General features: G+C 43.8%; 1 protein-coding gene across 1 annotated transcript; it reads left to right on the top strand.

Annotated features, from left to right (window-relative positions):
* Window positions 1-21,863: 21,863 nt before the first annotated feature.
* KDELR1 (KDEL endoplasmic reticulum protein retention receptor 1) lies at window positions 21,864-45,978 on the top strand. Its single transcript, XM_040434816.1, has 5 exons — window positions 21,864-22,271; window positions 31,764-31,864; window positions 39,792-39,950; window positions 42,980-43,232; window positions 45,273-45,978. The coding sequence occupies exons 1-5, from the start codon at window positions 22,181-22,183 to the stop codon at window positions 45,305-45,307; spliced, it is 639 nt and encodes a 212-aa protein (XP_040290750.1). The 5' UTR covers window positions 21,864-22,180; the 3' UTR covers window positions 45,308-45,978.
* The last annotated feature ends 26,111 nt before the right edge of the window (window positions 45,979-72,089 follow it).

Below are 72,089 nucleotides of genomic sequence, written 5' to 3'. Positions count from 1 at the left end.
CAATTCCCCTTGCCAACCTCCCTCTAAGTTGATCAATTCTCTTGAAATTAGAGTGGTCCAGTGGTTCAAAATTAAGGGGGTTGTGCCACTACTACAAATGTATCCTGCCCAACAGATATCTCTGTTCTATCACTTTCCCTAAATACTACAATTTATCAAAACTGCCTTATTCCAGATTTATTAGACTACCATTGCACCCTGTGGCAAATCAGTTTCCATTTTAGTTGCTGTTGGTAACGTCCAGTATTGGAGCCTGTAATAGAGGACGCACATGCTCACAGCGATTCTTCCCTTCAATAACCACTCCTCGATGTACAGGGTCAGTTACATATCAGTTACAGAGTGAGCTATGGATGGATAGACAGACATTTCACTTTAACAAATGATGGGCATTAGCACAGGTTGCCTCTGTTGTAACTCCAGTTACACAGAGCATTTTGAATATATGGAGGACCTGGTTAGTGTCACTTGTCCTGCTGATGTCAGGACACATCTCACTGTTTGAAGGCAGTGACCGGCTATACCCTGGAGGGGCGTGACTAAGTAACTACCTGGTCTTCACTAGAGCCTCTGATGGTGAGGATAGACTTGGGCAGTTAGGATAGTTACCAGGTACCACTCCAGAGCAGTACCCAGGTCAGTGGCAGCTGACCAGGGGGTCAGAGATATCGGTGCAAGCACCGAGGGGAAAGATGTAATCAGGAAGTCTAGAGTCAGGGCAGGCAGTTATCAAGAAAAGTACGTAATCGAAATTTAAGGTCAGAGGTAGGCGGCAATCAAGCAAAATCTGTTAAATTGAGAAGCAGGGTCCGGTATACAGAATAGCAGTAACACCTTCACACAAGGGACTAGACTAGCTAGTGACCAAGATTGCTCAGGCGCCTTCCAGGAGCAGGAAGTGCCTTTAAATACTTCCTGCAACCCAGCCATAGGCTGGGGAGATAGAGGGCGTCTACAGGCTGCCTCACAAAAGGAGGACAGACACGCCCGCGCACGCCCTAACAACTGTACAGGACTCAAGCAGGAAGGAAGCTCAGATAGCACAGATATCACATGACGTTCTGAGTCACCCTGCATAGGGTATGTCACTGTGATAGAGGGTGTGTTTTATGAATGAAATACAGAGATTGATTTTTGGAAAGGAATTGAATTTTAGTGAGAAAGCTGGTATGTATTAATGTTAATATGATGCTCTGCTTTTGTTAAGATGAAGTTTGTAATTCTCTGTTTTATGGTTATTATGCAAGGGATTGTGATTGGCCTGGGGTGTTGGGAGGTGGGTGGGGGATGTATTTTAAATTGATTCAATCACATACACTGAGTAGAGTCGCCCCTGAAGAAGCGCGAGAGCGAAACCCGGGTCGGGCGTGGATGTGCATGCGGTTTTAAGACTTTGATGTGCTTTGTAAGTAGAATAAACCCTTTTTATATTTACGGAGTCTGGCAATACTTCACCATTGTGGCGAATCCTTGATCCCTATAGGAGAGTCTGGAAGAGGAGAGACGCTTTCCTGGGGAGCTGGATGGTGTTTTCAATGTCCGATGAGAAATAGCCTGTTGTGATTGACAAGGAGATTCATATTGGTGTACAGCAGCGCGGTCTGTTTGACTTTATTGCTTTTAAAGTGTGAGACTTACCCACGTCACAGTTTGGACTGCAGCGCTGAAATATATAACGACGTATCGTAGTTGTTTTTACGGAGCGCTGGGCTAACAATGAGACAGCAGTCACATGACAAACCAGGAAGTGGGATTTATGCATGGGGGATAAGAGAAAACTGCAAATTAGGTAAATTCCAAAATCCAAGGAGAAATGGGAGACACCAAAAAGAGTATCACTGTATCATGCACCACTCCCTTTGGCCCTACAGTAAATCTAACAAAATGTGTCAGTTTTGCACACAGCGGGGCAGAGATATTTAGCTTTATTTTGTATCAACATTTTGTGCCATTTTTTATTTTGCGTCAAATTTATCATTTGAATTGTTAACTGATTCTAAATCTGTGATGTCTTAGAAAGTGGTGAAGAGTAGATGCGACTAGTGTTGGGCGCGAATATTCGAATCGCGAATATTAATCACGAATATTGGCACTTTGAGACTTCGCAAATATTTAAAATATAGTGATATATATTCGTAATTTCAAATATTCTAGATTTTGTTTTTAGCAGAAACCTCCCTTCTTGTTGTGGGCCAATGAGAAGGCTGCAATGTCTTTGTCAGAGCTTAGCAACATCCCTAGCAACCAATAGGAAAGTTGTCTACCCCTTACTATATAAGAACCTCCCCAGCAGCCATTTTCCACAGTTTTTCAAAGTTCTGAGAGAGAGAGCAGTGACAGATGATAGATGATATACAGATAGTTAATAGGAGATAGTCAGTGTAGCTGTTGCAGTGCAGGGTGTTAGGTAGTGTGATAGGAATTACTGTTTCTCTGCTGTCCATACATACATACATGCTACAGACATAGTGCTGTGATATCACAACAATGCATGGTGCACCAATCACTAATAAGTAGTCTGACCTGCTAAAATGTGAAGTTTCACGTATTGTGCCAAAATATTTGCATCATTAGTGCCGATTAGCACAATCGCGAATATATTGGAGCACTCTATCTGCATATAAAGCCATTTTTAATGTTCTGCCGTGCCAACCATTTTCTCCAGTCTCAGGAAACTTCTAGCAGCATGGAAAATGTAGCTATAGTGACCCACACCTGTATTTCTCTCGCTTTACGTGAATATTACATTGCCGATTTCTTGCAATCTCGAATTCGCGAATATATGCCGAATATTCGCCCAAATATTTGTGAAATATCGCAAATTCGAATATAGCCCCTGCGCTCATCACTATATGCGACACAAAATGTCTTAGGGCTTTATATTATCCGAATTGTGCCATTTTGTAGCTGGCATCATTTTTATCCCAAAAATGCATCAAAAACTGTCTAAAGACTGTGGGAGATCCGAGTTAACTGTAGTATCGAACGTGGAGTTTGTCAATTTTTTTAAATAGTGCAAACTATGTATTAGATCTGTATGTTATCGCCTGTTCAATGTGATACATGATTTGGTATACCTGCTACATTGTCATGGACGGATCCGTTCAGATAATAGAACCGTCTGCATCCGTTCAGAACGGATCCGTTTTTATTATCTTTAACATAGCCAAGACGGATCTGTTTTCTTTTGTGCCAGATTGTGTCAGTGAAAACGGCTCAGTTTCATCAGACAAGCAGCAGCGTTTTGGTGTCCGTCTCCAAAGCGGAATGGAGGCGGAACTGATGCATTCTGAGCGGATCCTTTTCCATTCAGAATGTATTAGAATGCAAACTGATCCGTTTTGGACCGCTTGTGAGAGCCCTGAACAGATCTCACAAATGGAAAGCCAAAACGTGAGTGTGAAAGTAGACTTAGTTGACCGGGGAGAGTGTGCAGCCATTGATCATGATAGATTGGTCTGTTGGGAGGGCTTGAGCAAGCTGTGGCTCACAAATTTCATACATTTGGTGCAAGCATGCGTCTCAAGTTCTACAGCATATGAACACTTTCCAGGTGCAGTGACATTGATATATCTGCCCCAGTGTTCCCATATCATCAGATAAAAATAAGCTTTGATGTAATAAAATAACGGGCTTTTCTCTCGACAAGACATGTTTTATATACGATGGAAAATTTGAAATTGTAATGTTAACTGAAAATGGTTACATTAGGATCTAAAATGTTCAGTAGGTAAGATTCCTGCTACAGGACAATACTTTACCTTGGAGTGCCATCACTTATAGAGAATTTAACAAAATAATAGCAAAGACAGGTGCACTCTGCGGTCTTACTAAACCCTCAAACTGATTTTAAAATTGAGAGATTAGCCAACATATCCTACGGTGTAGAACATGTTTAAGCCCGAGCACCGCGCCAAGGTTTCTCAAGTAGCTCGGGACCTAACACTCACCTACCTGTGCCTATGTGGGCAATACCAGGAGCCAGTGGGCAAATTACAGGAGCATGAGGCCGACTCACAAACAACTCACCAGTTACCTCCAGCATGTAACCATGCTAGCAATGGGAGGAGGGAGGAGTCTGCGAGTCCCACTCAAGACTGGCTGATAAGGCCCAGGCCTCACAGGAGCACCTAAATGTAGCCTGTAGATGGAAAACAGGCACATTTAAATTGGAGTTTATACACCTCCAGGCATCTCTATATATATACAAACTGAAAAGAATGGCGTGGTATTAAACAAGCAGGAAGTGCTCAAACCCATATGCAGTTGTGCATATATATACAGGGGAGCAGTGCTCGGGCTTAGACATGTCCTACACCGTAGGACATGTTGGCTAATCTCTCAATTTTAAAATCAGTTTGAGGGTTTAGTAAGACCGCAGAGTGCACCTATCTTTGCTATTATTTTGTTATATTGTTATATTGATTATCACATCCACTTAATTGCTATCTTGTGTAGGATGTCTATTGTGGTACTTGTGGTTCGCTGGTTCGTCATCCTCCACTGTATGCATTTTTGCTGGGGATTGTCGTTAGCAACGGGCCACAAGTGCAGGATCTGCTCCCCTGTATATATATGCACAACTGCATGTGGATTTGAGCACTTCCTGCTTGTTTAATGCCATGCCATTCTTTTCAGTTTGTGCACACTTATAGAGGATCTGTCAGCTCTTCTGACCTGTCCCTTAAAGGGATTCTCCGGTGACATTTTATTATGTGCCAGCCGCTTGCTCTAAGCTAAGAATTCATACTTACCTGCTTCCTGCTGCTCTGGCCTCTGCTGTCTCCATCTCTGTCCCTGCAGTCTTTACTTCCGGTTCAGCATGTTCATACGCTGCACTTCAGCCAATGACTGGCTTCAGCAGTGCTGTGGCCAGCTGATGTGCACCTGCAACCTCCTGGATCAGAGAAAACTTTGCTCTAGGGATTTAACTTATATAAACAATAAAAGTAAACATAATTGTCATTACCACATTTGAAAATGTACAAAATATTGTGATATAATGTTATTTATCCTACAGATTTGAACAGCATAAAAAACTGCTGTTTATAGTTACCTCACGGCCCCAAAACATGGAATAAAAAATTATAAAAAGTTGTATTTATCCGGAAATAGTACTAAAAATAATACAGCTCATCCCACAAAAAAATCAAGCCCTCACACAGCTCCTGTAAGGACAGATTAATGAAAATGAAAAAATGACAACTGGCTGCGGCGACATGAAGCTAAAAAAAAAATTTACATTCCACAACAATTATGTTGCATCTTTCCTTAGAACCCTGCACTATGACATTCCTCTGGTATTCCTCTTGGAACACATTGACAACTGGGTGTTACCATGGTTCTTGTTAAGTTAATTGGATGTGCTCCTACACTGACACTGTCCAATCCGTGCTGACAGTATTGGACTGTGTAGGGACCCACCTTATGGACAAGAGGAACGGTTGCACCCAGTTGGCCATGACACATTGCTCTTTTATGAGGAATGCAAATAAGTTACTGAAACAGACGTTAGGAGAGGTGATGGGTCTTTTTCAGAGGGTGGGCCAAGAGTTTTACAAAGTAAACTAACTTCAGTAAATGTTATTAAACCAAATACTAAGACTACTTACTCACCTGATGTCCCCGGTGGTCCCAACTGCTCTTTGTATGTGACCACTGCAGCCAATTATTGGCCTCAGCAGTGAGGCTTGGATGCACGGCAGGAGACTTCTGAGGCCAGTGACTGATCTCTCAACTTGTTGACTACTGGGCAAAAGACAGGGGAGGGCTGGTTGTGACCACTGAGGGAAAGAGGGCACTACTGTCACTATTAAGAAAGGAAGAAGGTTTTATATGTATAACTGAAAAAGGCACACAAGCCATTACTACTCTATAGTGAGAAAATTAGAAGCTACCATGGGTACTAGGAGAAAGGCAGAGGCTACCATGTCTACTAGGAGAAAAGCAGAGGCTACCATGTCTACTAGGAGAAAGGCAGAGGCTACCATGGCTACTAGGAGGAAGGCAGAATCTACCATGGCTACTATGATAAAGGAAGAAGCTACCATGTCTACTAGGAGAAAGGTAGAAGCTACCATGGCTATTAGGAGAAAGGTAGAAACTACCATTGCTACTAGGAGAAAGGCAGAGGCTAACATGGCTACTAGAAAAAAGGAAGAGCTACCATGGCTACTAGGAGAAAGGCAGAGGCTACCATGGCTACTAGGAGAAAGGCAGAGGCTACCATGGCTACTAGGAGAAAGGCAGAAGCTACCATGGCTACTAGCCAGTCTTTTGTGAAAGATAGGGATAAATATATGAAGATTTACATGCACCATGTATGCTGAAACAATATCGGTCAGCTATGTCTTTTCTCCCTTTGGATCTATTTTTGTACTGTGTTGAGAAAATATATATAAAGATCCTCACTCGAACAGGAGAAATAGGTCATTGAGAGTACATGGATCCTGATTTTGAAAATACTACATGTGTGAGATCTGATTGTATTCTCAAAGCAATATGCGTAATAGCAATCATCAGTTAATATTTTTAAATATATTTGCTGACCGGATTGTTCTTTCAAGTATGGTGCATTGCAACCTCAGGACTGACTATTTAACATGGTATGTTTAATGGGGTTTTTTTCTTTAGTCCCTGTTCACACCATGCGATTTTCGAGTGTGATGGGGATATGCAACTACTGCAAAGTGATATACCGGATGGATGTCGGGATTAGCTCATGAATATATGCAACCACAAGAAAATCACGATGCAAATAAGAAACAAAAGAATACATTATTATTATGAAACTTGTTCCGTTATATTGTTTGTGTATTATTCCTCCTTTTTTCTGTACCATTCTAATTGCCACTGTACAATTTAATCTGTATGGAATAATAATAATGCAAGGATCATCTGTGGGAGATTAGATTACAAAGGATTTTATGTTAGCTATATATATATATATACTTAAAGAAATTCTTTTGTTTATGTATATTTTTTCTATGTATTTTATGAATTTTGTATGTAGCACTATTGGGATGTAAACTATGTAACTTGTAATGAGGCTTACACAGGTGTCTCGTATGGACCTTGCTGATTTTACTACCCGCCTAAGTCCACTATACCCCTCCCAGAGTGGGCGGGGATGATGGCCGGCGGATGGTATTTCAGCTGGAAACATATGAGACATTTAGGATCATGACTAAGAACACACCTGTTCGAAACGCGTAGATCCGGGTAACCGGGGGGGCACCAGTGTTATTCTTTGACTGCTGTATCCACCTGAATTTTTGGTGCTAATAAAGACCGGGATTTTTTACATCATTTATCGTGGTGCTGGAGCATTTCTTCTATTTTCTTCATTTGCAACTGGGACTGGCTTGAGTCCGCTCCGTGCACCGATGTGCAGGACGCTGAGGTGAGCTGGCTGTAACCCTTTTCATGCTGTATCACTCAAGTGCTCGTGCTCACGGAGTCCTGACCACTCCACCATTTTGATTGTATATGGACTATATATTTTCCCGAATATAGCGTCATCACTGGCCCTCGGTACCCTCAGCCAACCATGGCTTTTGCTGCATGTTCTGACCGCAAACTTAAAGCGGATCAGGTTTTCTCAGCCCATGATTTTACATCAACTGATGAGAGCGGCATTAACTCCCAGCTGCAGGAATTGGAGAGACTCCTAACACATGAGACAAAAATTTGGTGGGACCACACGACCCTGATTAAATATGTGGAAAAAGCGATGATACCACGGGGATTAAGATTAAAGAAGGTCCCGACCACTATTTTTTCTGACTCATTTGTCCTCAGCTGGAACAAAATATTGAGCACTTGCTCATTACAATTGATGTCTCTAATTATCGAGCATGAGGGTGAGAAACTTGTCAGTATACATACCGAGATTGATATGTGTAAAAATGCTCTGGAGAAATATAAATCATCTGAAGATTTTTCCAAAAGGGAGGAAGAAATTGTGAGATCCATTAAAATCATGGAGGATAGTATAATGGATATGAAACACCGTAAATTCCAACGGGACCTACATGATTATAAAAATAACCAAGTGTATGAGTGGGGAAGGAGAGATAACCCGTACAGTACACCCAAGTCCATCCTTAAAAAGAAATATAACAACAAAAAATATACAGGAAAGAAGAAAACAAATAAGCAGGACTTTCAACGTAGAGTGAGCTTCAGTAACTCTGAATTAGAGACCTCAGAATCATGTGAATCAGTAGGAGAGGAAGCCAATGAAGATCCATGTATTCAGAATTCACAGCAAGCGAAACCTTCTTATTACCAAAGAAATAGAAACAACAGAGATAAAACGGGACAGTCAAAAAACGACACAGAAGGGGGGGCCGTAAACACAAAAAGACCCCACCAGATGTCTACCCGTTTGCAGAACAAATGAATGCAGGACATGGTAATAATACGCAAATTTTAGATGTTGTGAATTTATCCAGTCAGAAATTAACCACTGAACAGATGGATGTACTCTCTCTTGGTTTAAACTTTGTACCTAGTACTAACTTTGACCCCTTCTCTACTATTTTACAGGTTAACAAATTTGTTAGGAATCTCACATTAAGGAGATGCTTCCATGATTCCCCCTTACCACAAGGAGATTTAATTGATAATAAACAGAAATTAACTTATGACAATCCTTTCAGGGATTTGTCATTCAAAGAACAACAGTCTCTCCTGTGCCTTGTGGATCTCCAGATGAGTAATGGGGAACCATGTGAACAAACTATACATCACAATTTTGTAACTTCGAATGGAAACTATTATCCTATCAAATATCGTACAAATAGCATGGATATGTTTCAAGAGGTTATTGAGGTTGAACTACTCAAAGTGCAGGGTGCGATTCTTCCAACTGGAGAGTGCAATTTAAATATTGCACAGAAAACTGCTTTGAAGGAGTTGGAGGACAAAAAAGACCTTATCTTCAAAATGGCGGACAAGGGAGGTTCCGTGGTGGTACTTGACAAAGCATGTTATCATTCCCAGATGCTTGGGGTTCTGTCTGATACCACCACGTACAGCACTCTTATGGGCAACCCTCTTGTAACTTATAAATCTGAATTGTCCCTCATTTTGAATAGGGGTCTGGATAGGGGTTATATAACACAAAAGCAGATAGACTTCCTAAAAGTAGAATTTCCTATAACCCCTATAATCCACGCTCTCCCAAAAATACATAAGGGGCTTAACCCCCCTCCTCTAAGACCGATAGTTTCGGGTATTGGATCCCTTAATGAGAGATTGGGAGAATGGCTGGATTCAGTGCTGCAACCGCTAGTCAAAAGACTACCGGGATATATTAAAGATACGACCGATGTCCTACGATATATGCACAATTGTATGTGGTCAGACCAATATACCTGGGTCACACTGGATGTTGTAGCGCTGTATCCGTCCATCCCCCACTCCTTCGCTCTCCTAGCACTAGAATATAATTTGCACAAGTACAGTAGTTTCTCAAATATGTTCATTGACTATGTGTTGGAGATTACTTCTTATCTCCTAACACACAATTATTTCATATTTGATGAAACGTTTTATGTCCAGATCTCAGGGGTCTCGATGGGGGCAAAATTTTCCCCATCTTTGGCTAATCTATCGATGGCCTTCTGGGAGGAGAAATACATATACTCAGTTGACAACCCCTTCTCTGGATATCTTGTCTGGTATGGCAGATACATCGACGACTTGCTCCTTATCTGGAGTGGAGATGTATCTGCCATACCAGAACTCACTGATTATTTGAATCAGAATCAGTATAATCTGAGATTTACCTGTTCCCACCATTCTGAGAGTATTAACTTCTTGGATTTAAAATTGACTGGGAAACCGGGTCAGGTTGTTCTGACGGAGACATACCGCAAGGAGATAGCAGGCAACACCATCTTAAAGGCAAATAGTCACCATTCATTACATACAATAAAAGGTATTCCGGTTGGTGAATTTATAAGAGCAAAAAGAAATTGTAGTACAGATGTAGCTTTCTATGGTGAATGTGCAAATATCTGGCGTCGCCTCAAAAAAAGAGGTTACCCACAATGGATGCTACATAGGGGCTTTAAAATAGCAAAAAATAAATCGAGATTAAATCTACTGGGGTTGAAAACCAATGTCAAAATAAGATCACTAACTAGGAATAATTATTCCCGAAATAGTAGTAAAGATACTGGTATCAATAATGGATACACCGTATTAGACAAGATCCAAATTAACAAGCAGATACCAACATTGGTTTTGACCTACAGTAGACAATTTCCGGAAATCAGGAAAATTATACAAAAATGCATCCCCATATTATACGAGGACGAGATCTTGAGGGAAGTGTTAAAAGATGGATGCCGTATAGTATCAAGGAGACCTAATACTTTGGGTCGGACACTCTCACCCTCTATGTATAGTTCAATCCATACTAAGGACCCACCCACATGGCTTAAATATACGGGTTTTTCGAAATGTGGGGGCCCCAGATGCAAAACATGCAAATTTACAAAAAACATCAAAGAATTTTCTAATTCATCCCATTCAGAGAGCTTCCCCATCAGAAGCTATATCAACTGCAACACAACCGGAGTGATCTACATTATTACATGCACACTATGTGATTTAATCTATGTTGGCTGCACAAGCAGAAAATTTAAAGATAGATTGCGAGAACATTTAAACTATATTTGTAATCCAATGGCAACGGGAATATCGAATGCAGCCAATCATTTCATAGATGTGCATGGACGTAATGTAGATTCCTTTAGTACTTTTGCCTTTGAGCGTGTCATGTTGCCAAAAAGGGGTGGGAATTTAAAGCAAAAAATTCTTCTTAGAGAAGCCTTTTGGATCTGGAGATTGAATACCAGACATCCCCTGGGGCTCAATCTCAAAAAGGAATTGATGTATCTATACTAAGACTGATCTACAGCATTACCATGGCTATGCAATGTGTTTTTAATGTTCACATATATGTTTACTTTTTAGTTGTTCTCTCCTTTCTTTCTTCTCTTTCCCACCGACATGCTATTATTAATTCAGGAGATATCAGCGCTTGATTTCTGAACACATGTGTGATATATAGTTCTCATATCCAATAATTATATAGTATGAGGGATGTGGATTTTGTCTACCCTCTTATACCAAGATACATGGATGATTATTGTGAAGCTTCTATATATATCAGAGGACGATCTTTTGGATATGCGAGCGATAGATAGTGCATTATAGACGCATATGTGTTTTAGAGCATTGATATCTGCGGGTCAAACCTTATATAATATGAAGAATTTTTGTCCATTTTCCTAATTTGGCAAATTAGAAGAGGAATATATGGGATATTTATTGTATCCTTTATATGGACCTTCAATATATATCAACAGTTTGGATGGACACACAATGTTCTATATGTTATAATAAATCTTATGCCAGTCTTTTGTGAAAGATAGGGATAAATATATGAAGATTTACATGCACCATGTATGCTGAAACAATATCGGTCAGCTATGTCTTTTCTCCCTTTGGATCTATTTTTGTACTGTGTTGAGAAAATATATATAAAGATCCTCACTCGAACAGGAGAAATAGGTCATTGAGAGTACATGGATCCTGATTTTGAAAATACTACATGTGTGAGATCTGATTGTATTCTCAAAGCAATATGCGTAATAGCAATCATCAGTTAATATTTTTAAATATATTTGCTGACCGGATTGTTCTTTCAAGTATGGTGCATTGCAACCTCAGGACTGACTATTTAACATGGTATGTTTAATGGGGTTTTTTTCTTTAGTCCCTGTTCACACCATGCGATTTTCGAGTGTGATGGGGATATGCAACTACTGCAAAGTGATATACCGGATGGATGTCGGGATTAGCTCATGAATATATGCAACCACAAGAAAATCACGATGCAAATAAGAAACAAAAGAATACATTATTATTATGAAACTTGTTCCGTTATATTGTTTGTGTATTATTCCTCCTTTTTTCTGTACCATTCTAATTGCCACTGTACAATTTAATCTGTATGGAATAATAATAATGCAAGGATCATCTGTGGGAGATTAGATTACAAAGGATTTTATGTTAGCTATATATATATATATACTTAAAGAAATTCTTTTGTTTATGTATATTTTTTCTATGTATTTTATGAATTTTGTATGTAGCACTATTGGGATGTAAACTATGTAACTTGTAATGAGGCTTACACAGGTGTCTCGTATGGACCTTGCTGATTTTACTACCCGCCTAAGTCCACTATACCCCTCCCAGAGTGGGCGGGGATGATGGCCGGCGGATGGTATTTCAGCTGGAAACATATGAGACATTTAGGATCATGACTAAGAACACACCTGTTCGAAACGCGTAGATCCGGGTAACCGGGGGGGCACCAGTGTTATTCTTTGACTGCTGTATCCACCTGAATTTTTGGTGCTAATAAAGACCGGGATTTTTTACATCACTTATCGTGGTGCTGGAGCATTTCTTCTATTTTCTTCATTTGCAACTGGGACTGGCTTGAGTCCGCTCCGTGCACCGATGTGCAGGACGCTGAGGTGAGCTGGCTGTAACCCTTTTCATGGCTACTAGAAAGTCAAAAACTACCAAGGCTACTAGGAGAAAGGCAGAGGTTACCATTGCTACTAGGAGAAAGGCAGAGGCTACCATGGCTACTAGAAGAAAGGCAGAAGCTACAATGGCTTCTAGGACAAAAGCAGAGGCTACCATGTCTACTAGGAGAAAGGCAGAAGCTACCATGGCTACTAGGAGAAAGGCAGAGGCAACCATGGCTAATAGGAGAAAGATGAAAGCTACCATGGCTACTGTGGAAGGAGGAGGCACTGTTGTGACTATTAGGTGTAGAGGCACTGCTGTGACTACTAGGTGTAGAGGCATTGCTGGGACTACTAGGTGTAGAGGCACTGCTGGGACTACTAGGTGTAGAGGCACTTCTGTGACTACTAGGTGTAGAGGCACTTCTGTGACTACTAGGTGTAGAGGCACTGCTGTGACTACTAGGTGTAGAGGCACTGCTGTGACCACTAGGTGTAGAGGCACTGCTGTGACTACTAGGTGTAGAGGCACTGCTGTGACTACTAGGTGTAGAGGCACCGCTGGGACTACTAGGTGTAGAGGCACTGCTGGGACTACTAGGTGTAGAGGTACTGCTGGGACTACTAGGTGTGTAGAGGCACTGTTGGGACTACTAGGTGTAGAGGCACTGCTGGGACTACTAGGTGTAGAGGCACTGCTCGGACTACTAGGTGTAGAGGCACTGCTAGGACTACTAGGTGTGTAGAGGCACTGCTAGGACTACTAGGTGTGTAGAGGCACTGCTGGGACTACTAGGTGTGTAGAGGCACTGCTGGGACTACTAGGTGTGTAGAGGCACTCCTGGGACTAATAGGAGCAGGAAACTACTGTGGGAAAGAGAGGAAACATTACAATGAATGCTGGAGGAAAAGCGTTACTTTGATGTTGTAAGTACTATGATATATATCACCAATAGAGAATGACTCACAAGAAATGTGAGTACACGTGTTGAGCCTGCACGTACGATGTAACACCAAAAGAGAGAAACAAGGCTAGCACAAATAATGATGGATGTAAACTTTATTATAGTCTCAACAAGAGACAAAATGTATTAAAATGCACATAAAAAACACAATACAATGGTAAGTGGGGAGCACTCAGAATAATGGAGCACCACTGGATAACAGAACGTGTCAAGGCTAGAGAAATGATAAAAATATATCCTAAAATATATACGGATGGCACAAAGCCAAATATCAAATATATGAAACCTAGCCAAGGCTAACAGGCCTAGATCAGGGTGAGGTACAATGCATGCCAAGATATAAAGTGCATAGTGCAGAGAATGACAAAGTGCATGAGTATATCACATAGAAATAGCCATAGAAAAGCCATGAAGTAAATACCTGAGTGGTGAACCAACAGAGCCCCAACGCACGTTTCGTGTAAGCTTCTTCAGGGGGGGGAGAGTGTGTCATTTCTCTAGCCTAGTTATTATTTCTCTAGCCTTGACACGTTCTGTTATCCAGTGGTGCTCCATTATTCTGAGTGCTCTTCACTTACCATTGTATTGTGTTTTTTATGTGCATTTTAATACATTTTGTCTCTTGTTGAGACTATAATAAAGTTTACATCCATCATTATTTGTGCAAGTACTATGATAGAATTTACCACTAAAGATTGGGGAAAAAATGGAACCTTTGAGTCTAGCCAAATTTGTGAATATCTTCATCATTTTTGGTACCAAAATCGGAAGAATAGGGGAGATTAACAAACAATGGTCAAAAGCATGACCCACAACATCAGGATAGCTCATCAATATCAGATGGATGGGGCTCCAACTCCCACCACCCCTGCCGATCAGCTGAGTGCTGCTGCCTCTTCACAGCTCACCAGTGTCATACATTGTATAGTGGTTGTACTTGGTATTGCAGCCCAGGCCCATTCACTTGCATGGAACTGAGCTGCACATAGGCCATGTCGCCAATGAACGTGGCATCACTGGCCAAGGATGACGATGCAGTGCTCAACACCAACTCTTCAAACAGCTGATCGGTGGGGTTGCCAGGAGTTGGACCACCACTGATCTAGTACTGATGACCTATCCTGAGGACAGGCCATCAATATTTTATTCCTGGACAACCCATTTAATATGTTTGTAATGAGATGTTTTTTCTTTTATTAAGGATAACCCCACATATTTTTAGATGACCCCCAATGGATTACACTTCATCTAATGATCCTCTCTCAATAAGCCGTAGCCTGCAGACAGTATATGCCTGGAGGGAAGAAATCATTAGTAGTGTAGGGAGAGCTAAATCCTACCCAGAACAAGTTCTCATAGCTTAGGGCAAACATGGTCCTCAGCGATGTCCCAGAACCTGTTTTTGTTCTTTTAAAATGTAGTATATATATACTGAACAAAAATATAAAATGCAACACTTTCGGTTTTGCTCCCATTTTGCATGAGTTGAACTCAAAGATCTAAAACATTTTCTACATACACAAAATACTCATTACTCTCAAATATTGTTCAGAAATCTGTCTAAATCTGTGTTAGTGAGCACTTCTCCTTTGCCAAGCATGAATATTGCACAGGTGTGCCTTAGACTTCCCAGATACTGACTGGTTTTCTGCGCCCCCCCAAGTAAGGCAAAACTGTGCACATTTCAGAGTGACCTTTTATTGTGGGAAGTCTAAGGCCTGTGCAATATTCATACTGTCTAATCAGCACCTTGATATGCCACACCTGTGAGGTGGGATGGATTATCTCGGCAAAGGAGAAGTGCTCACTAACACAGATTTAGACAGATTTGTGAAGAATTTTTTAGAGTAATGGGTCTTTTGTGTATGTAGAAAATGTTTCAGATCTTTAGGTTCAGCTCATCGAAAATGGGACCAACCTAAAGTGTTGCGTTTATATTTTTGTTCCGTGTAACTTCCAAAACTGAGAGTAAATCAGAGTGGATATACATGTAGAAAACCCCATCACTAGCAAGTGCTGTAGGGGCTCTCCAGAAGCTCACATATAAGGCTATGTTCACACAGTGGAATCTGTGGAAGAAATCTGAGGCTGACCCTTGGACTTCTGCTAAGGACTGCGGTTCACCACACCATGGATCAGCACATGTATTAGCCCCCCCCCCCCCATAAAGAACCCCCATTCTTTCAAGTTTTTGAACGCTTCTTCCTTGGAACAAATTCTTCTCTTAGGAACTGACCAGTTGGGCTCCTTTCCAAAAACTTGGATGAAATTAGTTTTTGTGTAGAACAGAGTTTACAGCTGGACTTTTCTGTAGAGATCGGCTGGTCATGAGTCCTGTCCTGTGTGGTAATCTGATATTTAGATCACTGGTGTTCAGTGATACCATGAACCAACTCCTCCTCTGTCCCCTGATAGATCCAGATGATCTTGTCCATACAGCAGCCCCAAAATTGGACCCTTTCAGTCAATGGTGTCCAGTTCAAAAAGGAAAATCTGTTAAGGCAGCGGTCTATGCCCACCACTGCACCACTCCTCCCCCTGTGGTGGGCAAAGCCTCCGTTCTGCTAAGCCACTCCACTGTTCGGTCAGTTCAGATCCACTGGTGTTCCTCTCCTTCTACCCAGAGGGCCTGGCTGCCACAGTAGTTTTGAAGGCAGGCCTCTCCTACATGAAGGCTGAGGCCTGCTTCTTTTGAGCCTGCACAGCATGTGATCACCCTAATTCTCCATCTAGGTACCTAAGTAAGGCTACTTTCACACTAGCGTTTGGTGCGGATCCGTCATGGATCTGCACACACGGATCCGTTCAGATAATACAACCGTCTGCATCCGTTCCGAACGGATCCGTTTGTATTATCTGTAACATAGCCAAGATGGATCCGTCTTGAACTCTATTGAAAGTCAATGGAGGACAGATCCGTTTTCTATTGTGCCAGATTGTGTCCTAGAAAATGCATCCATCCCCATTGACTTACATTGTGTGTCAGGATGGATCCGTCTCGCTCTGCAACCCAGGACGGACAGAATAACGCTGCAAGCAGCGTTTTGGTGTCCGCCTCCAGAGCAGAACGGAGGCAAACTGATGCATTCTGAGCGGATCCTTTTCCATTCAGAATGCTTTAGGGCAAAACTGATCAGTTTTGGACCGCTTCTGAGAGCCCTGAACGGATCTCACAAACGGAAAGACAAAATGCCAGTGTGAAAGTAGCCTAATAGGTTCTAGTTCACTAGTGTCCTGCAACGCTGTGCTGTTTCTATGTCTGTCTATCCCTGTACCAACTTCTGCCTGTGTTCCCAGATTTGACCTTCACTACCTGGCCTGACAGCTGCTTGATCTCCATTCTGACACGGAGCTGCCTGACCTGCACGGTTTATTGGATTGCACATACTCTGCCTGTCCAGACTCGGCCTCTCCCCAATTATGGTTTTGGCTGATCCCCGATGCTCCACACCAGTGTCTCTTAAAGGGGTATTCCGGTAAAGTAAATTTATTTTTGAAAAACTGCATTAAGGCTGCAAGCATTGACCCAACCAAAACCCATACCTATACATATAACCCGAGCTTCAATTTGCCTTGCGATCCATCTGTCTAGCTCCTGTGAGCCTGCAACAGACTGAGAGTATCATAGCGTCTGATCTTCCCTCACAAAACTACAATCCCCACAATCCCTAGCTTTCCTGCTGTGAGTGTTGCTGTTTACTGATTGGCTGCCTGATATACAGTCCGGTCACGCCCCCTCTACTCAGTAATCACCAGCACACTGAGGCTCCATTCACACGTCCGTGGTGTGTTGCGGATCCGCAACACACCCGCCCGGCACCCCTATAGAAATGCCTATTCTTGTCCGCAAGCTGCGGACAAGAATAGGACATGTTCTATCTTTTGCGGAGCTGCGGACCTGAAGATCGGGGCCGCGCTCCACAAATGCGGATGCTGACAGCACACTGTGTGCTGTCCTCATCCATTCCGTCCCCATAGAAAATGAATGGGTCCGCACACATTTGCGGACGTGTGAATGGAGCCTTACACTTCCTTTGTTTTGCAAGACATTTATCTAGAGAATTGATAGCAACACACTGAGCATGCTCGACCTGACAAAGGCTCAGAACTACAGGCTGATGCCATGGTAATTTATGAGGAAACACAGAAGTTAGCAGAGGAAGAAAACTACTTTTAGAACTACTGAACAGTAAATAAGTGAAGTTTACATTATATTAGGTAATTATTAATGGATTAGTCTAAAACATAAGTTATATTTATGGTAACCGGAATTCCCCTTTAATCCCTGTCAATGAGCTATCACTTGGATAGAGACTACTCCAAGAGGTAGTGAACTGGTGGTTCCCCTGCAGCGGAGTCCAGATCCCTGTACAGGGGAAAAAAGGTGAAGACAAGGGGGGCGTACTCAGGGTGGATTTTATTTAAATCAGGCCTCATGCACACGACCGTTGTGTGCACCCGTGGCCGTTGTGCCGTTTTCCGTTTTTTTTCGCGGACCCATTGACTTTCAATGGGTCCGTGGAAAAATCGGAAAATGCACCGTTTTGCAGCCGCATCCGTGATCCGTGTTTCCTGGCCGTGAAAAAAATATGACCTGTCCTATTTTTTTCACGGCCAACGGTTCACGGACCCATTCAAGTCAATGGGTCCTTGAAAGAACACGGATGCACACAAGATTGGCATCCGTGTCCGTGATCCGTGGCCGTAGGTTAGTTTTTATACAGACGGATCCGAAGATCCGTCTGCATAAAGCTTTTTCAAAGCTGAGTTTTCACTTTGTGAAAACTCAGAACCGACAGTATATTCTAACACAGAAGCGTTCCCATGGTGATGGGGACGCTTCTAGTTAGAATACACTACAAACTGTGTACAAGACTGCCCCCTGCTGCCTGGCAGCACCCGATCTCTTACAGGGGGCCGTGATCAGCACAATTAACCCCTTCAGGTGCGGCACCTGAAAGGGTTAATTGTACTATCATATCCCCCTGTAAGAGATCAGGGCTGCCAGGCAGCATGGGGCAGACACCCCCCCCCCCCCAGTTTGAATATCATTGATGGCCAGTGCGCCCCCCCCCCCCCTCTATTGTAATAATTCGTTGGTGGCACAGTGTGCGCCCCCCATCGGCCCCCCCTCCCTCTATAGCATTAACAACATTGGTGGCCAGTGTGCGGCCTCCCATCTCTCCCCCCCCATCATCATTGGTGGCCGCACACTGGCCACCAATGTTGTTAATGCTATAGAGGGAGGGGGGGCCGATGGGGGGCGCACACTGTGCCACCAACGATTTAATGCTATAGAGGGAGGGGGGGGCCGATGGGGGGCGCACACTGTGCCACCAACGATTTATTACAATAGAGGAAGGGGGGGGCCGCACTGGCCACCAATGATATTCAAACTGGGGAGGGGGGGGGGGGGGTCTGCCCCCTGCTGCCTGGCAGCCCTGATCTCTTACAGGGGGATATGATAGTACAATTAACCCCTTCAGGTGCGGCACCTGAGGGGTTAATTGTGCTGATCACGGCCCTCTGTAAGAGATCGGATGCTGCTAGGCAGCAGGGGGCAGTCATGTACACAGTTTGTAGTATATTCTAACTAGAAGCGTGCCCATCACCATGGGAACGCCTCTGTGTTAGAATATACTGTCGGAAATGAGGTTTCACGATCTAACTCATATCCGACAGTATATTCTAACATAGAGGCGTTCCCATGGTGATGGGGACGCTTCAAGTTAAAATATACCATCGGATTGGAGAAAACTCCGATCCGATGGTATAAAAGGGACTCCGGACTTTACATTGAAAGTCAATGGGGACGGATCCGTTTGAAATGGCACCATATTGTGTCAACGTCAAACGGATCCGTCCCCATTGACTTGCATTGTAATTCAGGACGGATCCGTTTGGCTCCGCACGGCCAGGCGGACACCAAAACGACTTTTTTTTCATGTCCGTGGATCCTCCAAAAATCAAGGAAGACCCACGGACGAAAAAACGGTCACCGATCACGGACCTACGGACCCCGTTTTTGCGGACCGTGAAAAAAAACGTTTGTGTGCATGAGGCCTCAAACTGATTTAAATCACGATTTAAATCACTAGTCAGTAAGGCTTGATTTAAATCATAGTTTTCTACATAAAGACTAATTCTTGCTGGTATAACTTATTGTAGAATGTACTAATAGAAAGTAGATGAAGATTTTTAGAATAACAACTTTTCATATAAGTTTGATTAGGTTGATTCTGTATTCATAGGTTTGTAGACATTAGGATTAAGGTATTTTTCTCAACTCTGTTCATGTTATAACATTTTCGCTGTGAAGAAGAGGCATGTGATCTCTGCTGAGTCAAATTCAGTTTTGAGAACTGCAAAAGTAAACCAAGCATCTGTGATAATATCTTGTAGGCAGAGAAACTGCCCAGTAATCTTACATAAACCTCTGGAAGAACATGACATTGTGAATGGATTAATGGAATTTATTTACCCAAAAAATTAAGCATATACAGCCTTATTCTACATAATTAAAAAACAAATCTTTATTTCATGATGGAATAACCTTTGGATGGTAATATATTTTCCTCAAAAAGCATTTTATATAAAAAAAAATCCTATTTAAATTTTAAAAAATCTGATTTATTTTTATTTAAATCGGATTAAAAAAAATTAAAAATCATAGATTTTTATCCACCCTGGGCGTACTGAAAGATCTGGATTTCATGGCGGCAGGTCTCGCAGTCTAAGGCCTCTTTCACACGAGCGTCGCGTGTGAGGGCCGGACAAGATGCGGGTGCATTGCAGAAAAATGCGCGATTTTTTAGCATGAGTGCAAAGCGTTTTAATGCGTTTTGCACGCGCGTGAGAAAAATCGGCATGTTTGGTATCCAGACCCGAACCCGGACTTCTTCACAGAAGTTCAGGTTTGGGTTAGGTGTTGTGTAAATTTTATTATTTTCCCTTATGACATGGTTATAAGGGAAAATAATAGCATTCCTAAGGCCTCTTTCACACTTGCGTTGTTGGGATCCGGCATGCACTTCCGTTGCCGGAGGTGCCTGCCGGATCCGGAAAAACGCAAGTGTACTGAAAGCATTTGAAGACGGAACCGTCTTCCAAATGCTTTCAGTGTTACTATGGCACCCAGGACGCTATTAAAGTCCTGGTTGCCATAGTAGGAGCGGGGAGCGGGGGAGCAGCATACTTACAGTCCGTGCGGCTCCCGGGGCGCTCCAGAATGACGTCAGAGCGCCCCATGCGCATGGATGACGTGATCACATGGATCACGTGATCCATGCACTTGGGGCGCCCTGACGTCACTCTGGAGCGCCCGGGGAGCCGCACGGACGGTAAGTATACTGCTCCCCCGCTCCCCACTACACTTACCATGGCTGTCAGGACTTTAGCGTCCCGGCAGCCATGGTAACCACTCTGAAAAAGCTAAATGTCGGCTCCGGCAATGCGCCGAAACGACGGTTAGCTTAAGGCCGGATCCGGATCAATGCCTTCCAATGGGCATTAATTCCGGATCCGGCCTTGCGGCAAGTGTTCCGGATTTTTGGCCGGAGCAAAAAGCGCAGCTTGCTGCGGTATTTTCTCCGGCCAACAAACGTTCCGTACCGGAACTGAAGACATCCTGATGCATCCTGAACGGATTACTCTCCATTCAGAATGCATTAGGATAATCCTGATCAGGATTCTTCCGGCATAGAGCCCCGACGACGGAACTCTATGCCGGAAGACAATAACGCAGGTGTGAAAGAGCCCTAATACAGAATGATGGATCATGTGACGGACCATGTGATGAGCACAGTGACATCATCAAAGGTCCTTTAGCCAGGTCCTGAAGAAAGTAGAAAGAAGAGGAGATCCGCTATGCAACCAAGAGGATGGGGCGAGTTAAAATTTGTTTATTTTTTTTAACCCCTCAATGGACATTTTACTATGCATTCTGTATTAAAAATGCTATTAATTTCCCTTATAACCATGATATAAGTTATTTTTCCTGTGCGGTGAAAGTCATAATGAAAAAAAAAAAAGCAAATGATGAAAAAGTCATATGTGCCCCATGATGGTATCAATATAAACCACAGCTGCAAAAACTAGACCTAGAACAGCTCTGTAGACGAAAGTTTTTTGTTTGTTTTTTAAGCAGTAAAACAAAATAAAAGCTATAGAAATTTAACCACAGAAAGATTTTTCTTTACTATTTTTCAATACAAGATTGGGAGCTATGTGAAGAGAACATGTATGACATTATGGGTCTGGGAAAGCAGAAAGTAAAATATGAAAACGCAAAACTTGGCCTGTCCTTAAAGGGTTAAGGGGAAAACGAGTAAATACAGCCCTAGTCACATCATAAGGCAAAAAAAGAAAAACTATCCTGTCAATAAACGCAGGTGTGAACGGGGCCTCACTTTTAGCTGCGTCTTTCGAAGTGCAACAAAGAAACGCAATAAGAGAAGGGTGAAGGTGGTGATAGCTGCGGCTAGTTTCCCGCAGCCTGTGACGGGCTCGGCCGCGCAGCACGTCAGTGCCGGTACCGCAGGCAGGCAGTTCCTGGTTCCTGTGACGGAAATCCTCCCTCCTCCCACACACAAGGCCTAGTCCACATCACCGCCTCGTCCGGACCAGTCACCCCGGCAATCAGTGCCCCGGCTCAGCATGAACATCTTCAGGTTCCTGGGGGACATCTCCCACCTGTGCGCCATCATCATCCTGCTGCTGAAGATCTGGAAGTCCCGCTCCTGTGCCGGTAAGACGCAGTGCAGCGGTGTGCGCTACGTGAACGGGCAGGGGCCGGATCACCGGGCTACCGGACGGTCAGCGAGTGTCCCACCGGGGCCTGTGCGGGCGGTCATAGCGGATTCCTCTTCTGGGAGGGAAGAGCGGCTCTGATGACGTGGCGGCTCAATGTAGGAAGGCAACTGATCTGCCTGTTCCAGATTCCCTGCTGCTCCTGATCCCGATGCTTTCCAGGTCTCCCCACTTCCTGGTCCCTGTCAATATGTGCCTGGCTACTAACCCACTGCAGCCAGGGACTGGCCTCACCGCTAACCCATGTCAGCCAGGGACTGGCCTCGCCGCTAACCCATGTCAGCCAGAGACTGGCCTCGCCGCTAACCCATGTCAGCCAGGGACTGGCCTCGCCGCTAACTCACTGCAGCCAGGGCCTGGCCTTGCCGCTAACCCATGTCAGCCAGGGACTGGCCTTGCCGCTAACCCATGTCAGCCAGGGACTGGCCTCGCCGCTAACCCATGTCAGCCAGAGACTGGCCTCGCCGCTAACCCATGTCAGCCAGGGACTGGCCTCGCTACTAACCCACTGCAGCCAGGGACTGGCCTCACCGCTAACCCATGTCAGCCAGGGACTGGCCTCGCCGCTAACCCACGGCGGCCATAAATACATACTGTATGTATGATCTGCTAAAAATACAGTATTTCAGTTATTAATACCCCTTTAAAGGGAACCTGTCACCGGGATTTTGTGTATAGAGCTGAGGACATGGGTTGCTAGATGGCCGCTAGCACATCTGCAATATCCAGTCCCCATAGCTCTGTGTGCTTTTATTGTGTAAAAAAAACGATTTGATACATATGCAAATTACCCTGAGACGAGTCCTGTACGTGAGACGAGTCAGGGACAGGACTCATCTCAGGGTAATTTGCATATGGATCAAATCGTTTTTTTTTACACAATAAAAGCACACAGAGCTATGGGGACTGGGTATTGCGGATGTGCTAGCGGCCATCTAGCAGCCCATGTCCTCAGCTCTATATCCAAAATCCCGGTGACAGGTTCCCTTTAAATTTTATTTTTGGCCCTTGTCATTGGTTCAGTCTGGCAATGTGGCCCCCAACCAGTTGTGCACCCCTGGTTTAAAGGGTAACTGGCGCTCCCAGCATGGCTGGGGACAGCACAGTGCCTGGGCGGGATTGTGTGCCAGTGCAGTCGGTGGCGGGATGTGAGGAAATAGTGATGCGGCTGTGGACTGCCAGTGAGGCTTAGCGGTACATTACAGGCAGACCCTTATTGTGTTTGGCGGGGGAGCGGTCAGCTCGGCCTGCCACGGGTGCTCGGGTATGAAGGTGCTGGCAGTACTTTTATTTCAGCACCAGGGCACCATGAAATCTTTCAGGCTGAGCCTTCATGGTGATTGGAGTGACAGCGCTGTGACAGTACACCTAGTAGTGGACGATGACTACTCTCTAGGCCGCTGGTAGAGAGTGACAGCGAGTCTTCTGACGCTGCTCTCCTCAGACCTGCGTTGGTGATCATATTAACATGATTCCCAGTGCTAGGCTCCGGTTTGTTCGCTCCCCGCCCTCCACTGCTTGTCTTGGGTCCATCCATGTATGACAACACTGCAGCCAATCACTGCGTCATGTCAAGTGTGGAGTGAACAAACCGGGATTGAGGGACCCAACAGTCTGATAGGTCTGGAAATGAGTGCAACCCCTTTAAGAATAGGCCCCCTCGGCTCCCTCTCATGGCACTTCTGGACTTACTATCTTCTAACAGAGGCTGCAGCCGCCCTTCTGGTACACGTCCCATGCTGCATCTTCCAAATCTTGGTGCCACACATGTATTGTGGGCATCTGGATGATCTGGAGGGGTCCAGACCCGTGGTACGGCAGCCTGGGCGTACAGTGAAGGCACATGTCATTGTCCTCTTCAGCTGTGCGGTCCATGCTGACTGTAGGAGTAAAGTAAAATATATATATATATATATATATATTTGCAAGAAAAAGTATGTGAACCCTTTGGAATGATATGGATTTCTGCACAAATTGGTCATAAAATGTGATCTGATCTTCATCTAAGTCACAACAATAGACAATCACCGTCTGCTTAAACTAATAACACACAAAGAATTAAATGTTACCATGTTTTTATTGAACACACCATGTAAACATTCACAGTGCAGGTGTAAAAAGTATGTGAATCCCTAGACTAATGCCATCTCCAAGAGCTAATTGGAGTGAGGTGTCAGCCAACTGGAGTCCAATCAATGAGATGAGATTGGAGGTGTTGGTTACAGCTGCCCTGCCCTATAAAAAAACACACACCAGTTCTGGGTTTGCTTTTCACAAGAAGCATTGCCTGATGTGAATGATGCCTCGCACAAAAGAGCTCTCAGAAGACCTACGATTAAGAATTGTTGACTTGCATAAAGCTGGAAAGGGTTATAAAAGTATCTCCAAAAGCCTTGCTGTTCATCAGTCCACGGTAAGACAAATTGTCTATAAATGGAGAAAGTTCAGCACTGCTGCTACTCTCCCTAGGAGTGGTCGTCCTGTGAAGATGACTGCAAGAGCACAGCGCAGACTGCTCAATGAGGTGAAGAAAATACGCCTTCTGGAGTGGCCCAGTCAGAGTCCTGACCTCAACCCGATTGAGATGCTGTGGCATGAGCTCAAGAAAGCGATTCACACCAGAGATCCCAAGAATATTGCTGAACTGAAACAGTTCTGTAAAGAGGAATGGTCAAGAATTACTCCTGACCGTTGTGCACGTCTGATCTGCAACTACAAGAAACATTTGGTTGAAGTTATTGCTGCCAAAGGAGGTTCAACCAGTTATTACATCCAAGGGTTAACATACTTTTTCCACCTGCACTGTGAATGTTTACATGGTGTGTTCAATAAAAACATGGTAACAGTTAATTCTTTGTGTGTTATTAGTTTAAGCAGACGGTGATTGTCTATTGTTGTGACTTAGATGAAGATCAGATCACATTTTATGACCAATTTGTGCAGAAATCCATATCATTCCAAAGGGTTCACATACTTTTTCTTGCAACTGTATATGTACCGTGTTAGCCAGTAAATAAGAGATGAGAAAAGATTGAGAATACTAGGGATGAGCGAGGCAAGCTTCAGATCCTAAATCCAAAGTCGCTTCGCTCCAATCTTCGTTTTGGGGCTCATTCAGATGGCCGTAAGTGTTTCGCAGTCCGTAAATTTTTACAGATCTGCAAAACATGGATACCAGCCATGTGTGTTCTGCATTTTGTGGACTGCACAAGGCAGGCACTATATAGAAATGCCTATTCTTGTCTGCAATTGCGAACAAGAATAGGACATTTTCTATATTATTTGCGGGGCAACAGCCTCAATAGTGTCACTGGGCATGCGCCGAGCCCAGTGACGTAATCAGAGCGCTGTTGCCTTAGGAGCCGGAGTATTCTACAGGCGCAGGCACTCGGCGATACTGCGCCTGCGCGGGATTTCGGAGGCCAAGAGAGGAGGACGCAAGGATGGTGGGGTGAATAAATTACATGACGTAGCGGAGGGGGCGGCGCCGTTCGGCAAGTATGTGGGAGTACATTTATTTCTTAGGAGGCGTGCTGGGCTTGGGAGAAAGGCGGGCTGGGCACTAGAGGAGAGGAATAACGCCCCTCTGGGCACCTTGAGGCTTAATTAGCATATCAGAAAAATCGCTTTTTCATCTGAATGAAAAGTTGAATAAAAGAAAGAGGACACATGCAGGAATGAAGGTACTTTATTGCACATTGCTATGTTAACAGTTTTATATGGTCAAAATAGGTTACAGATTCCCATTAACTCAGGATACAGGATAAGTAATGTATGTGGTTTCACCAGCAGGATAGTGAGTGCAGCTCTGGAGTGTGATATACAGGATGTAACTCAGGATACAGGATAAGGCCTCTTTCACACTTGCGTTGTCCGGATCCGGCGTGTACTCCACTTGCCGGAATTACACGGCGGATCCGGAAAAACGCAAGTGTACTGAAAGCATTTGAAGACGGAACCGTCTTCCAAATGCGTTCAGTGTTACTATGGCACCCAGGACGCTATTAAAGTCCTGGTTGCCATAGTAGTAGTGGGGAGCGGGGGAGCAGCATACTTACCGTCCGTGCGGCTCCCCGGGCGCTCCAGAGTGACGTCAGAGCGCCCCATGCGCATGGATGACGTGATCCATGTGATCACATGATCCATGCGCTTGGGGCGCCCTGACGTCACTCTGGAGCGCCCGGGGAGCCGCACGGACGGTAAGTATGCTGCTCCCCCGCTCCCCGCTACACTTTACCATGGCTGCCAGGACTTTAGCGTCCCGGCAGCCATGGTAACCACTCTGAAAAAGCTAAATGTCGGCTCCGGCAATGCGCCGAAACGACGTTTAGCTTAAGGCCGGATCCGGATCAATGCCTTTCAATGGGCATTAATTCCGGATCCGGCCTTGCGGCAAGTGTTCCGGATTTTTGGCCGGAGCAAAAAGCGCAGCTTGCTGCGGTATTTTCTCCGGCCAAAAAACGTTCCGTTCCGGAACTGAAGACATCCTGATGCATCCTGAACGGATTTCTCTCCATTCAGAATGCATTAGGATAATCCTGATCAGGATTCTTCCGGCATAGAGCCCCGACGACGGAACTCTATGCCGGAAGACAAGAACGCAAGTGTGAAAGAGCCCTTAGTAATGTATGTGGTTTTACCAGCAGGATAGTGAGTGTAGCTCTGGAGTGTAATATACAGGATGTAACTCAGGATACAGGATAAGTAATGTATGTGGTTTCACCAGCAGGATAGTGAGTGCAGCTCTGGGTGTGATATACAGGATGTAACTCAGGATACAGGATAAGTAATGTATGTGGTTTCACCAGCAGGATAGTGAGTGTAGCTCTGGAGTGTAATATACAGGATGTAACTCAGGATACAGGATAAGTAATGTATGTGGTTTCACCAGCAGGATAGTGAGTGTAGCTCTGGAGTGTAATATACAGGATGTAACTCAGGATACAGGATAAGTAATGTATGTGGTTTCACCAGCAGGATAGTGAGTGCAGCTCTGGGTGTGATATACAGGATGTAACTCAGGATACAGGATAAGTAATGTATGTGGTTTCACCAGCAGGATAGTGAGTGCAGCTCTGGAGTGTGATATACAGGATGTAACTCGGGATCAGTACAGGATAAGTAATGTATGTAAACAGTGACTCCATCAGTAGGATAGTGAGTGCAGCTCTGGAGTGTAATATACAGGATGTAACTCAGGATAAGTACTATATACAGTATAATGGGGCAGAGTGGGAACGTAGTTGCTCATGCACACAACCTTTGTTGTTACACAGATACTGACCATGTGTTTTTTTGTGGCCCAGACATAGAGAAAAAATCCTTTTGTGTGCCTGAGCTCTTAAAGTGGCCCTGGAAAAAAACTAAAAGAGGACCTAAGCTGTAGGCGGGACCAAATTGACAGAAGGCTGGGAAACACAAGTAGGCAAGGACAACAGGAGTAGATGGGACCAGCAATACTGTAGTGCAGCACAAAATACTGCCGCCCCTGCTGCAGTATTCAACCGTATCACAGTCCTGAGGACCGCAATACAGCTGAATTCAGAGGGGCACCTGCGGCTGCCGGCCAAGTGCACATGTATTTGATGCGTCTAACATTATTACTACTAGGTGGAATCTGGTTGCTATGGGCAACTAAGCCAGTTTTCCTTTCCACCAGTTTTGATAAATCTCGCCCAGTGTTTCCAAAAGCAGGACAGTGAATGCAGCTGTAATAGGTGGTACCTTTGTTTCATCATCCAGCAGCAGCCACTATGATAGATTTGTTCTGTCCAGTCTAAGTTTGCACTTCAAAAGCAGTAGTAAATCTACCCCAGTGAGTCCATCAGAAGAATAGTGCGTTAGAAAGGTACATGATGTGAACTGTAGTGAAGGTAATCGTCTTACCAGTGTCTGTATTTGTGAGCTATCCCCTCCCTTCTGATCCACAGCAGTGTCATGTGACTAACACTGACTTTCCAAATAAGGCCTCATGCACACGGCCGTTGTTTTGGTCCACATACACCACTCTGTGTGTTGTCCGCATCCGTTGCTCCGTTCCGTGGTCCCGCAAAAAAAAAATATAACATGTCCTATTATTGTCCACGCTTTGCAGACAAGAATAGGCAGTTATATGTAAAGGCTGTCCGTGCCGTTCTGCAAATTGCGGAACGCGCACGGACGCCATCCATGTTTTGCGGATCCGCGATTTGCGGACCACAAAACACACCACGGTTGTGTGCATGGGGCTTAACACAGCATCTTATATGTGGACAGGAAGTCAGTTTCTCTCTGTATTTCTATGGGAGCCTCAAAGTCAGTCTCATAGGAATGAATAGAGAAGGAACTGAATTCCTGTCCTGTCAGTTGGGGATCAGAGAGTTGGTCACATGACACAGCTGAGGATCAGATGGGAGGTTATAACTCACAAATACAGTCACTGATAAGAAAAATACCTTCACTACAGTTTATATTATCTACTTTAGTAACATAGTACATAAGGCCGAAAAAAGACATTTGTCCATCCAGTTCGGCCTGTTACTCTTTGAAAGTGGGAATATGCTTTTACATTGTGGAATTATATACCATTCTGGGTCAGAGGAAAGCTGGGTGATGACACCATTTGGGTTAGGGGACGGAAACAACGGTCATGATTAAAAAGAAAAGTAAGCCTTTACAATAGTACTGCAGATCATGCTTATATTTCCAGTTAATGTTGTAGATATTTTATTGGTTTAGAGTAACCCTGTATATTGCACTGGTCCTGTGGAATCTCGTACCATTCGCAGCAGCAGAGAATCCAGCCAGTTCAGTGGATATTACACCACGTGTCATCTCTAAGATACAGAAAACACAAGGCTGCATTCCCTATAGTCCATTATATGCCGGGGCTAGTGGAACCGACTCGCAGAAGCTCAGGAGGCTAAAAAAGCACAATACTTTGGGTAGGGCTAGTGCCTTTAGGCTCAGAATTTACAGTAAAGACATTTCCAAAAACTTTTGATGTCATAGTGCCATATCAAAGGTTATGATTATTTGGGGTCAGAGTGCTGAGACCCCCGCCAGTAGCCAAGATGAGAAGTTAGAATAGCTCAGTTGAGTGCTATCTCTCCTCACTGCTGATGACTGCCTCATAGACTTTCTGTTGAGGCCATCTTTAACAGTTAGGAGAGACTGTGCTACTTCTGGCAGGGCCTAATAGGCTTCCATAGATGGCAGGCTTGGAAGCCATTGCCAATCATGTTGCAAAAGGAGACCAGTGGGGGTGCCAGTCACTGTGACAAGCACCTTATATGCCGTCATCTGTATTGACCATGGCATCTAGGGTTAAACTTTAAACAGTGGAGAATGGAGTTATCGCTCATCCCAGCCATGGAGCTAGATCCTGACTAGATGAGCTTTGGATGCTACATCCGAAGTCGCTTCTTATAAAACCTTAGATTAATACTGTACGGAGATCCGTCTCTGTACAGTATTAGGGCTCATGCACATGACCATGTCTACCCCCCCCCCCCTCCATGGCCGTATTGCGGCCCGCATACAGCAAGTCCGCAATACATGGGCACTGGCCATGTGCATTCTGCATCACGGACCCATTCACTTGAATAGGTCCGCAATCGCGGAGATGCGGAATGAAGGCACGGATCGGAACCCCACGGAAGCCCTACGGAGTGCGGTGCGGACCAGCAATCAGCATGTGGCTGCCCCACGGTCTATGCCCGTGCATTGCGCACTGCAATTTGTGGTCCGAACCCCGGCCACGGAGCCCTTACGTTCGTGCATGAGCCCTTAGAATGTATGGGCTCTGATGATCCGAAGTCGGTTATTCGCAAAGTTGCGCGAGACTTCGTTGAATAACAGCGGTAGTTGATTTTTAAAGTGGAAAACCACTTTAAAACTTGGAACCAAACTCCGCTTTGGTTCTGACTGAGGTACCAGTCGAAACCAAAGCCAAGTTCAGTTCCAAGTTATAAAGTGGTTTTTCACTTTAAAAATCAACTACTGAAGTTATTCAAGGAAGTCACGCGCGACTTCGTGAATAACTAACTTCGGCTCATCGGAGCCCATACATTCTAATACTGTACGGAGACGGATCTCCGTACAGTATTATTCTGAAGTTTTGAACTAAGCGACTTCGGATGTAGCATCCAGAGCTCGCTTCGCTCATCACTAATCCTGACTGTCGGTTACACTGTCAGTTCCCACTGAGATTGTACAGGCACAGCTTCTATGCCTGTGCGATCAGGATGACTTTACTGCATTCTGCATCATGTATACCCACAGATGATGTACATGTAAATAGTTTTGCGTTAAGGGGTTAAAATATATCTGGGCCAGCAACCTTTGGCACTCCAGTTGTTGTGAAACCACAGCATGCTCCATTCATTTGTATGAGAGTTCTTGCTGGGAGTTGTAGTTTCAAAACAGCTGTGCCAGAGGTTGCCTACCCCTGTAACATAACATGTACTCAAGGGGTCTTCCCGCTAGAATATACCTCTGGGACCTGCTTCTATCTCCAGAACGTGGCCCCATGAAGTGAAGAGAATGCAGCTGCGCATGCGGAACCGCACGGTGTTCACTGCTATGGAAGTTCAGAAAATATCTGAGCTGGCTATTTCTGGCACTCCCATAGCAGTGGCTGCGCTTGCGCTCTATTCACCTCTTTCATATTTTGGCTATTTTTTGGAAGACCCATGAAAGTCAATGGATAGGAAGCCACGCGTATGCAGTGTTCTCTCCTCCACTTCGGTGGGATCTGCACCGATCTGGCACTGATGGCATATCCTATCAACAAGATATCAGTACCCCTTTGTCGTCTTCCAACCCACTAACTCTATGGTATGGGTACTAGTAAATGAGTATACAGGATATTGGCCAGTTCTTCTTTTTGGTAGATCTCAGTAAGTGATGGTTTTATCTTCCTTTTTGGATTTCCTAGACTATATTGATCACACTGGTAAGCCTTCTGCCATACCTGGCAGCACTTCAGCGTGAATGAGTATGACATGCACAGAATAAAGATATATACTCCAGGAGCCATTAACTGTGCCAGTCGTACTGAGGAGGCTCTGGGGATATTAACACTAAAGCTGCTTTGATGAAGAGGAGCGGCCCATCCCCAGCCGCATACTAAGAAGGTATTCTCAAGGAGTCCTAATTGAAATTTATATTGACGAACAGGTTGTTGAATTATATTTCAGATATTAAACAAATGTTGTGGAACATGAAAGTGTCAGGAACATTTTTCTCTTTGGGGAAAGGCCCTCCCCACACAGCGTACAAACCTGCCATCCTGATATAATACACAGCATAGGGTGAACAGAACAATGTGCGAAATCGGCAAAGCAGGGAGGATGATTTTCTCTTTGTAGAACACAGAGATTATAGGAAGAGGCGATGAGACTGGACGCAGTAGAAAAGATGACTATTCACGTTCATTTCTCTATTTTAGGCATCTCTGGGAAGAGCCAGATCCTGTTTGCGGTTGTATTCACCAGTCGATACTTAGACCTGTTCACTAACTTTATCTCCCTCTACAATACCTCTATGAAGGTAATGCTTCTCCATTATGTTATTGCTTTTATTGGGCATCATTACGTGTAGTTTTTGTATGTTTTTGCAAGAATCGCTTTAAAAAAAAAATAGAATACAATTTTCAGTGTGAACCAGGGACGTTTTCAATGTATGAAACCTGCTGTAAGCTGTCTCTAGTGCGGGCAGAGACTTTTATCATTTAAAGGGTTTGTCCAAGAGAACCTGCAGGAAATGTTCTAAAATAACGAACCAACCATCCCGTTACTACCCTGTGTTCACTTGTCCGGCACCGATGATGTCGCGTACATCCAGAGGAGCGCTGCAGCCAGTAACTGACCTCGGCAGGTGTGGTACCCCCTTAAGCAATTGGCATTAATCATGTAGAGAAAGTTAAGGGGGTATTCCCACCACATACAATGGGGGCATATCACTAGGATATGCCCCATTGTCTGATAGGTGTTGGTCCTACCTACGCCGAGAACGGAGCGGGAAGAGTGGTGGCTGGGAATCCCGGGGTCCGGCCACCGCCAAGCGCTCTCCCCATACAAGTGAATGGGAGCGCACCGCGTGGCCACTGCTCCCATTCATTTCTATGGGGCCGACGAAAATAGCTGAGCCCTCCATAGAAATGAATGGAGGACGGCTGCACATGCATAACTTTCCATAACAGAGCTGGGACCCACACTTATCAGACAATGGGGGGATATCCTAGCAACATGCCCCCATTGTCTAAGATGGGAATACCCCCTTTAATACAAGGCACTTACTAATGTATTGTAATTGTCCATATTGCCTCTTTTGCTGGCTGGATTCATTTTTCCATCTCATTATACATTGCTTGTATCGAGGGGTGACGGCCACTGCTGCAGCGCAGATACTAGGTGGCTGAGACATGAGCTATGCACACTCCCACAGTCCTGGCCACAAGAGATGCTGTAGTGTGCAAGCATGGATACCGTGGCTGGATTCCAAGATGGTCATAACTAGGGTTGCACCGGGTATGGAATTATCGATACCCAATCAATATTTTTGTACCGGTATTGATTCAATACTGGAATTCGCCTACTGCGCAGCCTCGTATCACAGAGCATGGCACGCGCTGCTCTCAGCAGCACAGGGGAGAAGGAAGCAGTCTCTCCCTGAGGGGTCAGAACCGACATGTACCTCAGATAAATCAATGGGCCTAGACATACAATATGCAACGCCTACCCAAACCAACCCAATAGCCCCCAGAAATGATACCAAAATATTCTCATGTGATCTATCATAAATCTTTATTATTACAAAAAATTAATGGACAAGGTGAAAACAGAAGAAACGGGGAAGGAGATATCTGAATCTCCTCACTCCTGATCCCCCTGATAGAGGGAATCGCACAGGTACTAAGCTGAATGTAATAATGATGTAAAACATGTCTAGATCGCCCCCACAATGCACAGTGTGAATACGAAACACTATCACTGTGCAAAAAGATAATAGCTGATGGTACAACGGAAATATACACACGATGAATGCGGCCCATATATAAAGCCGGAACCATGTCCAGTCAAAAAATGACACAAAATAGATCAAAGGGTCCGCATGTCAAAGTGTGTATAAAAAGGGGGCTGCAAGTGACCACAGCTGCTAGCTGCAATAGACACTAGTGCAACATACATCAACACAGGCCCACAGTAAATATGTCAGTGAACATCCAGAGAAGATACAACTGCATGCAGGTGGTTTGGGGCGATCTGTGCGATTCCCTCTATCAGGAGTGAGGAGATTCAGATATCTCCTTCCCCGTTTCTTCTGTTTTCACCTTGTCCATAAATTTTTTGTAATAATAAAGATTTATGATATATCACATGAGAATATTTTGGTATCATTTATGGGTTGGTTCGGGTAGGCGTTGCATATTGTATCTCCCTGAGGCTTTAACTGCCGCTGATCGCAGCTCCCTGTCATAGAGGTCGGGTGTCGGCTATGTGATGATGCCACCAGCACCTGCCTTCTGTATGTGTATTAAACGTTAATTATCTTCATTGGTGGCGCAGTGCGCCCCCTCCAGTATTAAAAACATTGGTGGCGCAGTGCGCCCCCCCCCTCCAGTATTAAAAACATTGGTGGCGCAGTGCGCCCCCCCTCCAGTATTAAAAACATTGGTGGTGCAGTGCGCCCCCCCCCCTCCAGTATTAAAGGGTTTCTATCACTTTGTTTCACCTATTTAGCTTTCAGACACTAGCGATCCGCTAGTGTCTGCTTTATCTAACCATCCTAATATAAGAGCTTATTGTCCTGCCGTTTAGCTAAAAAAATAACTTATATAGATATGCAAATGAGCCTCTAGGTGCTATGGGGGCGTGATTAGCACCTAGAGGCTCCGTCTACCTTAACAAACTGCCGCCGCCCAGCGCGTCCCTCCAGCCCGCCCATCTCCTCCGGAATGCGATGCTCCTCGTATTCGGCGCATGCGCAGTGAATGTCTGATCGCTTCCCTGCTCAGACATCTCCACTGCGCCTGCGCCGATGACGTCATAGTGCTCCGAGGAACAGGCGCAGTGGAGATGTCTGAGCAGGGAAGCGATCAGACATTCACTGCGCATGCGCCGAATACGAGGAGCATCGCATTCCGGAGGAGATGGGCGGGCTGGAGGGACGCGCTGGGCGGCGGCAGTTTGTTAAGGTAGACGGAGCCTCTAGGTGCTAATCACGCCCCCATAGCACCTAGAGGCTCATTTGCATATCTATATAAGTTATTTTTTTAGCTAAACGGCAGGACAATAAGCTCTTATATTAGGATGGTTAGATAAAGCAGACACTAGCGGATCGCTAGTGTCTGAAAGCTAAATAGGTGAAACGAAGTGATAGAAACCCTTTAAAAACATTGATGGTGCAGTGCGCCCCCCCCCTCCAGTATTAAAAACATTGATGGTGCAGTGCGCCCCTCAGGTTTGTAATGATTGGTGGCAATGGCCACAGGGTCCCTTCACTCCCTCCTTATTGATGGTGCAGTCTCCCTCCCAGACTTGCTGACCCGCCCCATCTCTGGCTTCACTGCAGTCCTCTGCTGCCGCTGGTGACTTCTGCCCACTGGATTTCGCGCTACAGACCGGTGCATGCGCAGTCCAACTACCTGTTTCTCTGCCCAGGCGAGGGACAGAACAAATAAAGGTACCATTGTAATGAGGGCAAAGGAGTCTATAACCTGATCTGAGCGGTCTAAAAGGCTCAGATTAGGTGATAGACTCCCTTTAAGTATAAATCACCCCCTTTCCCAATTTTACATATAAAATATATAAACAAAAAATAAGTAAACATACTACATATCGCCACGTCCGAAAAGTCCAAACTATAAAATATTTTAATAATCTCCTATGCAGTGAACGCCGTAACAGAAAAAAAAGTTAAAACTGCGCGATTCGCCATAAATTTTTTTAGGCACCTTGTCTCCCCAAAAAATAGCATAGGACTGTTTGATTATGGGTCGGACGTTCCATAAAGTACAGAATGCACGCAGCTTTTTTGGTGTTTAATTTTTTTTCGCAAGGTATCGAGTATTGCAATACTTTTTTATGGTATGAAAATCGAATCAAAATTTTGATATCGTGAAAACCCTAGTCGTAACCCCTGGATACGAGCAGTGTATAATGCAATGGGAAAAATGAATCCAACCAGCAAAAGGAAGCAATATGGATAATAGTACATTAGTAAGTGCCTTGTATTAACCTTATCTACATGATTAATGCCATTTGCTGAAGTAAGACAGCCCCTTTAAGCCCCAGGAGATATGGGGCTCTGTGGCAGAGGAAGGACTTTGACTGTTGTAGAGATAAGAAAAAAAAAAGTGTGGTGTAAAGAAATATTACGAAATAAGTGAACTGTGGCCCTGGAGCCTGTTTAGATTATTATCTATTAGTTGTACATTATTTCTATTATCTATATTATCATATTAATGTATTCCACAGTGTAAGGTTTCTCTTTTTGTAATTTTGTGTAATTTTCCTCATGTAAGTTGTTAACCTACACCAGTCCACAGCATGGGTCATCAGTGTCGGGTCTGTGAGGCCCCGCCTCTGGCACTAAGTCTATTGGACTGCTGAAGACGTCTGAATATAGCGCTTGGCTATCCCCGGCAGTCTCGTAGGGTTTGAATTGAGTGGCAGTGTCCATGCTCGACTGCTGCAGGTCCTCCTTTCTTGTGATTGATGGGGGTCCTGTCGGTTGGACCTTACTGATCAGACACTTATCACCGGGACAGTCCCATTAAGGACATTCTGTCACCATTCCCATAAGGGGTCTCTTACAAGCCCTAAAAACCAGGGTGGATTTGATTTAAATCAAACTGATTTTAAATCATGATTTAAATCACTAGTCAGTAAGGCTTGATTTAAAGAGGACCTTTCACTTGTAAAAACTATGTGAACTAAGTATGCTGCCATGTAGAGCGGCACCCGGGGATCTCACTGCACTTAATATTATCCCCGGGCGCCGCTCCGTTCTCCCGTTAGGCCCTCCGGTACCTTTGCTCCTTAAGTTATAGTAGGCGGGTCTTCCCTTGTCCTCTGGGCGTCTCCTTCTCCTAGGCTGCAGCGCTGGCCAATCGCAGGTTTTTTTCTCCCAGGCTGTGAGCTGCGATTGGCCAGCGCTGAGGACAAGGGAAGACCCGCCTACTATAACTTAAGGAGCAAAGGTACCGGAGGGCCTAACGGGAGAACGGAGCGGCGCCCGGGGATAATAGTAGGTGCAGTGAGATCCCCGGGCGCCGCTCTACATGGCAGCATACTTAGTTCACATAGTTTTTACAAGTGAAAGGTCCTCTTTAAATCATAGTTTTCTACATAAAGACTACCGTATATACTCGAGTATAAGACAAGTTTTTTGGCACATATTTTTGTCTTATACTCGAGTCTAGGTCTGTATTATGGCAACTTACATTGCCATAATACAGACCATGACATGTTGGGGGCCAGAGAAGCTGTTACTTACCTTTTACAGCTGCTCCGGTCAGCTCCCAGCACGTCCGCGCGGCACCTCTGTTAAGCTCCCAGTGTAAATCTCGCGAGACACGCGGGCCGCGAGATTTACACTGGGAGCAGACCGCGAGATTTACATCGGCAGTAAGTACCGGCCCCTGCACAGCCTTCCCTCCCCCTGGACAGCCCCCCCTGTTAAAGTTATTGTTTATACCATATTGTTTTTCTTTTAAATAAATATTCAAAAACCTTTAACCTACTGATGCCTCAATTAATGTAATTTTATTGGTATCTACAAGGGAGTGCAGAATTATTAGGCAAGTTGTATTTTTGAGGATTAATTTTATTATTGAACAACAACCATGTTCTCAATGAACCCAAAAAACTCTAATATCAAAGCTGAATATTTTTGGAAGTAGTTTTTAGTTTTTTAGTTTTAGCTATTTTAGGGGGATATCTGTGTGTGCAGGTGACTATTACTGTGCATAATTATTAGGCAACTTAACAAAAAACAAATATATACCCATTTCAATTATTTATTTTTACCAGTGAAACCAATATAACATCTCAACATTCACAAATATACATTTCTGACATTCAAAAACAAAACAAAAACAAATCAGTGACCAATATAGCCACCTTTCTTTGCAAGGACACTCAAAAGCCTGCCATCCATGGATTCTGTCAGTGTTTTGATCTGTTCACCATCAACATTGCGTGCAGCAGCAACCACAGCCTCCCAGACACTGTTCAGAGAGGTGTACTGTTTTCCCTCCTTGTAAATCTCACATTTGATGATGGACCACAGGTTCTCAATGGGGTTCAGATCAGGTGAACAAGGAGGCCATGTTATTAGATTTTCTTCTTTTATACCCTTTCTTGCCAGCCACGCTGTGGAGTACTTGGACGCGTGTGATGGAGCATTGTCCTGCATGAAAATCATGTTTTTCTTGAAGGATGCAGACTTCTTCCTGTACCACTGCTTGAAGAAGGTGTCTTCCAGAAACTGGCAGTAGGACTGGGAGTTGAGCTTGACTCCATCCTCAACCCGAAAAGGCCCCACAAGCTCATCTTTGATGATACCAGCCCAAACCAGTACTCCACCTCCACCTTGCTGGCGTCTGAGTTGGACTGGAGCTCTCTGCCCTTTACCAATCCAGCCACGGGCCCATCCATCTGGCCCATCAAGACTCACTCTCATTTCATCAGTCCATAAAACCTTAGAAAAATCAGTCTTGAGATATTTCTTGGCCCAGTCTTGACGTTTCAGCTTGTGTGTCTTGTTCAGTGGTGGTCGTCTTTCAGCCTTTCTTACCTTGGCCATGTCTCTGAGTATTGCACACCTTGTGCTTTTGGGCACTCCAGTGATGTTGCAGCTCTGAAATATGGCCAAACTGGTGGCAAGTGGCATCTTGGCAGCTGCACGCTTGACTTTTCTCAGTTCATGAGCAGTTATTTTGCGCCTTGGTTTTTTCCACACGCTTCTTGCGACCCTGTTGACTATTTTGAATGAAACGCTTGATTGTTCAATGATCACGCTTCAGAAGCTTTGCAATTATAAGAGTGCTGCATCCCTCTGCAAGATATCTCACTATTTGACTTTTCTGAGCCTGTCAAGTCCTTCTTTTGACCCATTTTGCCAAAGGAAAGGAAGTTGCCTAATAATTATGCACACCTAATATAGGGTGTTGATGTCATTAGACCACACCCCTTCTCATTACAGAGATGCACATCACCTAATATGCTTAATTGGTAGTAGGCTTTCGAGCCTATACAGCTTGGAGTAAGACAACATGCATAAAGAGGATGATGTGGTCAAAATACTCATTTGCCTAATAATTCTGCACTCCCTGTATTTTTATTTTTGAAATTTACCAGTAGCTGCTGCATTTCCCACCCTAGTCTTATACTTGAGTCAATCATTTTTCCCATTTTTGTAGGGTAAAATTAGGGGCCTCGGCTTATATTCGGGTCGGCTTATACTCGAGTATATACGGTAATTCTTGCTGGTATAACTTATAATATGCAAGTAGATGAAGATTTTTAGAATAACAACTTTTCATATAGGTTTGATTAGGTTGATTCTGTATTCATAGGTTTGTAGAAGTTAGGATTAAGGTCTTTTTCTCAACTCTATTCATGTTATAACATTTTTGCTGTGAAGAAGAGGCATGTGATCTCTGCTGAGTCAAATTCAGTTTTGAGAACTGCAAAAGTAAACCAAGCATCTGTGATAATATCTTGTAGGCAGAGAAACTGCCCAGTAATGTTACAAAAAGCTCTGGAAGAGCATGACATTGTGAATGGATTAATGGAATTTATTTACCAAAAAAATTAAGCATCTACAGCCTTGTTCTACATAATTAAAAAACGAATCTTTATTTTATGATGGAATAACCTTTGGATGGTAATATATTTTCCTCAAAAAGCATTTTATATTAAAAACAAAATCTTTTTTTTTTTTTTTTTTTTTTAAATCATTGATTTTTATCCACCCTGCTAAAGACCCAATAGAATAAAAATGACTATGCTACCATACACTGCCTCACTAGACTGTATTATTAGGTATCTGGTGTGGAATCCAGTTGCATGTGTCATTTTCTAAAGTTTTGGTAATGGATTGTATTGGTTAAAGGTTTATTCCGGTTGCCCAGAAATGAACGGAGTGGCAGATCAGGCAGGCGCTCCATTCATCCAGGGGCAGCCAAGTACAGTGCTCAGCTATTTCTGGAACTCCTATAGAGATGGATGGACTGGCAGTGTGCATGTCCACCCTGGCGCTCTGTCCATTTCAGGGGGCTCTGAGAGGTACGGGGTGATCGTCCTTGTGATTGGTGGGGGTCCCAGCAGTAGGGCCCCACTGATCTAATAGTTGTCGCCTATTCACAACTGGAATACCCCTTTAATTATGAAGCTGGAAATGTTTGGTGGAGGAAGGTGCTTGCTCTCTACCTCATCTTTGGTGTCCTAATGAAACATCTCTGTTCCAGCTTGTATATGTTGCTAGTTCGTATGCCACAGTATGGATGATCTACAATAAATTTAAAGCGACTTATGATGGGAACCATGATACCTTTCGTGTGGAGTTCCTTATTGTTCCTACGGCTATTTTGGCTTTCCTTGTTAATCATGATTTCACTCCTCTAGAGGTAAGTAGCTATACTGTATTCATACGTCTTTATTGTCTTGCCCTCTACCGTTATATACAGCACCGTCATCACCTTCTGCTCATTTTTTATTTCTACAGTAAGAGTTCTTGATGTTATATAAATAGTTAAAAAACGTGAACCGACGCTCACTAATTGAGTATCAAACAATACTGTATTATTATAAGGCACACTGAAACACACTTGCCTTTCAAGCTGTAGTGTGAGTCTTTTTTGTGTTTGATCTCCTCCAAAGAGATATATAGGAACTGATCCAAAAGTTTCGGCTTCTTCTAACCTCAACATACGGCTCCGGCTGGTAGCACGCACGTGCAGGGAAAAGCTACACTGTAACCAAGAAGACGGGTATTCAGTGCCTCCTGAGTCCACACTTCCTCCAACGCGTTTCGGAATACTCAGATTCCTTCATCAGGGATACGTGCAGTATCCCTGCACGTGTGACGTCACACTGAATACCCCTTTTCTTGGTTACAGCATAGCTTCTCCCTGCACATGCGTGCTACCGGCCAGAGCCGCACGTTGAGGTTAGAAGAAGCCGAAACCTTTGGATCAGTATCTATATATCTCTTTGGCGTATCCACAGGATTTACCTGAGATATCAGATAATTGTTTGTTGTAATTGATAATTGGAGAGGGTGCGGCAGTTGCAGAGAGAGCAGAGCCTCTAGGTGTAATGGCAACGCCCTTGTTGCTCCTAGAGCCTCATTTGCATATGAACATGGGACCAACACAGATGTCTTCAGCTGCCAAGTGCACATGTAACAGGTCAGCCAGTGTCATAGGGACAAATCTGTTAGATGCCCTTTAAGAACTTGGATCCTTTGTGTGCATCGCTCTCCATTCACTGCTCCCGACTGTGCTGTCTTAGGGCTTAAAAGGTCAGAATCAGAGTTATCTCTGATGGCTGCCAATGCAGTAGGCACAGCTTCTGAGCAAGTGAGATCACTGTCACATATATGATAGGTCATCAGTATGAGAGAGACGGATGTATGACTCCTGGCACCCTTGCCAGTCGCCTGTTTTCACAAGCTCCGCCGCTGATATCAGGCACCAGAACTACAGAGCTCTTTCCACTGTGTAGTGGCTGTGCCCGCTTGCTGCAGCGCTGCGCCCGTTCATGTGAAATGGAAGCAGAGCTGCAGTAACCAGCCACCGCACAGTGAGCTGTGCAGATCTGGTGCCTGTTCCGCATCTTTTGAAAAAAGCTGATGAATAAGTACCTCCTGGAGATGTACTCCGGTTGGGCATGCGTGTGGCCTCTTCATTCATTTCAGTGGAAATTCTGGAGATAGCCGAGTGCTCAGGAACTCTTATAGAAATGAATGGAGCTGCCATGCGCATGTGCTATTGGCCGTTCTGTTCAGAGTTTCTGCAGGGAGTACAGGGACCATGTTCTCGTGATGGGTGGGGGTCCCAGCAGTAGGACCCCCATTGATCTAATAGTTATCATCTATCCTGTGGTTAGGGTTTAACTGAATCTAACTGGAATACTCTTTCAACCCCTTCCCATGTAAATTGATGTCGGTAGTCGGGCATTCAAAAATGGTGCCTGTCCGCTCGCCAGCAGAGCGGCTGCCGGGTGCCTGCTGTTTTAAACCCCGGACTAATGTATGCTATCGGCGAGAACGTTGATTGCATACATTTAACCCCCTCAGATGCCGTGCTCAAAAGTGACCACGGCATCTGAAAAGTTAAAGACCGGGAGCGCACGTTACTGGTCGTGTACCAGCTTCCCCCGGCGAGGATCGGGGGAGCTGGATATAGTATGCAGCAGCCTCTGTACTTAGAAGTGGCACAGGACGGCCGCACATTAGTTCCTATAGGGAGCCTGTCTCTGGCAGGGCTCCATAGGAACTTAGTGTAAGTCTCATGAGTGCTAATGCAACCTAGTAATCGCTTCTTATAGTTCACTAGAGGAACTATTAAAAAGTGTAAAAATAAAATTTTCTAAATATTAAAAAAAATTTACATTTTTATCACCCCATTCCCAAAAATTAAAGTACATAAATAATTTTAAAAAACATTATGGGTATCGCCGTGCAAAAGACCATACGTGCAAAAGACCATATTAAAATAAAAACAGAATATGGCAATGCAAAGAAAAAAATTATTTTTATTTTTATTTCTTTTTTTAGCATTAAAATGCAAGAAAAACTATACATAGGAGTATGTGGTATTGTTGTAATCATACTGACCCGGAGAATAAAAGTAACAGATCAGTTTTACTGCATAGGAAACTGCGTAAAATAAAAACCCATAAAAGTGCATCTTGTTCTGCAAAAAACAAGCCTCATGTGGCTATGTGAACAAAAAAATACAAAAGTTTTGGCTTTGGGAGGGCTGGGAGTAAAAAAACAAAAATGGTAAATCATCCAGTCGGGTTAAGTCAGAAAACAATACAACTTAAGGTACTTTCACACTTGCGGCAGAGAGATCCGGCAAGCAGTTCTGTCGTCGGAACTGCCTGCCGGATCAGGCAAAACGTAAGCCAACTGATGGCATTAGTAAGACTGATCAGGATCCTTATCAGTCTTAAAAATGCCTGATCAGTCAAAAAAAATGCATTGAAATGCTGGATCCGTCTTTCCGGTGTCATCCGACAAAACGGATCCGGCATTTATTTTTTTTCACCTTTTTTTCAGTCTGCACATGCGCAGACCGGAAGGACGGATCCGGCACTAATACATTCCTATGGGAAAAAATGCCGGATCCGGCATTCAGGCAAGTCTTCAGTTTTTTTCGCCGGAGATAAAACCGTAGCATGCTACGGTTTTCTCTTTTGCCTGATCAGTCAAAATGATTGAACTGAGGACATCCTGATGCATCCTGAACGGATTAGTCTCCATTCAGAATGCATGGGGATATGCCGGATCAGTTCTTTTCCGGTATAGAGCCCCTGTGACGGAACTCTATTCCGGAAAAAAAGAAAAACGCTAGTGTGAAAGTACCCTTACATCTGTAAATGTCATGTAGGTATACTAAATATCTATAATCTACCATTTATTTCACAGATTTTGTGGACATTTTCCATCTACCTGGAGTCTGTTGCAATTCTGCCCCAACTGTTTATGGTCAGCAAGACTGGGGAAGCGGAGACCATCACCAGTCATTATCTCTTTGCTTTGGGGATTTATCGTACCCTCTATCTCTTTAATTGGATTTGGCGTTACCAGTTTGAGGGATTCTTTGATCTCATTGCCATCGTTGCAGGACTTGTACAGACTATCTTGTATTGTGACTTCTTTTATCTATACATTACCAAAGGTGAGACTGAAACGTGGAGTTTGTGGCATTTAAACTAACAGTTCAGAAATGAGATACAACCAATGCAAGTGCACCTGGAGTATGTTGTAAATTGCACCAGATTTTGGCGCAGTTTGGCACATTTTTGGTGCATCTTGTTCAAGAAATATCTACTGTGCCCACCTTGCCAAGGGATGTGGCCTGTTAGAAAAGGGATGTTACTTAGCGGGAAGGGGGCATGGCCTGAGATGCAACATTTTGCACCAAAATTGCACACAATTTACACATAAAATTCTGTCCCACCAATAGTTGGTATAAAGTTACTCAAAAGTGTCTAGCCATGCACCAAATTTATCACCCAGCCTGAATCAATGTGGTTCACGTGTAGTCTAGACAGACTGCCTTAATGCTACCTCTAGGGTTAGTAAATCTGCCCCAGTATTCAATATTGTATTTGGCATATTGTGAGAATTTCTGTTAAAGGAACGCTAAATTTAGAAATTAATCCTAAAAGTAGAAAAAAACTGCATGCTCTTGAAAGTCTCGTGGAAATCTGGCAGAGAACACAGATCCGAAATAATTTCCAGGTTCAGTAAGCAGGGGGTTTTGCCATATGGGAGGGTCTGGTGTCCTACCACAGGCGGTGGGGAGGGTTTCTGCTGCAGCCAGTTGACTAACATCCAGACACATGTATACAAGGAGAAAGGGGAAATAGATGGTCTGTAGGGACACATACAGTATTCTTGATTTCTGGGATTTGTTGTGTATTTTCTGCATTTAGTATCCCTTTCTAAATTACATGAATCCATTAAAAGAGAGTTAAACTTTTCCGGTGTTGCGTTTCCATCCTAGGGGCTCAATACCGGAAAAAACTGATCAGTTTTATCCTAATGCATTCTCAATGGAGAGCAATCCGTTCAGTATGCATCAGGATGTCTTCAGTTCAGTCACTGTACGGTTTTTGGCCGGAGAAAATACCGCCGCATGCTGCAGTATTTTCTCTGTCCAAAATTCCGGAACACTTGCCTGCCTTTAAAAATGCAATACCAGATCCGTTTTTCCAGATGACACCGGAGAGACGGATCCGGTGTTTTAATGCATTTGTTAGACTGATCCGCATTCGATCCGTCTACAAATGCCATTTGTTTGCACACGGATTTCCGGATCCGGCAGGCAGTTCCGCCGAATCTTCACAACGCAAGTGTGAAAGTACCCTTAACTAAACTAAACCTTTCCATAAACTTTTAATATGTTGTCCCTAATATCTGTCTAATATACTTTTTTAATTTTCTATTTTTACTACACTTTTCCCTACCTGAAGCTGCATTCCCTGTGCGCTTAAAACTCTATTCTCTGTACACCGCTGAGCGGTGTATGGAGTACATTTTATGAATGGGCAGCAGCAGTGCTGTGAGTACGGGCAGGAGCGCATATTGCTGCTCCTGCCCATAATCCCTGGAGGATCACTAACTCTGTACCCTGTACCCATGTACTAAGACAGGATTAGCTGAGTGGAGGGGGCTCCTGCTTCTCTCTAAGTTGAGAGAACTTACAACTGACATGCAGTATGCGCTCCTGCCGGTACTCACAGCGCTGCTCTGGCCCCATTGATAAAATGTGTACTCCGTACACTGCTGAGCAGTGCACAGTGCAGCTTTAAGTAGGAAAAAGTGTAGTACAAATAGTTTTATTAGGGCATTATGGAGCACATATTGAAAGTTTATGTAAAGGTTTAGTTACTCTTTAAACATCAAATATAGAAATGTGATGCGCAATTACTGGCTGCAACAACCTCCAGTGGTTGGCTGCAGCATTGCATGCGCAGAGACTGGTCTGAGCTATGGAGTCTCACCCGATTAGCTTTGGCAGAAACTAATTTAACTTGTCAGGGCTGTAAAAATAGAATATTTGCCCCCGATCCCAATGTATTTGTATAGAACGTTCACATTTTTGAAACTTGAAAGCAAGGGACTTTTATTGCTTTTTTGCTGTTTAATTGTGGACATTTGCCTGTTTGACTAGTAGAATTTAAGCTCCGTTGTTTTCTTCTCCTTATTTTAGTCCTAAAGGGAAAGAAGCTCAGTTTACCAGCATAAGAAGACGAAGCATACACTGTCCTCTTCTGCAGTGTATCCGTTTCTCTGTGAGGAGCCGAATGACTAAGGGAAAGATGAATATTACTTAAAGTATAAACTCCAGGGCGGAATGACACAAAAGTGAACAAGAGCTGCTTTTCATTTCCACTACTCCTCAAGAAATACTAAAGGAGGGATTCCTGAAGAAAATTACCATTAAGCTGACTGATACTTTCTTAAAGAGACTGGACTTCAGTTCGTCAGCTATTTGTAGTTTGGGCCTTGAGAATCTAACGAGACACTTTCAAATTAGAATTCCCTTTCTGTCTTTTTTCTGATTGTCTTTTATTTCCTATCCCGTCTTTTGCTGGAGATGTAACGATTTCTAAAAATCCAAACTTTTTCCCCTTTTTTTTTAATGTGGATTAAAGCTTTGTTATAGCCAGTGTAGCTGGGGCCTCTCTTTCTTTGATAACAGAATCAAATAAAAACCTCTTGCCTTTCCCCTTTTGCAAACTACAGGTGTTTAAAAAAATGGGTAAATTGAAAGTTCAGCTGTATGTTACTCACTACACAGATATCATGTATTTTTGGCAACAACAGCACCAAGAAATTGAATTTTTGAAATATTTGACTGCAGTCTTTCTATGCAATCTTCAATGTTTTATACTCATTAAATGATGTTAACTATTGCTGCCCTCCTTTTAATTGCGCTGTATCTGCCTATTTACACTTACACTCATGATTTCTTTACAGTACTGGGGAGTTTTGCTTTTTACTTTGTGGTAGAAAAACTTTGGAACATGATCACATTTTTATGCAAAAGAAACTGGTAAAATAAGGTGAAAGTTAAGTTGTATACGCAATAATTTCATTTTTAGAGGTTATAGAGTACCTGGACCCTTCAAAAGACCATTTCCATCCACCATGACGGCCTCTGTAGGGACAGGAACACAGAGAGAGAGTTTAAATTGAGCCTCCCACCCACTCCCCTCAGTGTTTCCTGTCCCTACATGGGGCAACACAGAGAGAGGCCTTCCTGGCTGGGAGGTGAAGATTTAACTTTATTTATTTTTTATTTCAGACAACCCCTTACCGCCTCCTTTATGGTTTTGAATATGAGGTCTCTCCTTTTTCTATTCCCCTTTGATCCTCCCGTGGCATGAGGCTAAGGCTGGACATAGGGTAGAGGCAGGGTATCCGCTCCGGCTAGTCCGGAGCCTGTTTACCCCAAGAAAACTGCCACATCTCCTACCTTAAAGGGATTCTGTCACCAGGATTAACCCTATTAAACTGGCTGACATTAGTGATGTGCTAATGTCAGTAGACCCTAACTAGCCTATTTTTATGCTTATGCGCCCCTTACTGCATAATTTTAACTTTTATTATATGCTAATTAGCCTCTAGGAGCAGGGGGGACGTTGCACCTGCTCCTAGAATCTCTGTTCGCCTACCTCTTTCAAAGCTCTTGTTCACTTGATTGACAGGGCCAGGCCAGCTTTGGTCTCCTCCTGCCGGCGAAATCTCGTGCCTGCGCCGACCCTTTCAGTATTTGGCGCAGTGAGTGAAGAATGCTCGCCGGCTGCTGGCTTCCTCACTGCGCCTGCGCTGAATACAGCCGGCATCGCAGAGAAGAGGGAGGATAGAGCTGAGGAAGAGGGAGGAAAACGTCTTTTTTTTTTTTGTGTTAACCAAGTGCTCACGAATTGGCTGCCGGCGCAAGACATGCACACCGGGCATGTCTTGATTTCCCTTACTTTTTAGTTGGTGCACATGGGTAAAGGCACTCAGTGCCTCGGCTACTAGAGACTGAGTGCTCACGCACCCGCCGCCTGCGCAGGACATGCGCTTTGGAAAGCATCATCTCGCTGATTTTCTAAGTTGGAGCGCAATGACAGCTTATGCATGATGTCATAAGGACACCTCCTCTGCCCTGCTTTGATTTGTCAACAACAAAATAGGGAGGGCAGCTATTCCAATTCTCTTGCGTTCTCATTTCTCATTTGGTGTAGCTTGATTAACAGCAATTGGCTACCACACAAATCAATCACAGAATTGCAGCATATATACCTGCATCATGTCTGTGGTCTTAAATTCTGCCCAAACCCCTAAAGAAGCCAATGATCTGGTGAAACATGTTGGGGGGAGAGTTGATTGTTTTAAACAATTGTTGTCCACTCCAATATTGCTTATTAGCTTAGAAGTCCTTGTGTGGGACATTTTCATTCAATATAGCAAGGTTTTTTGAGCTAGGTGGAGCGCTTAGCGGTAGGGTTGAGCGAACCCGAACTGTAAAGTTCGGGTTCGTCCCGAACTTTAGAATTTTTGGACCCCTGACCCGAATATTTCAGTAAAAGTTTGGGTTCAGTGTTTGGCGATTTCTTGGTGCCTTTTGAAAGGCTGCAGAGCAGCCAATCGACAAACGTTTAACTCTGTGCCCTTAGAAGCCATCACAGCCATGCCTACTAATGGCATGTCTGTGATTGGCCAGTGCAGCATGTGACCCAGCCTCTATATAAACTGGAGTCACGTAGCTCTGCTGTTACTAGTGTAGGGAGAGGATGTGGCTGCTGTGAGGGAGAGAATAGGAAAGAAACTTTAATCAGAACTGCAATTGAACTCGGCGATCTACATAGATTTAGTTGTGTGGGTGCCGTGCACAATCTTTTTACCCTGCCCTGAGCCCAGTGACAGAGAAAAATAACTTTTATCCGTCTGTTAGGTGGGCGGCGGCGGCCATTTTATGCAAGCTCAGTGCACCAGCACTGCATATGTGCTTTTGTGACATTGAAATCCAAGCTTGAAATACTGCAATAATAATCTGGGTTTAAAAAAAAACACCCATTTTTGGCAATATCCTATATCTGGTGCCTTTGCAGCATTAGTCAGTATGCAATTTAAGCTAGAAATACAGCTATAATTTTCTGGGTTTTAAAAAACACCCTTTTTGGGCAACATACTAAATTTTACAGCCCTTGCTGCATCTGTACGTGTGAAATTTAAGCGTTATATACTGCTGTCATATTCTGTTATGAAAAAAACACCCATTTTGGGCAAAGTACTTAATATTGCAGCCTTTGCTGCATCTGTCATTGTTAAAACAAGCTTTAAATACTTCAATCATTTTCTCGGTTTTAAAAAACACCCATTTTTAGCAATACCCTCCATCTGGGGCCTCTGCCGCATTAGTCAGTGTGCAATTTAAGCTAGAAATACAGCTATAATTTTCTGGGTTTTAAAAAACACCCATTTAGGGCAAAAATCTTAATTTTTCAGCCTTTGCTGCATATTCATTGTGAGATACACCCTTTAGATACTGTTCTATTCTGCTATTAAAAAAACACCCATTTAGGGCAAAAAACTTATTTGTGCAGCCTTTGCTGCATCTGTCCTTGTGAGATACACCCTTTACATACTGCTGTGCTATTCTGGTATTAAATAAACACCCATTTTGGGCAAAATACTTAATTTGCGACCTTGTCTGCATCTGTACATGTGAAATTCAAATGCTATATACGGCTGTCATATTCTGGTATTAAACACATATTTAGGGCAAAAATCTTAATTTTGCAGCCTTGTCTGCATCTGTACGTGTGAGATACACCTTTTAGATACTGTTGTTCTATTCTGCTATTAAAAAAACACCTATTTAGGGCAAGATCCTAAATTTGAGAAATATGAGGAGAGCGTCAAATAGGGGACGTGGCCCCAGTCGTGGTGCTGCTGGTGTAGCTCCTGTTGCAGGGAGAAGACGTCGATCTGTGCCAGATACACGCACAAGTGAAACCCCTTCCTCAGGTGCGAGTAGGCAACAGAACCTTCAGCTGTATTTGGTCGGACCTAATGCGGCTCTACGAAGGGTGAGACCAGAACAAGTACAGGAGATAGTAGATTGGGTTGCTGACAGTGCCTCCAGTTCTTTCACATTGTCTTCGACCCAGTCTCCTGCTGAAAGATCAGAGTTGGCACCTGCAGCCGATGTCCATCAGTCTTTCACCTCACCCCCTTGCGAATCAGCCAAGCAGTCTTAGCCCCAAGTCATGCAGCAGTCTCTTCTGCTTTTTGATGACTCTGTTGGCAGGGTTTCCCAGTGCCATCCACCTAGCCCTGCCCCAGAAGTGGAAGAGATTGAGTGCACCGATGCCCAACCACTTATGTTTCAAGATGAGTACATGGGAGGACCATCGCAGCACGTCTCGGATGTGGAGGACGATGAGGTCCTCGACCCCACATGGAATCAAGGTCATGCGAGTGACCTGTATAGTTCGGAGGAAGAGGTGGTGGTCGCACAGAGCCACCATCACAGCAGAAGAGGGCGCAGGGTGCAAAAGCGGAGCAGCCGTCCCCTAGACAGTGTGCCTGCTACTGCTCACCGCAGCAAGGGACCGAGCACACCAAAGCCAGCTCCAAGGAGTTCCCTGGCGTGGCAGTTCTTCAGACAATGTGCTGACGACAAGACACGAGTGGTTTGCACGCTGTGCAATCAGAGCCTGAAGCGAGGCATAAACGTTCTCAACCTAAGCAGAACCTGCATGACCAGGCATCTAAGTGCAAAGCACGAGTTGCTGTGGAGTAGACACCTCAAAAACCAAGAAAGGTCTCTGGCTCCTCCTTCTTCCTCTTCTGCTGCAGTCTCGGCCTCTTCATCCACCTCTGGAGTGACAGTGCGACCTGCCACCCAGAAAACAGAGGATCTGCCAGCAACACCACAACCTGGGTCACCAAGCATCTCCACAATGTCCCATGGAAGCTCTCCATCTCCCAAACACTGGAGCGGAAGAGGAAGTACCCCACTAACCCACCCGCGATCCCTGGCCCTGAATGCCAGCATTTCAAAATGACTGGCCTTTGAAATGCTGTCATTCCGTCTGGTGGAGACGGATAGCTTTAAAAGCTTTATGGCGGTGGCTGTCCCACAGTATGTCGTGCCCAGCCGCCACTACTTTTCCAGGCGTGCCATCCCTTCCCTGCACAACCAAGTGGGGCACAAAATCAGGTGCGCACTGTGCAACGCCATCTGTGTCCAGGTGCACCTCACTACGGATACGTGGACCAGTAAGCACGGTCAGGGACGTTATATCTCCCTAACAGCAAACTGGGTAAATGCAGTGGCTGCTAGGCATGAGGCGGATAGCAGTTTGGCACATGTCCTTCCACCACCGAGGATTGCAGCCCTCTAGCCCTTTCCATGACATTTTTACAGCAATTTTAGTACTCAAAAGTTCGGGTCCCCATTGACTTCAATTGGGTTCGGGGTCAAGTTCGGGTCCCGAACTCGAACTTTTTTGTGAAGTTCGACCGAACTTGTCGAACCCGAACATCCAGGTGCCCGCTCAACTCTACTTAGCAGCATGTGTGCAGTGTGTGAATGCGTCTTGACAGCTACTGATGTAGTGTCAGACAAGTGCGCTGTGCTGTGAACGTTTGTGTGTAGGAGCACAGTCACCTATTCCATTTAATCAGTTTTTGCCAGCAACTACAGGTACTTTGCTTACATTAGTCTATTCACACATTGCCCCCCTATGTTCAAACTCTGCAGATATAGTTGTGGTGAATAGGAGATAGTGCACATCTCCCTCACCCTGGCAGCAACTAAGTTGTCAACTCTTTGGGGTGGAAACATTGTTTTAACTGTTTGTTATGGCTCACAGCCGTTTTATCATTATGTCGAATTAAAAGTGAAGTTTCAATACACACTTTATACCTGGGTCAAGATAGGTCTAGGACATTCTTGGCATTAATGTATATGTGTATACAAATACCTTTTACCCAGGTTAGGTTCGCCCCCCCTTCCTTTTTTTGTAAACTCTAGGAGCAGGTGCAACTTCCCCCCTGCTCCTAAAGGCTAATTAGCATATAAGAAAAGTTAAAATTATGCAGTAAGGCGCGCATCCATAAGCATAACAATAGGCTAGTTAGGGTCTGCTGACATTAGCACATCGCTAATGTCAGCCAGTTTAATAGGGTTAATCCTGGTGACAGAAACCCTTTAAAGGGAACCTGTCACCTGGATTTTGGGTATAGAGCTGAGGACATGGGCTGCTAGATCGCCGCTAGCACATGCGCAATATCCATTCCCCATAGCTCTCTGTGCCTTTATTGTGTCAAAAAAATGATTTTATCTATATGTAAATGAGGCTACTAATGTTTCCGGAGCCTAGCCACGCCCACTGTGAAGGAGCCCAGCACCACCCCGCTAACTCCGAATCTCCTTGCTCCCTAACATCACAAAGCTAGAACGCCGTAATCTCACAATGTGCAAGCTAGCGCATGCGCAGTGACAGCATAGTGTTCCTTTCCTGTGCTGGCATCAGCCTCAGGGAACGAACTGCGCATGCACTAGCTCGCGCATCGCGAGATTACGGCGCTCTAGCTTTGTGATGTCGGGGAGCACGGAGGAGATTCGGAGGATGCGGGGTGGTGCTGGGCTCCTTCACAGTGGGTGTGGCTGGGCTCAGAGTCAGAGAACGCGGGACTCATCTCTCAAGCATGGAGAAGACAGGACTCATCTAAGGTTAATTTACATATCTATAAAATAGTTTTTTTGACACAATAAAAGCAACGAGAGCTATGGGGACTGGATATTGCGGATGTGCTAGCGGTTATCTAGCAGCCCATGTCCTCAGCTCTATATCCAAAATCCAGGTGACAGGCTCTCTTTAAGAGGAGGACACGACAGCCAGCTAAGCGACATAATGAACAGACGTCCGCACACTCATGGAGTGTGCGGGCATCTATGCACGTTCCTTTGAACCACGTGATCCGGCATGACACTGCGTGATTACAGAGGGGGCGGAGCCTAGGGGTGCATTCCAGGAAGCGGAAGCGCCGGTCTAATCGTTTGGCATGGGCATAAAACGCCAACCAGGCAGTATGGAAGCTGACATCCCTCCCAACACAGGAGCCTTCTCCAGTACAGGACTACTGAGTCCACTGGTCTACCCTCCGTGAGTTCCCTTTGGGGAAAAAATGCTTCTGTGGCTTGCCTTATTATTATTTTTTTGGGTGTCTGCTGATACATGGTTGCTCTTTTTTTTCTATTATTAGGGAGCTAAGGAGACAAAAATTTTAACTAAATCTCTGAAAGGTGCAGTCTGTAATAAAAGACTCCCATAAAATTACAAGAAGGAACTGTGCATTTCTGAAATGTTAAAAGAGGAGCAACCGTTTATCTTATCTGATGTAAAAACTGATTCAAGAAGAGATAAAATCATCGCTGGCTTCCTTGGGAGTGACCAGTGAATCTGTGATTTCTCCTAAAAAACACAGACTTTCTGTTCCTCCTCTGATCCTGAGGAGCTGGACGAGGAAGCTTCATCTTCCAGGACCTTCGGGGAGGAAGATTTATTTTCTGAAGGTGAAATTGTAGACGAAGAGAGAAAATATTACTTTTCCTCTGAGGATATGGATGAATTGCTAAAAGCGGTTAGATCTACGATGGGTATTGAGGACATACCTAAACTGCGCTCAGTATAGGACGAGATGTTTGGAGGTTTAAGAGCTAAAAAGTCAATGGTTTTTCCTACACATGAAAATGTACGGGATTTGATACTTGATAAATGGTTAAAGCCTGAAAAGAGGTTGGGGATTCAGAGAGAATTTAGAAACCGTCTTCTTTTTGATCCGTCAGAATCCAAGATCTTTGACAGCACCCCTAAAATAGATGTCCAAGTGGTGAAGGTAATTAAAAAAACCTCTCTTCCTTTTGAGGACTCCTCTCAATTGCGCGACCCTATGGAACACAAAGCTGATTGTCTGTTGAAAAAAGCTTGGGAGACATCTACCTTCTCTATAAAAACAAATATCGTGGTCACCTCAGTAGCTAGATCTATGTTTCTATGGCTTAATGAGTTGGAAGACCACTTAAAAAATAAAACCTCAAGAGAGGAAATTATAAAATCCATTCCTCTTTCAAAATCAGCAACGGCCTTTTTAGCCAATGCCTCGGCAGAATCGGTTAGATTTGCTGCCAGAGAAGGAGCACTTTTAAACTCAGCCAGGCAAGCATTATGGGTAAAATCCTGGTCAGGAAATAAAATATCTAAATCCAAGCCGTGTTCAATAGCTTTTTTAGGCGAATATGTCTTTGGACGCATCTTAGACAAAATTCTAGAAAAGGCGGCGGACAAAAATAAAGGATTCCCGGAGGAGAGGGATACCAGGAAACGTTTTTTTTCATCAGCAAAATACCCAGTTCAGATCATATAGAGGTAAAGGAAAATCAGGCCGCTGGAGTTATCCAAAAGGGGGCAGAGGCAAAGGGTTCCTCAAAGCAAACAGGCAGACAAGCAAGCAGAGTGTTCCTCAAAGCAAGCAGGCTGGCAAGCAATGACGCCAGAGTGGAGGGTTGGTTGAATTTTTTTTTCCCCCCAATTGGAAAAAGTAACCTCAAACCCTTGGGTTTTAAATATCATTGCTCAGGGTTACAAAATAGAATTTTCTGACCCCAAGGTAACGCAAAAAAAAAAATGGGAAGAAATCCCAAAATTACAAGATTCAAATGTAATTATACCAGAGTCACATAAAGGAAAGGGGTTCTATTCAAAACTATCTTAAGTTAAAAAAAACTGATAGATCTGCTCGTATGATCATAAATCTAAAACAACTGAACAAGTTGTGAGCCCCATTGGGGACAGTTGGTTGCTAATGGTGATGCTAATGTCTGTAAAGCGTTGCGGAATATTGTAGAGCTATATAAGTGCATAAAATGAAAAATGAATGAATGAAGTTAATCCAGTACAGACATTTCAAAATGGAGTCAGTATCCGCCACAATTCATCTAATAGAGAAAGGGGCATTTATGACATCAATCGATCTAAAAGGAGGAAAACGATCACGTCCCCATTCACGAAAACTCTCAAAAATACCTTTGTGATAGGGATCTCAACAGGAACCCTATGTCATTTCCAGTTTTCATCTCTCCCTTTCGGCATTAAATCGGCCCCAAGGGTGTTTACAAAAATAATTGTTGAGATGGTGGCGTCTTTCAAAGAAAGAAACATGATCATCATTCCATATCTAGATGACTTTTTGCTTGTCGCAAAAACAAAAGAAATAGCCATAAAAGACACAGAAAATTTGCTGATGGGGCTTTAGGAATTAGGTTGGATAATAATTTGTGGGAAATCCTTCCTCCATCCTTCCCCAAAAAGACTGTTCCTGGGAGTTCTCCTAGATTCTGAAATACAGAGTTCTTTCCTCCCTCAGGAAAAGAAAATCTCACTACAGAACAAGATAAAGTTCCAAAAAAGAATTTCTTGCTCGGTCCGAGAAACTATGAGCATACTAGGCCTCCTAACCTCCTGCATAGGGTCAGTATCTTGGTGCCAAGTTCACACCAGAATCTTACAGAGCTGGATTCTGAACTGCTGGGACAAAAAACAAACCTCCCTAGACAAGAGAATCATTATTCCAAATTCTGTGAAGCAGGATCTCGATTGGTGGAAAGAAGAAAGGAATCTTCAAAGAGTTCCTTGGCAAAAGCATCCGGCAGTCCAGACTATAATGGACGCAAGCAAATCAGGGTGGGGCACAAAAGTAGGCTCTTTTCTTTTTCAGGGAACTTTCTCAAAGATCATAAGCGATCACTCTTCAAACTACAGAGAGCTGGTGGCAGTATGGTTTACCCTAAAGAAGGCATCTTATTTTCTGAAAGATCACCACATCAAAATCTTCTCGGACAACATCACAACAGTAGACTACCTGAAACACCAGGGAGGTACAAGATCTCCAATCTTGGAAGCCTTGGCAAGGAATATAATCCTCTGGGCAGAAAAGAACACCCTATCACTCACAGCCTTACATCATAAAAGTTCCCAGAACCTAGAAGCACACTTTCTAAGCAGAAAAAAATTAGACCCAGGAGAATAGTCTCTACATCCCCTTATTTTCCAAAAAATAACAGCAAAATGGGGTTCCCCCGTCAAGTAGACCTTTTTGCATCAAAAATAAATTCACAGGTAAAAGTTTTTTGCTCCTTAAATCCAAAATAAAATCCCCTAGGAATAGACGCTTTTTCAATAAAATGGACCTGGGACTTGACCTACGCTTTTCCTCCGTTCCCGTTGATACCTCGTATGATTCAAAAGATTTCTTAGGGGCCAGTAACAATAATTCTCATAACTCCTTACTGGCCCAAGAGAAGCTAGTTCGCAGCATTAAAACAAATGTTGATTCAGGAGCCCTGGATATTTCCCTATCAGGAGAACATGCTTCTCCAGGGTCCAGTCTGTCACCCCAACCCAGAGATCTTTAAATTAACATGATGGATCCTGAGGGCGACATCCCAAGGCGTCAAGGCCTATCGGAGAAAGTCATCAACACGCTTAACCCCTTTAGGACACAGCCTTATTTCACCTTAAGGACCAGGCCATTTTTTGCAAATCTGACCAGTGTCACTTTAAGTGGTGATAACTTTAAAACGCTTTGACTTATCCAGGCCATTCTGAGATTGTTTTTTCGTCACACATTGTACTTCATGACACTGGTAAAATGAAGTAAAAATAAATAAATTTTATTTATAAAAAAAATACCAAATTTACCAAAAATTTGTAAAAAATTGCAAATTTCCAAGTTTCAATTACTCTACTTCCATAATACATAGTAATACCTCCAAAAATAGTTATTACTTTACATTCCCCATATGTCTACTTCATGTTTGGATCATTTTGGGAATTATGGTTAATATTTTGGGGATGTTACAAGGCTTAGAATTTAGAAGCAAATCTTGAAATTTTTCTGAAATTTTCCAAAACCCAATTTTTAGGGACCAGTTCAAGTCTGAAGTCAATTTGTGAGGCTTACATAATAGAAACCACTCAAAAATGAAACCCATTCTAGAAACTACACCCCTCAAGGTATTCAAAACTGATTTTACAAACGTCCTTAACCCTTTAGGTGTTGCACAAGAGTTATTGTCAAATGGGGATGAAATATGAGATTTAAAATTTTTTGTCAAATTTTCCATTTTAATCCATTTTTTCCAGTAACAAATCAAGGGTAACAGCCAAACAAAATGCTATATTTATTGCCCCGATTCTGTAGTTTGCAGAAACACCCCATATGTGGCCGTAAACTACTGTACGGGCACACAGTAGGGCATAGAGGGAAAGGTGTGCCGTGTGGTTTTTGGAAGGCAGATTTTGCTGGACTGGTTTATTTACACCATGTCCCATTTGAAGCCCCCCTGATGCACCCCTAGAGTAGAAACTCCATAAAAGTGACCCCATCTAAGAAACTACACCCCTCAAGATATTCAAAACGGATTTTACAAACTTTGTTAACCCTTTAGGTGTTGCACAAGAGTTATTGGCAAATGGAGATGGAAAATTTGCCAAAAAATGTAAATTCTCAAATTTTATTTTAATCCATTTTTTCCAGTAACAAAGCAAGGGTTAACAGCCAAACAAAATGCTGTATTTATTGCCCCAAATCTGTAGTTTGCAGAAACACCCCATATGTGGCCGTAAACTACTGTACGGGCACACGGTAGGGCGTAGAGGGAAAGGTGCGCCGTATGGTTTTTGGAAGGCAGATTTTGCTGGACTGGTTTATTTATACCATGTCCCATTTGAAGCCCCCCTAGAGTAGAAACTCCATAAAAGTGACCCCATTTTGGAAACTACGGGATAAGGTGGCAGTTTTGTTGGGACTATTTTTAGGATACATATGATTTTTTGTTTATCTATATTACATTTTTGTGAGGCAAGGTTACCAGAAATAGAAATTCTGAAATTTCATCTCCCTTTGCAAATAACTCTTGTGGAACACCTAAAGGGTTAACGATGTTTGTAAAAAAAAAATTGAATACCTTGAGGGGTGTAGTTTCTAAGATGGGGTCGCTTTTATGGAGTTTTTACTCTAGGGGTGCAATAGGGGGGCTTCAAATGGGACATGGTGCCAAAAAGAAAAGGCCATCAAAATCTGCCTTCCAGAAACCATACGGCATTCCTTTCCTTCTGCGCCCTGCCGTTTGGTCATACAGCAGTTTATGACCACATATGGGGTGTTTCTGTAAACTGCAGTATGAGGGTAATAAATATTAAGCTTTGTTTGGCTGCTAACCCTTGCTTTGTTATTGGAAAAAAACGGATTAACAAGGAAAATTTGCCCAAAAATTGCTTTTCTGGCACCGCTTTTTTTTTATTTTTTTACCGTGTTCATCTGAGGGGTTAGGGGGGGTATATTTATAGAGCAGATTCTTACGGACGCGGCTATACCGAATATGTCTACTTTTTATTTATTTATGTTTTACACTATATTATCTTTTTATAAAGAAAAAAAAAAACATTTTAGTATCTCCATAGTCTAAGAGTCATATTTTTTTTAGTTTTTAGCCGATTATCTTATGTAGGGGCTCTGTTTTTGCGGGATGAGAGGACGGTTTTATTGGCGCTATTTTGGGGGGCATATGACTTTTTGATCACTTGCTATTACAATTTTTGTGATGTAAGGTGACAAAAAAAAACTTTTTTTTGCACCGTTTTTATTTTATTTTTTGGACCGTGTTCTTCTGAGGAGTTAGGGGGGTATTTTTATAGAGAAGATTCTTACGGACGCGGCGATACCTAATATGTTTTTTTATTTATTTTAGTTTTACTAAATAATATTTTTGAAAAATGTTTTATTTAGTATTAGTGTCTTAAGTCTGAGAACCAGTTTTTTATCCGATTGTTAGTGGCTAAATTGGGATATAAATGTAGTACTCCATGGAAGTGTGGTACTCCCTGAAGCAACCAATAATGCAGAGGCCCGGATGATCGGGGCACGTGTCACACTGAGTAGTGGTGTCCTTCAGTATCCCCCTCCTGTGGCACACTCTGCACCTTTTTTGGGTCCGTCCCTTCTTTCCAGTATGGGGGACCACACCTGGAAAGTGTTGGCCAGGGACGATCTGGGCGCCTCCAGTTCCCGAGGTACTCCGGCCTGCTCTTTCCCGGTCAGAAAATATCAGGTCCTTGAGGACTGCCTCATAGAACTGAAGGAATGTCCCTGTGTTGCCAGCGCTCCGGGACAGCACAAAAGAGTTGTACAAGGCAACCTGCACCAAGTAGACCGCAACTTTTTTGTACCATGCCCGGGTTTTGCGCATGGCGTTATATGGCTTGAGGACTTGATCAGAGAGATCAACTCCTCCCATATACCGATTGTAGTCGACGATACAATCGGGCTTGAGGACCATTGCCGCACAGGGAGACAGGGGTGATGCCGTTACCATGAATTGTGGACAGTACAAGGACATCCCTCTTGTCCTTATATCTGACCAGCAACAGGTTTCCAGTGATAAGGGCACGGGTCTCACCCCTGGGGATAGGTACCTGAAGGGGGTGGGCAGGGAGGCCGCGTTGATTTTTCCGCACGGTCCCACAAGTGGACGTGGATCTGGCGGCGAGGGACTGGAACAAGGGGATACTAGTATAAAAGTTATCCACGTAGAGTTGGTAACCCTTATCTAGCAGTGGGTGCATTAGGTCCCACACAAGTTTCCCGCTAACACCCAGAGTGGGGGGACATTCTGGGGGTTGAATACTGGAATCTCGCCCCTCGTACACACAAAACTTGTAAGTGTACCCTGAAGTACTCTCACAAAGTTTGTACAGCTTCACGCCATACCCCGCCCACTTAGAGGGAACATACTGGCGGAAAATGAGTTTCCCCTTGAATGCAATGAGAGACTCATCAACCGCGACCTCCCTTCCAGGTACATAGGCCTGTACAAATTTGGCCCCAAAGTGATCGATGACTGGCCTGATTTTGTACAGGCGGTCATAGGCAGGATCACCTCGGGGGAAACATGCTGCATTATCTGAATAATGCAGGCATTTCCGGATGGCCTCAAACCGGGAGCGTGTCATGGCAGTACTGTAAAGTGGGGTCTGGTAGAGGACGTCCCCACTCCAGTAATGCCTGACACTAGGTTTCTTGACTAGGCCCATGTGCAGCACGAGGCCCCAAAATGTCCTCATCTCGGCTGCACTGACCGGGGTCCAGCCACCGGGCCTAGCCAAAAAGGAGCCCGGGTGTTGAGTAACCAACTGTTGGGCGTACAGGTTCAGCTGCTCCACCATCAGATTTACAAAGTGGTCACTGAAAAAAAGACTAAAATAGTCATATTCAGTGAAGCCCACTGTGGAAATCTGGATTCCTGGTTGGCCTACAAAATCAGGAATCACGGGCTCAAATCGCTCTGGGGTACACCAGACAAGTTCACCGGCAGGGGGCTCCGGTGGATTTAACTGGTAGGCCGGAAAACTAGTACGAGCCCCAGAGCTGCTCGTACTAGGGTGGGCCACAGGGTCCCTATCATGGCAATCCCCTTGCTCCGCCTAGCAGCGTCTCCGCCGCCTTGGGGGCTCATCATCATCGCTAGATGATGAGGAGGACGCGGATGACAACAGGAAAGTGGGGTCATCCTCGTCCTCACTTGGACTCGGAGGCAAGCTGGGCATATGCCTCCTTGGCCGAGAACATCCGGCGGGCCATAGGGGAGTGTGTGCCTGCGTGCGTGCGTGTGTGTGTGTGCGTGTAAATCTTTATTCAGTGTGTGGGGGCACGGGTGCTCGCGAACTCACCCTAAACCTAACAGACAAAAAAAAGACTAACTAAAAAAAAGGGGAAAAAATTAGATTTATTTTCTTTTTTTTATTCAAAATCGCTGATCAACCGTCCGAAGTTGATCAGCCATGGGGTGTGCGATGCGCTAACAGTGGCCGGACGCTAAGAGTGCCGGCCACAGTCAGCGTACGCACAAAAAACAACAACTTGACCCCAAAATAAAGTTGAGGGGGAGGGGGGGGGGGCAGGCTGCAGCACCCCTGGGGGGTCTAGGGTCACACAGCTGTGCTTTGGACCCCAGACACCCGATTTAGGGTGATGTAACAAAAATTTGTGTTTTTTTTTTTCACACTAACTTTCCCTGAATATCCCAGCCTAACTCAACCTTTCCCTAAATACCTGGGGGGTGCTGGGGCACAGATGGGGGTGCTGGCTGGAGATCGGTGCAGCTCTGGATCTCCTCGGCTCCCGGACACAAAAGGAGGAGGAGAGGAGCGCTGCTCTAATTTGAACCTCCCGCCCGCCCACCTACCAATCAGAGCCGATCCTGAGAGGTGATGTCACCATCACCTCTCAGGATCGCAGGATGGTGATTGGTGGTGTATTATCACACCACCGATCACCATCCTGTTCCAAGTTATCGGGTCCCCAGAGACTCGAATAATCCGGAAACGCTGAAAACCGCAGGTCTGAATTGACCTGCGGTTTGCTGCGATCGCCGACATGGGGGCTGTCACAGGACCCCCTGGCACATTTAGCCAAGGTGCCTGCTCAATTATTTGAGCAGGCATCGGGTTCCGATCACCGCCCGCCGGTGATCGGAACTATACATGACGTACCGGTATGTCATGTGTCCTTAAGTACCAGGACAACATGCCCTACCGGTACGTCATGTGTCCTTAAGTACCAGGACAACATGCCCTACCGGTATGTCATGTGTCCTGAAGAGGTTAAAGGGAACCTGTCACCTGGATTTTGGGTATGGAGCTGAGGACTAGTGTTGATCACAAATATTCAAATTGCGAATTTTAATCGCGAATATCGGCAATTCGAGAATTCACGAATATTTAGAATATCGCAAAATATATTCGTAATCGCGAATATTTGATTTTTTAAAAAATACCAGTTCATGCGAATTTTCATGCGAAAATTTTATGCGAATTTTATGCGAATTTTTGCAATCAAGAAAATAATGCTTAGAGATCATGAATTCGCGAATTCTCGAATATATATGGCGAATATTCGCCCAAATATTCGCGAAATATCGCGAATTCGAATATTGCCCCTGCTGCTCATCACTACTGAGGACATGGGCTGCTAGATCGCAGGTAGCAGTATCCATTCCTCAATATCCATTCCCCATAACTCTCAGTGCTTTTATTGTGTCAAAAAAACCATTTTATATATATGTAAATGAGGCTACTAACGTTTCCAGAGCCCAGCCACGCCCACTGTGAAGGAGCCAGCATTGCCCCGCATACTCCGAATCTCCTCCTTGCTCCACGAGGTCACAAAGCTAGAGCGCCGTAATCTCCATGTGCTGGCATCAGCCTCAGGGAACGAACTGCGCATGCACTAGCTTGCGCATCGCGAGATTACTGCGCTCTAGCTTTGTGACGTCGGGGAGCAAGGAGGAGATTCAGAGGATGCAGGGCGGTGCTGGGCTCCTTCACAGTAGGCGTGGCTGGGCTTAGAGTCAGAGAACACTGGACACATCTCTTAAGCATGGAGGAGTCAGGACTCATCTAAGGTTAATTTACATATCTATAAAATAGTTTTTTTGACACAATAAGGCTACTTTCACACTACCGTTCAGAGCGGGTCCGTCTGATGTCTGCCCAGACGGATCCGCTCATATAATGCAGACTTGGGATCCGTTCAGAACGGATCCGTCTGCACTATATTGTAGAAAAAATTCTAAGTGTGAAAGTAGCTTCAGAAGGATCCGTCCAGACTTTACATTGAAAGTCAATAGGGGACGGATCCGTTTGAAAATTGAGCCATACTGTGTCAACTTCAAACGGATCCGTCCCCATTGACTTACATTGTAAGTCTGGACGGATCCGTTTGCCTCCGCACGGCAAGGCGGACACCCGAACGCTGCAAGCAGCGTTCAGGTGTCCGCTTGCTGAGCAGAGCGGAGGCTGAACGCTGCCAGACTGATGCATTCTGAGCGGATCCGCGTCCACTCAGAATGCATTAGGGCAGTACGGATGCGTTTGGGGCCGCTTGTGAGCCCCTTCAAACGGAGCTCACAAGCGGAGCCCCGAACGCTAGTGTGAAAGTAGCCTAAAAGCACTGAGAGATATGGGGACTGGATACTGCGGATGTGCTAGGGGCAATCTAGCAGCCCATGTCCTCAGCTCTATACCCAAAATCCAGGTGCCAGATTCCCTTTAAATGTAGTAGAAAGAAGGTTAACAAAAAATAGAATATATGATATATTTAGAGGACCACCTGCATTATTGAGAAATACCGGAAATAAGTGATCAAATTTAGTAGATATTAAAATGTAACTTTTAATTATTACTCTTAGAAAATAGCCCCTTAGCTGAGTATATATATATATACAGGGAGTGCAGAATTATTAGGCAAGTTGTATTTTTGAGGATTAATTTTATTATTGAACAACAACCATGTTCTCAATGAACCCAAAAAACTCATTAATATCAAAGCTGAATATTTTTGGAAGTAGTTTTTAGTTTGTTTTTAGTTTTAGCTATTTTAGGGGGATATCTGTGTGTGCAGGTGACTATTACTGTGCATAATTATTAGGCAACTTAACAAAAAACAAATATATACCCATTTCAATTATTTATTTTTACCAGTGAAACCAATATAACATCTCAACATTCACAAATATACATTTCTGACATTCAAAAACAAAACAAAAACAAATCAGTGACCAATATAGCCACCTTTCTTTGCAAGGACACTCAAAAGCCTGCCATCCATGGATTCTGTCAGTGTTTTGATCTGTTCACCATCAACATTGCGTGCAGCAGCAACCACAGCCTCCCAGACACTGTTCAGAGAGGTGTACCGTTTTCCCTCCTTGTAAATCTCACATTTGATGATGGACCACAGGTTCTCAATGGGGTTCAGATCAGGTGAACAAGGAGGCCATGTCATTAGATTTTCTTCTTTTATACCCTTTCTTGCCAGCCACGCTGTGGAGTACTTGGACGCGTGTGATGGCGCATTGTCCTGCATGAAAATCATGTTTTTCTTGAAGGATGCAGACTTCTTCCTGTACCACTGCTTGAAGAAGGTGTCTTCCAGAAACTGGCAGTAGGACTGGGAGTTGAGCTTGACTCCATCCTCAACCCGAAAAGGCCCCACAAGCTCATCTTTGATGATACCAGCCCAAACCAGTACTCCACCTCCACCTTGCTGGCGTCTGAGTCGGACTGGAGCTCTCTGCCCTTTACCAAATTAGCCACGGGCCCATCCATCTGGCCCATCAAGACTCACTCTCATTTCATCAGTCCATAAAACCTTAGAAAAATCAGTCTTGAGATATTTCTTGGCCCAGTCTTGACGTTTCAGCTTGTGTGTCTTGTTCAGTGGTGGTCGTCTTTCAGCCTTTCTTACCTTGGCCATGTCTCTGAGTATTGCACACCTTGTGCTTTTGGGCACTCCAGTGATGTTACAGCTCTGAAATATGGCCAAACTGGTGGCAAGTGGCATCTTGGCAGCTGCACGCTTGACTTTTCTCAGTTCATGGGCAGTTATTTTGCGCCTTGGTTTTTCCACACGCTTCTTGCGACCCTGTTGACTATTTTGAATGAAACGCTTGATTGTTCGATGATCACGCTTCAGAAGCTTTGCAATTTTAAGAGTGCTGCATCCCTCTGCAAGATATCTCACTATTTTTGACTTTTCTGAGCCTGTCAAGTCCTTCTTTTGACCCATTTTGCCAAAGGAAAGGAAGTTCCCTAATAATTATGCACACCTGATATAGGGTGTTGATGTCATTAGACCACACCCCTTCTCATTACAGAGATGCACATCACCTAATATGCTTAATTGGTAGTAGGCTTTCGAGCCTATACAACTTGGAGTAAGACAACATGCATAAAGAGGATGATGTGGTCAAAATACTCATTTGCCTAATAATTCGGCACTCCCTGTATAAATTGAACCTCAAATGAAAGAAGATTACATCTAAGATCTACCTTAAAATTTGGAAAAAATTCTGCAACTGGATGGGACAGGAGGCCCCAAATACATATCTTCCAGTAATCCAGAAAACTCTAGCTTTCCTTCAGAACGGCCTAGACCTGGGTCTGAGACCCAGTACACTCAGGGTACAAATTTCGGCGCTCAGTTCTTTTTATGTTTTTATGATTCCCCTCTAGCGGACCACTGCTGGATTAAGAGATTTATGATGGCAGCTTCCAGACTCAGACCAACTTTTGTTTCCCATACTCCCCAGTGGGATCTAAATACGGTACTTAATGGGTCAACAGGTTCTCCCTTCGAACCTTTAGATGTCTGTTCATTGAAACACTTGTCTCTAAAAACTGCCTTCCTCATCGCAATAATGTCTGCTAGACGTCTAGGAGAGATTCAGGCCCTATCCTCTAGGGAACCATATCTCTTGATTTCTGACGACAGGATTACCCTTAAATTAGATCCTAGTTTTCTACCTTAGTTGGTTACAAATTTCCACAGAAATCAGGAAATAATTTTACCATCCTTTTGCTCTAGTCCTAAAAATCCTAAAGAAAAATGTCACTGCCTAGATGTTTGCAGATCTATTCTACAATACTTAGAATCCACAAAGTCATTTAGGAAAGACGATAACCTTCTAATACAGTATGCAGGCAAGAACAAAGGCAAAAAGCTCTGAAAGGCTTTGCTTGGTAGATAGCTTAAATCCACTATTGCAGAGTGTTACAAAATTCAGGGGATTCCCTGTCCAGCAAAGATTAAAGCGCATTCTACAAGGGCTGTGGCATCTTCCTGGGCAGAAAAGGCAGGCGCCTCTTTGGATCAGATCTGTAGAGCAGCTGCCTGGTCTAACGTATGCACGTTTGTTAGACATTACAGGTTGGACCTTTCTGCTGGAGTCGATCTAAGTTCCCTATCAGTATGTCTTTGGAGTATGGGAGGAAACCAGAGTACCCAGAGGTAACCCACGCAAACACGGGGAGGAGAACATACAAACTCAATGCATTATGTTGTCCTTGGCTGGATTCGAACCTAGGGCCCTAGCGCTGCACCGTGCTGCCCATGTGAGGGTTCACTCCTACAGTGAGGCAGCCCATGTCCTCCTGACTTTTCTCACTGCTAAATTCTACTCAGTCTTTCTTTTTTCCATGCTGGCATGTTTCTGACAGAGAATGCAGCTGCAGGATCCAACACTAGAAAGAATGGTCTGTGTGCTGGGAAGCCAAAGGGAAGCTTCTGCTGTTAGAACCTGACTACAGAGGAACTGGTAGTCAGAATTTAACTTGTCTAAAGGTAAACTAGTGCTTAAACATCATCAATTTCAAATAGTAACTATTCTACCTCCAGCAGTATTACGGGGCGTTCATTAAATCATCCACCTTCCTATGATAATGAGATTACTCTCCTTATTCTGTCCCAGTCTATGCAGCAAAGCTGACAAACTAGCTACAGAAAACAGTCTATTGTGTATACTCCAGTGGAAAACATAAGACACCAAACTAAACTTTTTCTAAATCAGAATTAGATAAGTATTAGATTGGAATTAGATATGTAAACCTACTTACACACTAGCGTTTTGGCTTTCTGTTTGTGAGATCCGTTCAGGGCTCTCACAAGTGGTCTAGAAAAGGATCAGTTTTGCCATAATGCATTCTGAATGGAAAAGGATCTGCTCAGAATGCATCAGTTTGCCCCCAATCAGTCTCCATTCCGCTCTGGAGGCGGACACCAAAACGCTGCCTGCCTCCTTTTGCTGTCCTCCTGACGAAGCAGAGCCAAACAGATCCGTCGGGGCACACAATGTAAGTCAATGGGGACAGATCCGTTTTCTCTGACACAATCTGGGACAATAGAAAAACGGAACAGTCCCCCATTGACTTTCAATGGAGCTCAAGACGGATCCGTCATGGCTATAGGAGACATAATACAACCGGATTCGTTCATGACAGATGCATGCGGTTGTATTATTGTAACGGAAGTGTTTTTGAAGATCCATGACGGATCCGCAAAAAACGCTATATTTATTTTTCAAAATCATTACAAATAAATATAATCATCAGTAAATACATTTCTGATCCCAACCCATCCTACTACAAGTGTGGTGTGTGAGGGACCCGCGGGGTTCCGCCCAGTATGAGGAGGGTAAAAAAAGGGAGGGAAAGAAGAGAGAAAATATGTAATTATGTGATTTTACAGTATATTACCTTAATGTGAATAGACACTTGAGATGATCAATGACAACCTTATAACTAAATGCTGATTTTCGTTAACGTTTATTTGACACATTAAAACACAACTTACCAGAACATCAGCATAAATATGATGTGAACCTGACCTCAAAACTGAAGTGTTCCATGAATGATTTATCTCCTGTTGCTCATACAGAGCCAACAATTTGCCATCCCTGCTAATCTGTCACTCCTGTTGGTCCTCTATGCATGCTAATGTGACCTACGTATTGACAGACTTTCAAACTTGTGTGTTCTTTTTACCTCATTGTGCCAATATTGTATGTGAGCGAGCAATAGAAGTCATACTCACAAGTCGCTGGTACAAAACCTTTTGTTTCTTTACTTCATTCCAATATAAAATGCTACATCATGAGGGACGCTGAGACAGACATCGTTCACACCTCCTCCCCTCCACGCGACGTTTCGGGAGAACACGCTCCCTTACTCATGCGTGCAGGTAGAGGGAGAGGTAGGGTTTTTATAGCACCAACAGCTGATACATATATACAAACCATATCCTTTTATACAAAATACATAGCCATAAATAACCCTAAAACATGAAAGTGATCAATCATATAAATAAACTATTGCAAATTGCGGCCCCAATGCACGGAACGTAATCCATACGTTCGTGTGAACAAGCCCTTAAGCAGAGCTCCTGGTGTGGACCTGGTGTGGACTTGTAATTGCTACAGGTGACTGAAGTGCTTCATATCATACAACATACGTATTGACTATAGATGGGATGTCTTTGCTGTGGCCAAAATATTGCAAGTTTATTTTTCAATTTTGAGGCATTTTTATTTATTTTTTGTATCCTGAAAGATCATTTAAATTATTTACACTGAAACATTTACCATTGAAACAGACAAACACGACATAACTGAAGCTGTAGAATGAGCTGTAAAGTTGAGAAAATGCATCAGTCAAATGAATGAGAGCTGAGCTACAGTAACCTTGCATGGCCAATACACCGGGAAGGAGCTGTACTTCCTGCTCCGTTCTCTATGTTTGTACCGGGGTCTGCAGGGAACTACGGATCGGTGAGGGTGCCAGGTATTGATCTGATATTGATAACCTATCGCAGGCTCTTTAAAGGGGTTGTCTGAATTTTATGTATATATATATATATATATACAGGGTGGGCCATTTATATGGATACACCTTAATAAAATGGGAATGGTTGGTGATATTAACTTCCTGTTTGTGGCACGTTAGTATATGTGAGGGGGGAAACTTTTCAAGATGGGTGGTGACCATGGCGGCCATTTTGAATCCAACTTTTGTTTTTTCAATAGGAAGAGGGTCATTTGACACATCAAACTTATTGGGAATTTCACAAGAAAAACAATGGTGTGCTTGGTTTTAACGTAACTTTATTCTTTCATGAGTTATTTACAAGTTTCTGACCACTTATAAAATGTGTTCAATGTGCTGCCCATTGTGTTGGATTGTCAATGCAACCCTCTTCTCCCACTCTTCACACACTGATAGCAACACCGCAGGAGAAATGCTAGCACAGGCTTCCAGTATCCGTAGTTTCAGGTGCTGCACATCTCGTATCTTCACAGCATAGACGATTGCCTTCAGATGATACGAGATGTGCAGCACCTGAAACTACGGATACTGGAAGCCTGTGCTAGCATTTCTCCTGCGGTGTTGCTATCAGTGTGTGAAGAGTGGAAGAAGAGGGTTGCATTGACAATCCAACACAATGGGCAGAATATTGAACACATTTTGTAAGTGGTCAGAAACTTGTAAATAACTCATGAAAGAATAAAGTTACGTTAAAACCAAGCACACCATTGTTTTTCTTGTGAAATTCCCAATAAGTTTGATGTGTCAAATGACCCTCTTCCTATTGAAAAAACAAAAGTTGGATTCAAAATGGCCGACTTCAAAATGGCCACCATGGTCACCACCCATCTTGAAAAGTTTCCCCCCTCACATATACTAATGTGCCACAAACAGGAAGTTAATATCACCAACCATTCCCATTTTATTAAGGTGTATCCATATAAATGGCCCACCCTGTATATATACTTTTGTTTTTTTAAAAGGCAGGAGCTCTACTAAAATAATAAAAAGATTATACTCACCGCTCCAAACTCCCTTTGTTCCAGGACCGCCATTCTGATCTTTACCCCTGGGCTTTGTTTTCACTGCTGTTGTGGTGTGCCTGTATACCACCTTAGAGGCCTTGTGCCATATACCACGGAGATGAGTGATGCAGTATATCAGCATGTCATTGCCTTATCCAAAAACATGATGCCATAACTGCAGCAATAGGGACAATCTGAGCACCAACTATGGAACAGATGGGAATTGGAAAGTTGAGTACAACTATTTAAAAAAAAATTAACTCAGACAACCCCTTTAAATGAGAATACTGAATAAAATCACATACAATTATATATGCCTGAGCATAGCCCCTTCCTCTCTGTGCTCTCAGATATCCAATGACCATCTTTGTCGCTCCCCGTCTTTTGTGCTGTGTATAGGGTTCCCACCCCAATCACAAGTAGGTATAAATCACAGCAAAGGTTTTCTTGATCAATTTAGATTTCTTTTATTTTTCAGAAACATAAGTCATGCGGCAGTGTGTGAACATTTTCGGCTCATAGGCCTTCATCAGACACTGTGCCGCAGTTAGGAAGTATAGAAATATGATGTAGTAGTACACCAAGGGTAAATGGCAATGTATCGTGCCTGTAGAGATACAGTGCCATTTACCCTTGGTGTACTACTACATCGTGTTTCTATACTTCCTAACTGCGGCACAGTGTCTGATGAAGGCCTGTGAGCCGAAAATGTTCACACACTGCCGCATGACTTATGTTTCTGAAAAATAAAAGAAATCTAAATTGATCAAGAAAACCTTTACTGTGATTTATACCTACTTGTGCTCTCAGATATGATAGCCGAGGAGATGTGACAGAGCCACTTTGTCACCATCAGACAAATCATTTCTGCAAATGTAACATATAACCGAGCAAAGGTCCACTGAGATATCTTTTTATTTAACAGTAACACTTAACATAGTAACAACTACCTCTGAGGTAAAAGAACACAAAAACGTATGGTCGACATCTAAAATGAAAACAAGTGATACCTCTTCTAAACTTTGGCCTGATATTTATTATAAAGTGACCTATAAAAAGAGAATAGAAAATGAAATTGATGTAGAATAGCTATGTGTTAATAGAACATGGGATTGTTTCTTCATTTTAATATATACATTAATTTTGCTTACTTCCCGGAGGCAATCCTCTATGAAACTTCCCCACCACAATTTTTTCACAGCAGAATGGAACTTGAGATAAGCAGCGATATCACTTGTCCAGGTAACATCTCCTATTTTGTGCAGTTTATGATGGCTGTATTTTTTATTTTATAGTGTTCACCATGCAATATGAATGACATTAACACCATGTGCTGAGTCATTACGATTTCTGCAATATGAAATCTACTGTAAATGGTATAGTCGGTTTTTGTACAATAAAAACAATTTTTTAAATTATTTTCGTGTGGCTGCATTCCAAAGAGCCACAACATTTTTATTTTCCCAACTGTGCACCTTTAGGGCTCATGCACACAAACATATTTTCTTTCCGTGTCCATTCCGTTTTTTTTTTGTGGACCGTATGCAGAACCATTCCTTTCAATGGGGTCCGCAAAAAAAAAAGAAGTTACTCAGTGTGCATTCCGATCTCGTATTTCCATTCCCCCCAAAAAATAGAACATATCCTATTATTGTCTGCATTATGGAAAAGGATAGGACTGTTGTATTAGGGGCCAGCAGTTCCATTCTGCAAAATGCAGAATGCACACGGACATCATCCGTATTTTTTGCGGATCCGTTTATGTGGATGTGAATGAAGGAGGGCTTGTTTTTTGAAGCATCGGTACCATTTTGGATCACTTTTTATTCCATTTTTTAGGAGGCAGGATGCACAGAGGACAGCGATTGATCTTGTGGCATAAATAATGTAATAATTGTATAGTTCATGTTGTTACAGAGGCAGCAATAGCAAATGTGTGTGTTTCTTATAATAGTGCACGTTTTACAGGGGGAAGATTGTTTTCTTTTATCCTAGGACTTTTTTTTCCCACTTTATTGAGACAAAAAAGTAACTTAATAAACTGGTAGAACCAGACAACGGTAAGACATAGTCAAGCCACAAGTTCTTGTGATGGGACAAAGTATCAGTCTATATACATTCATCGACAAAAAAAAATAACACACCCAGAAATGTCCGATTGCTGCACAGCTCCCCATGTCTCAGGCAGATATGTAAATGATTACAGGTGCAGTCTGATGAAATGCCGGGTCTTGCCACAAGAGGGCATAGAAGTGCTTCACACGCTGCCCTATAAAAAAGGAGGCTTTTACCCACAATGTGTCCTGCTATTGACAGTCAGCCACTATTGCCTTTATTTGCTTTGGTGTCGTGAATGAAAAACCTGGACTGCTATGGACTGAAACTGTATCATCTTGAGTGAGTAATCACGGTTCTGTTTGGGATCCCATGAGTTGGATTCAAGTATGAGGCCTCTGCTGTGGAGTGACACACTGCCGCAACCACTTGCGTGATGATCCGGAAAGCCATCACATATGAGAGTCGCTCACCTCTTGAAGTGCAGGACATCCCATGGCCTACAAGTGTACAGGATCTACAGTCCAGTATAGTATATCTTCCATGTACTTTAACATTTAGCTATAATAGCCTGCCTGCATTCAATGCGCTGCCTGTGCTGTTCATAGTGCGCCCTGCACTGATGAATGGCAGGAAAAGTCTAAGACATATTGGTACACTATAGACTTTTTCCAGGGCGTGGGTGCCCACAGAGAGGGCTCTGAGTGCCGCCTCTGGCACCTGTGCCATATGTTCTCCACCACTGTGATAGACCAACACAAAGTAGCACATATGTGTGAAGTGAAAAGAAAATGAAACATGCAAAGTGTGGCATGCATTTGTGATACACATCTAGAGGCTGACATTTGTACCCATTCTTCTTTGCAGAATAGCTCAAGCTCAGTCAGATTGGATGGAGAACGTCTGTGAATAGCAATTTTCAAATCTTAACACAGATTCTAAATGGGATTTAGGTCTGGACTTTGACTGGGCCATAACACATGAATATGATTTAACCTAAACCATTCCATTGTAGCACTGGGTGTATGTTTAGGGTCATGGTCCTGCTGAAAGGCGAGCTTCCGCCCCAGTCTTGTCTTTTGCGGCTTCTACCAGGTTTTCCTCTAGGATTGCCATGTATTGATCTCCATCCATCTATCTATCAACTCTGACCAGCTGCCACCACCATGTTTCACAATGGGGACAGAGACCATCCTTCCTGGAATCCACTCCACGGTTTCCTTCTATCCCTGGACACAGCATGCCTTCCAGCCTGTTCCCTGTAGCACCTCGTCGGCACATGTCACTTCCTGTGATTTAAGGGTTTTGCACATGTGACCTGTGCGACCAATCCCAGCCATCCTGCACTTATATAAGTGGTCCAGTCCCATCTCAATGTGCCTGAGTGTCAAAGGTCCTTGTTTACTGTAAAGGTAGCATTTGTCTGTGTTTGAGTTCCTGTATTCCTGAACCGTGCTTGTCTCCTGAATTCCCGTCTGATTCATATCGATCCTCCTGTTGCTGACCCGGATTGTCTGACCTGTATCTGTGCCACTTGCCCTGACCCACTGTTTGTACACCTCTGCCTCATCCTTGGTCCTACACTTTCACTCCTGTTTATGACTTAGCCTGTTGACTATGTCTGTACCTTTGGTACCTTGCTCTGGTACTCCCTGGTCTGCTGCTTTATGTACCAATCCACATTAA

Source organism: Bufo bufo, chromosome 1 (genome assembly GCF_905171765.1).
Source record: "Bufo bufo chromosome 1, aBufBuf1.1, whole genome shotgun sequence".
Taxonomy (NCBI): domain Eukaryota; kingdom Metazoa; phylum Chordata; class Amphibia; order Anura; family Bufonidae; genus Bufo; species Bufo bufo.
The sequence above is the reverse complement of the archived record's forward strand: the minus strand, read 5'-3'. Positions and strand labels throughout refer to the sequence as shown.

Coding starts and splice junctions, on each gene's coding strand:
- KDELR1 (XM_040434816.1), top strand. CDS start 22,181: ATGAACATCTTCAGGTTCCTGGGGGACATCTCCCACCTGTGCGCCATC. Junction 31,865..39,791: donor TCTACAATACCTCTATGAAG/GTAATGCTTCTC, acceptor TCTCTGTTCCAG/CTTGTATATGTTGCTAGTTC. Junction 39,951..42,979: donor ATGATTTCACTCCTCTAGAG/GTAAGTAGCTAT, acceptor TTTATTTCACAG/ATTTTGTGGACATTTTCCAT.